General features: G+C 42.5%; 1 protein-coding gene across 3 annotated transcripts; it reads right to left on the bottom strand.

The window, feature by feature from the left end:
• Positions 1-20804: 20804 nt before the first annotated feature.
• Positions 20805-61177, bottom strand: rhobtb1 (Rho related BTB domain containing 1). 3 transcript variants are annotated; one of them, XM_060939588.1, is made up of 10 exons: positions 60966-61177; positions 54836-55064; positions 50958-51061; positions 47494-47679; positions 46450-47408; positions 46157-46275; positions 34705-34855; positions 34223-34311; positions 34031-34136; positions 20805-22567 (listed from the first exon to the last, which is right to left on the bottom strand). In XM_060939588.1, the coding sequence occupies exons 2-10, from the start codon at positions 55013-55015 to the stop codon at positions 22398-22400; spliced, it is 2064 nt and encodes a 687-aa protein (XP_060795571.1). In that variant the 5' UTR covers positions 55016-55064; positions 60966-61177; the 3' UTR covers positions 20805-22397. The 3 variants fall into 3 exon arrangements, with proteins under 3 accessions (XP_060795571.1, XP_060795572.1, XP_060795570.1); XM_060939589.1 differs by having other exon boundaries at positions 54836-55031; positions 60970-61177; XM_060939587.1 differs by lacking the exon at positions 60966-61177 and adding an exon at positions 56025-56107 and having other exon boundaries at positions 54836-55031.
• Positions 61178-72089: the final 10912 nt, after the last annotated feature.

Raw genomic sequence — 72089 nt, 5'->3', positions numbered from 1 at the left:
CCCTGGAAGCTCTGCAGTTTTTAAAGGCCCAGAGATGCATTTTGAGCTGTCAGAAACATGTTGTAAACAAAATCTCTTAAAGAAAATTACCGTATCAAAAATATGTTTTAAAAGCAGGAACTTTCAGAACCATTTTATTCGTCACTGAAAATGATATTGTCAGATTTGCAGGTACTATATGCATAGAACATAATTGCAACTGATATATGGTAATATTTATGAAAGTCGCACTGTCATATAATGCATTACCACATGACACACTACAGTGTAGTACACTGACCACAAAACACCTTATAATAAGAAATTATTACTATTTTAGCAACTGCAATCTGAGCTCCTGCTCAGGACATTCAGTGTACATATACCCAGGGAAACTGAGGGAATGTAAGTGGTCTCTTAAGACAGAGCTTAATACCGAGATAACAGTAAACAAAGACTGCAAGAGTTGCATGTCTATAATACAAAGTCAGTAACTGCAATCTGAGCTCCTGAGTCTAATAGACTGAGATAACAATACAATGATTGTATGAGTTGCATGTGAACAAGTCCTATCATAAGTCTTAGTTTCCAAGACTCAGGGGATTAATAAAAAGTATCCTTCTTGGGTGCTTTGTAGCAGACATGTTAATAACTTAGTCCTAATGTCTCTGTGGACAAACAGGAGGATCAGAGCATTTAGGTGCTGCTCTTCCAGCATAGTGCTCCTATGTATACACATTCTTAATGTACCTGAAAGAGGAATTCACTCTTTCAACCCCTGCACTAGTTACAGGACAAAACAGCAACAGATATAAAATCATGTGTATATTTGAGAACATCCTTGCTTTGCACAATCCAGCCGCTGTTGTAAAAATCAATTTGAGGCTCACCCCCAAAACGGCACGTGTCCCCTGTACATACACAGGGTATAGTGAGTACAGGGATACCCTATTTATGAATACGAGCAGTAGCCGGACAGCCAACACGTGTGTGTACGCAGTAAGCCTGCTGCAGTATTTTCTCATTTTGGCTTGTGAACATGCGTGTTAACAATACCATAAACATAAAAGGATAGCACACACCCTTTACATGTAGTCTACAGTGCAGTCCGGGAATACAGCATGTTATTAGTTCGAGGCACGAAGTTCCCGCGCCCTGTTAAAATCCAACAGGACTCGCCCAGCTTGCTTTTCACTGCATTCGTGTCACAAGCGAAAAAACCTAAGCTAGGAACCTACTATTAAATATAATTTTATGCTATAAACTCTTTAGCTCAATCCCACATAACGATTTATTTAGTTTATTTAAAAAAAACCTTATTAATTAAAAAAAACCCGGCAGGCATATCTTGGTATCTGGAATACAATCAAGTCACAATTCCAAATAGCCATGTCCGAATTTTTTTTTTTTTTGGGGGGGGGGGGGGGGGGGGGGTAAATCCACGCCAGCTTTACATCCAAGACACTCTTTAGTGGATATCTTCACATGGCTACTGGATATTTGAAGCTAAAAACTTCTGTAATCGAGACTGAACATCCCTTCAGCACACTCAGTACTGTTTGACTTGACATTGTACAGCTGTGGAGGAGTAATGACTTCTTCCTCATGTCATTTCCTGGCTGCTGTCACTTCTGGCTTGCATGAGGGATCTAAATCTGCATCTGTACAGCTGCTTTGTGACAACGTCTATTCCTAAAAGTGCCGTATAAAATCAAATTGATTTGGATTTCTTCTAGATAGAAAAATATGTCAGGTGGGGTCTTGTGAAGGTGTTGGAGAAAACACTGGGAACATCCATCCATTCATCTATCCATTCATCCATCCATCCATCCATTAATCCATCCATCCATCCATCCATTGATCTATCTTGGATATACAGTGATGCTTGAAAGTTTGTGAACCCTTTAGAATTTTCTATATTTCTGCATAAATGTGACCTAAAACATCATCAGATTTTCCACACAAGTCCTAAAAGTAGATAAAGAGAACCCAGTTAAACAAATGAGACAAAAATATTATACTTGGTCATTTATTTATCGAGGAAAATGATCCAATATTACATATCTGTGAGTGGCAAAAGTATGTGAACCTCTAGGATTAGCAGTTAATTTGAAGGTGAAATTAGAGTCAGGTGTTTTCAATCAGTGGCATGACAATCAGGTGTGAGTGGGCACCCTGTTTTATTGAAAGAACAGAGATCTATCAAAGTCTGATCTTCACAACACACGTTTGTGGAAGTGTATCATGGCATGAACAAATGAGATTTCTGAGGACCTCAGAAAAAAACATTGATGATGCTCATCAGGCTGGAAAAGGTTACAAAACCATCTCTAAAGAGTTTGGACTCCACCAATCCACAGTCAGACAGATTGTGTACAAATGAAGGAAATTCAGGACCATTGTTACACTCCCCAGGAGTGGTCAACCAACAAAGATCACTCCAAGAGCAAGGCGTGTAATAGTCAGCAAGGTCACAAAGGACCCCAGGGTAACTTCTAAGCAACTGAAGGCCTCTCTCAAATTGGTTAAGGTTAATGTTCATGAGTCTACCATCAGGAGAACACTGAACAAAAATGGTATGCATGGCAGGGTTGCAAGGATAAATCTACTGCTCCCCAAAAAGAACATTGCTGCTCATCTGCAGTTTGCTAAAGATCACGTGGACAAGCCAGAAGGCTATTGGAAAAATCTTTTGTGGACGGATGAGACCAAAATAGAACTTTTTGGTTTAAATGAGAAGCGTTATGTCTGGAGAAAGGAAACCACTGCATTCCAGCATAAGAACCTTATCCCATCTGTGAAACATGGTGGTGGTAGTATCATGGTTTGGGTCTGTTTTGCTGCATCTGGGCCAGGACGGTTTGCCATCATTGATGGAACAATGAATTCTGAATTATACCAGCAAATTCTAAAGGAAAATGTCAGGACATCTGTCCGTGAACTGAATCTCAAGAGAAGGTGGGTCATGCAGCAAGACAACGACACTAAGCACACAAGTCGTTCTACCAGAGAATGGTTAAAGAAGAATAAAGTTAATGTTTTGGAATGGCCAAGTCAAAGTCCTGACCTTAATTCAATTGAAATGCTGTGCAAGGACCTGAAGCGAGCAGTTCATGTGAGGAAACCCACCAACATCCCAGAGTTGAAGCTGTTCTGTATGGAGGAATGGGCTAAACTTCCTCTAAGCCAGTGTGCAGGATTGATCAACAGTTACTGGAAATGTTTAGTTGCAGTTATTGCTGCACAAGGGGGTCACACCAGATACTGAAAGCAAAGGTTCACATACTTTTGCCACTCACAGATATGTAATATTGGATCACTTTCCTCAATAAATAAATAACCAAGTATAATATTTTTGTCTGAGTTATTTAACTGGGTTCTCTTTATCTACTTTTAGGACTTGTGTGAAAATCTGATGATGTTTTAGGTTATATTTATGCAGAAATGTAGAAAATTCTAAAGGGTTCACAAACTTTCAAGCACCACTGTAAAACATCAACACAACTCTGTTAAAATATCAGGTTTTTGTGAAGTAGAAGAACCACCTTTAATGTGAAATTGTAAAGTATACAAATAAAATGAAAAGCAATCAGAAAATAAAAATTAGGGGAAAAATAAAGAAAAATAAAAAACTTACAAAAACCTAGTTGCATACATGTGCACAACCCCAAACTAATACTTTGCTGAAGCACCTTTTGATTTTATTACACAACTCAATCTTTTTGTCTAAGAGTCTATCAGCATGGCACATCCTGACTTGGCAATATTTTCCCACGCTTCCTTGAAAAAACATTCTAGATCTGTTAAGTTGAGAAGGCATTTCCTGTGCACAGCCAGCGTCAGGTTGCCCCTCAGATTTTAATATGGACTCAGTTCTGGGCTCTGACTAGGCTATTGAAAAGCATTGATGTTTTTTTGGATAAGCCATTCCTTTGTTTAGATGGATGCTTTGGCTTAATATCATGCTGAAAAGTGAAATTCCTTTTCATCTCCAACTTACTAGCAGACGCCTGAACACTTAGCACTAAAATCGACTAGTATTTGTAGCTATTCTTGATTCTCTCCACCAGCCTCAGTTCTGGTTGAAAAGAAGCAGCTCTAAATGGGGTTAGACCAAAAAATTTTTTCAACCCCCTCCAAAATATGGAGATGATCTATCTAAGTATGGAAATACCAATATTTGGCCAACTGAAAAATGCTAACCCCCCTGTACATACCGTCTGAAGTTAATAACCCCTCCAAATGTTGGAAGCATCCCAGAAGGGAACTCAGCCTGCTCTATGTACTCTACTACACCTAGTATCTTCTTAGCTTTTGACCGTGTTACAACAGAAGCCATTATTTACCTGCAAGAATACAAATAATGACTATTTAATACATTGGGAGATATAATTCAGATATGAATCATTTGTGCATACTGGTTCTTAAAACTAAATTAAGTAATGATCCTCTGTGCTTAAAAATAGTTCATGTTTGCGGTATTACTGAAGAGTGTGACATTCATCAATAACTTTAAAACTTGCTGAAAAAGAGCAGAATTACCATATGTTTAATTTACTTGAATGTAAGGTTACTTACCACTAAGCTTATTACCTTAAAATAATGATCATCTGCACTGAAAATGTTGTAGTCGTACCTAGTGGCATACCTGAAGAGGTTCGCATTCATCGATAACTTTAAAACACATTAAAAAAAGCAGCATTCTAATATCAAACAGCACTGTAATGTATTTTGTCATATTGTAAGAATGGAAACTTTCAGAGGGTATGTACAGGGGGGTTAGCAAGGTTCAATTTAATAAAATTTAACATTTTCCCACATAGATGGACCATCTCCATATTTCTAGGGGGGTAAAACATGGAAAAGTCAAAATTCTTAAAATAACAGCCCCCCCCACTCTAAAGCATGATGCTCCCACCACCATGCTTCACCGTGGATATGGTGAGGTGCTTTTTTATTTTTGCACCAAACAAACCTTTTGGAATTGTGGAATTATTATATATTTTGAAATTGTTCTCATCAAACCATAACACATTTTGCCACATGATTTGGGATGATTTAGTAAGGCTTGGTTTGTTTATTTATTTATTTATTTATTTATTTGTGAGAAAGAGCTTCCATTCCAGAAAGAGCTGCCACCCTACCCCACAGCCCAGACATGTGAAGAATACGAGAGAATGTTTTAACATATAGAAAGCAATCAGCACTTGTCACATATTCCTGAAGTTTCTTTAATGTTGCCATAGGTTTCATAGATGACAAGATGTCAAGAAAATCCTACCGATCTTAATTTGGAGTTAAGCAGAATAATTTCATCGATGACAGCTGTATGATAATTACTTTTCAACATAAGATTAAATATGATTGCTTCATTCTAAACATAGACACATCCCCAAATATAAGAGTATGCACACTTATGTACCCAATTTATCTTTTTTTATTTTTCTTATTTCCCCTAAAATGTTTCTGATTGTTTTTCACTTCATTTTTAACCTTCATCCTACCAAGTGGGGTCCATCTGGACCCCGCACCTATATGTTTGTTTGCCATTTTAAAAATATGTGACATACTGCCTCACCGTTTTATGAATTTGTCGGAATTTATGTCTTAATTAAAACACTAAAGCACCGGAAGATCAGCTTTTTGCATTGTGAAGGTATAATTAATTTGTTACTGGGGTCCAACCGGACCCCAGAGTAAAGTTTATCTGTCTTTCATTTTATAATTGAATAGCACACTGAAAGTTAACTTCTTTTATGTTCCATAATGAAACTACCAAGGCATTCCTTCTTGGGGTCCATGTGGACCCCACTGCTGCAATAAGCACAGGCTGCAAAACAAAAGCCCTAAATTATTTTACAATTACTTTTTTGTTTTAAATTCTGTAAGAAAAGACCTAAGTTGTAATCCAGAATGTTTTACAGCTGCATGAGCTGCAAAAATCATGTATATAATGCCAATTTTTTTTTGTGGCGCTATAATTTGCTACATGTATGCTAGTTATTGCAATATTATTGCAATGTTATTGCATTTATAATACATCATTGATATTCAGCCATAGTGGATTTTGTTCTTCAATAAAGTTATGTCTGTTTGCTGCATTAAATTGGTTCTTACTGCATTGATTTCAAGGTATTCCCTCCTGGGGTCCATACGGACCCCGCCTGGTAGTTTGTGTATGTAAAATTGGCTGGTAGGATGAAGGTTAATTGTGTTCTTTATGCCTTGGGCCCTTTAGTGTATTGCTGTTATTAATACAAGATGTTGGGGGGGAGCGGGATATGTGAAAGTAAGCACGTGTGTGTGTGTGTGTGTGTGTGTGTGTGTGTATATAAGCAGTGCTGGTCTGTGTCGGGCCAGGGAGAAGGAAACTGGATCATAATGAAGGAGAGAGGGGGAGGGGGAGTATTATTTTATTTGCTAATCATTTGTGTTAGTAAATTTTTTATAGATAGAAATTCTAAAAATAATAGTTATTTAATAGTTAATTATGATGACTACCTGAGCACCTGTTATGGCTATGGTGCCAGCCCCCCCTGCCCAAGCGGATTCATGATGGGATGACAGAGGGGAGGGGGAGGTACTGCATGAGGCAGGGCTCCGGGCCCTGACGCCCCATGCACCGACACCAGCCCCCCATAGCCTCCGCACAACACGCCCTACCTATCCTATATATGACTGTATATGACAAGAATGTGTGCCTTCTCTAAAATGTACTGCATTAAAAGAAGAGATGTATTTGCATTAAAAGAGGCAAGGAGTGCAGCGAAGCACCTGCAGAGGTTTCCCACATGCACTCCTCCCTTACCCTAGTCTATCATGTTGTTCTTATTGCAGGTGTACAAATGGTGTGTGCTTCCTAATGTGTAGAGCATTTAAAAGAGGATAAGGCGCGCTGTGCAATACCAAGAGTAGGCAGGTATCAGAGGCCCAAAACCCCTCCAAATCTCCCCCACCTACCCTCCTCTATCTCATATGCACATTCATTACCCCTAATCAACCCCACCCATCCTCCTCTATACAGCAATATAGCTCTTGTTTATCTTTGTCGAATTTGTCTCCATGTGTTCTGTTACATCTCTTTGTTAACATATTAGTAGTATTGTCCAGCCTTTGAAATTGTTGTTAGTTACGTCAGTGCTTCTGTTGTATGTCATGTGTATGTATTGATTTGTTTCATTCTGTCCTTTTTACTTTGTATTTGTTTGTATTTGTTAGCAAATAAATAAAAAAAAAAAAAAACTCAAACCAAAAAAAAAAAAAAATTAATACAAGATGTTCTGAACAAAACTTATCTGGTGATTTTGTCTTTATAAGCTTTAATTTTAAAGAAAAGTATTGGGGTCCAAACGGACCCCACATGGTAAGATTAAGGTGTAAAATAGCATGGTAGGATGAGGGTTAATGCCTTGTAATTTGTCTGTCTGTCTGTCTGTCTGATGCATATTAATATCTCCCCACCAGAGGGCGTCATGGGGCAACAAAACAATACAACCTGGGCAGTGAAATCTCTTATAGAACTAATTACAGTTTTTCATGATTACTTACAGAGCACTGTTGCACGCTGGGACATGTTTCTTAATAACCATTGCTCGCTGCACATTTTCTTGTGTCACTAGGACAAAACTTTAAACACATTTCACTGGAGCTCACTTTCATTACAAACTCCTTACGTTGTTTGTTTGTTCGCTTGTTTGTTTGGTGCAAAATGCTTTACATGGAGACTGAGATAGATATAGACATAACGTTTGAGGACATTCTGTGCAATTTGCTAGTTTATATATGTATACACCAGTGACACCATCACATACACACAGTCATGGGCATAGCTAAGGGGCCAGTTCCACCCTAGTGTGAAGCATGGCCACCCCGCTCACCACCCAAATTGGACAGGATTACCAACATGTGTAATAGTTACACTAGCTAATACAGAAGCTACCTACATTGTATTTGGCCCCACTAACCAGATTATTTGGAGGCAAAACACTGGATTTCTTCAGTTTCTTATTACCATTAGCTAATGGTAATGAATTTGCAACATGAGTGTACTTCAGAATGCAGTCTAATGTGATGTTAGCTATGTTTTTTTTTTGTAGTAAACTAAAGTTATATATGTGTGACATACAGTCCTGTGCAAGTCTTAGGCACATGTAAAGAAATGCTGTCGACCAAAAATAGCTTAAAAAATAATGAAATGAAATCTCATCTCATTATCTCTAGCCACTTTATCCTGTTCTACAGGGTCGCAGGCAAGCTGGAGCCTATCCCAGCTGACTACGGGCGAAAGGCGGGGTACACCCTGGACAAATCGCCAGGTCATTGCAGGACTGATACGTAGAGACACAGACAACCATTCACACTCACATTCACACCTACGGTCAATTTAGAGTCACCAGTTAACCTAACCTGCATGTCTTTGGACTGTGGGGGAAACCGGAGCACCCGGAGAAAACCCATGTGGACAGCATGCAAACTCCGCACAGAAAGGCCCTCGCCGGCCACAGGGCTTGAACCTGGACCTTCTTGCTGTGAGGCGACAGCGCTAACCACTACCCCACCGTGCCGCCCATGAAATGAAATGTTTCAACATTTAAAAAAATACTATAAACAGCAGTAAGCCATAACAAATGAAGCAAAGTCAATATTTGGTGTGAGATGACCCTTTGCTTGAAAAAAAAAATAGTAGTCTCAGGTACAATGAGTGCAGTTTTATGCGGAAATGAGCTGTAGGTTTTACTGAGCATCTTACAGAACCAGCCACAGTTCTTCTGGACACTTTGACTGTCACACTCGCTTCTTCATTTTGCACCAAAACCCAGCAGCCTTCATTATGTTTTCTTTTTTAATCTGAAAAGTGCTCTCTTATGTAACATGCTGCTCAGATACAAACTTTTTTTCCTCTAACATTTAATTTTGTGCTGGAAAACAAACATTTGGAACTCTAAAATGTTTTTGTACTGACTCGATAATGTAGAAATCATAAAATAGAAATCTATAACAAAGTTTGTATGAAAAAAAAAGGGTGCCCAAGACTTTTGCACAGTAGTGTGTGTCTAATGGAGATCTTACTCAGAGATGGCCACATGATGCCAGGTTTTATGGATACGGATTATTATTTTACCCCACCCTAGACTGCCACCACAGTAAAGGCACTGGGTCTAACCTGGTCACAAAAGGCTAAACGGTTTAATTGTGGCCCTGCACAGTGCAAGTATTTGTGTGTAAGTGTGTGTCGTACTTTGATTTGAATATTTTATTTCAATGAGAATGTTCAAGATTCTGACACTGAGACCCTGTTTCCAGAAATGCATGTAAGTAACTGAGGGGAGACAACAACAACAACAACAACCCTTTAAGAGCTGAACACTGTTTAATGTCATCTGTCCACCAGAGGGTGACATGACACAATTTGCAAATTCATTCTTCTGTCAATTTGAAATTTTTTCTGGAAAATAAAGTGATGGGGCAGTGGTGGCTCAATAAGTTAAGGCCTTAGCACTGTTAAGTTGCCATTGTTGGGCCCCTGAGTAAGGCCCTTAACCCTATCAGCTCAACCAAACCACACTGAAACCACATAGAGGAGGTAAAAAGACGGAAGAAGAAGACTAAAATAATGTTGTGACACCAAAGTACTTTTACTTTTGCTTCTTACACTGGGTTTCTACTTTGGTATCAGATCAGAGTCTGATATTCAGTTTTATTGTGAGATGTTTTATAAAACTGATTCTACACAAATTTACATTCTTTACCGTGACAGACAGTGCCACTAAGAAAACATTTAAACTATTTACTATTATTAATTATTTTTAATGGTAAATATATCCATTTTCATATCACTTTTAATTTTGAGTTTAGAATAAATTTTAATTAGAGGCAGAGAATAAAACAATAAACAGAGAGAAAGTAGGATATAAAAAAGCAATAAAAAACAATAAAGATACAATAAAGAATTGCAATGAAGAGATATGACAAAAAAAGTGTGAACAATTAATAATTAACAACGTTAATAAAACAGCCCACAACTCAGTAAAATAATCTACATGTAGCTATTAACTTGCAAGAAAGACATAATCGAGTTACAAATTTTATGTTTAATTACAAGAACTGTGAATGCCAGCTTGAGCATTTACATCTTTAATCTGGATTTAAATTTTTTTTTTAATTACAGAACTTGTATTTAGGAGCAAAATAAGGAAAACATCTATGACCAGAAGGGGTTGCTCCTGACAACTGGTCAGTTACAGTAGGGCAAAAAAGTATTTAGTCAGTCACCAATTGTGCAAGTTCTCCCACTTAAAAAGATGAGAGAGGCCTGTAATTTTCATCATAGGTATACCACAGGCGGCACGGTGGTGTAGTGGTTAGCGCTGTCGCCTCACAGCAAGAAGGTCTGGGTTCGAGCCCCGTGGCCGGCGAGGGCTTTTCTGTGCGGAGTTTGCATGTTCTCCCCGTGTCCGCGTGGGTTTCCTCCGGGTGCTCCGGTTTCCCCCACAGTCCAAAGACATGCAGGTTAGGTTAACTGGTGACTCTAAATTGACCGTAGGTGTGAATGTGAGTGTGAATGGTTGTCTGTGTCTATGTGTCAGCCCTGTGATGACCTGGCGACTTGTCCAGGGTGTACCCCGCCTTTCACCCGTAGTCAGCTGGGATAGGCTCCAGCTTGCCTGCGACCCTGTAGAACAGGATAAAGCGGCTAGAGATAATGAGATGAGATGAGAGATGAGGTATACCTCAACTATGAGAGACAGAATGAGAAAAAAAATCCAGAAAATCACACTGTCTGATTTTTAAAGAATTTATTTGCAAATTATGGTGGAAAATAAGTATTTGGTCAATAACAAAAGTTCATCTCAATACTTTGTTATATACCCTTTGTTGGCAATGACAGAGGTCAAACGTTTTCTGTAAGTCTTCACAAGGTTTTCACACACTGTTGCTGGTATTTTGGCCCATTCCTCCATGCAGATCTCCTCAGAGCAGTGTTGTTTTGGGGCTGTCGCTGGGCAACACGGACTTTCAACTCCCTCCAAAGATTTTCTATGGGGTTGAGATCTGGAGACTGGCTAGGCCACTCCAGGACCTTGAAATGCTTCTTACGAAGCCACTCCTTCGTTGCCCGGGCGGTGTGTTTGGGATCATTGTCATGCTGAAAGACCCAGCCACGTTTCATCTTCAATGCCCTTGCTGATGGAAGGAGGTTTTCACTCAAAATCTCATGATACATGGCCCCATTCATTCTTTCCTTTACACGGATCAGTCGTCCTGGTCCCTTTGCAGAAAAACAGCCCCAAAGCATGATGTTTCCACCCCCATGCTTCACAGTAGGTATGGTGTTCTTTGGATGCAACTCAGCATTCTTTCTCCTCCAAACACGACAAGTTGAGTTTTTACCAAAAAGTTCTATTTTGGTTTCATCTGACCATATGACATTCTCCCAATCCTCTTCTGGATCATCCAAATGCTCTCTAGCAAACTTCAGACAGGCCTGGACATGTACTGGCTTATGCAGGGGGACACGTCTGGCACTGCAGGATTTGAGTCCCTGGCGGCGTAGTGTGTTACTGATGGTAGCCTTTGTTACTTTGGTCCCAGCTCTCTGCAGGTCATTCACTAGGTCCCCCCGTGTGGTTCTGGGATTTTTGTTCACTGTTCTTGTGATCATTTGGACCCCATGGGGTGAGATCTTGCGTGGAGCCCCAGATCGAGGGAGATTATCAGTGGTCTTGTATGTCTTCCATTTTCTAATAATTGCTCCCACAGTTGATTTCTTCACACCAAGCTGCTTACCTATTGCAGATTCAGTCTTCCCAGCCTGGTGCAGGTCTACAATTTTGTTTCTGGTGTCCTTTGACAGCTCTTTGGTCTTGGCCATAGTGGAGTTTGGAGTGTGACTGTTTGAGGTTGTGGACAGGTGTCTTTTATACTGATAACAAGTTAAAACAGGTGCCATTAATACAGGTAACAAGTGGAGGACAGAGGAGCCTCTTAAAGAAGTTGTTACAGGTCTGTAAGAGCCAGAAATCTTGCTTGTTTGTAGGTGACCAAATACTTATTTTACTAAGGAGTTTACCAATTAATTCATTAAAAATCCTACAATGTGATTTCCTGGATTCTTTCCCCCCATTCTGTCTCTCATAGTTGAAGTGTACCTATGATGAAAATTACAGGCCTCTCTCATCTTTTTAAGTGGGAGAACTTGCACAATTGGTAGCTGACTAAATACTTTTTTGCCCCACTGTATTACTAAAAATATTCCACACTTACAAAAAAATGAAAGGTGTACATGCAACACGTGTAGGAAATATGCAGCCATTTACAATTCAATTGCAGATGGCACATTTCAGCCCGTCAGGTCGAGGCTAATAATAAACTCTTAGGATGGAGTGCGTGTATGAAACAGAGCCCATTCCTCTCGGCTTGAAAGACAAGAGGGTTCTGAAAGACAGCTGAGAACAATGCTGTTGTCAACAAGGCTACACTTTTCTAGGTCAGCTCCATAGAAAGTTGTGGCCTTGAGGCATGTATGCATTATTAATATTGCAGTATGATATTTTACAACCAGCACAATGCATCAAAATTTCCCAAGTGACACTCTAAATGCAAGTGTCCATGATTTAGTAAGTACTTACCTTGTGTTTGACTTTTGGAATGGTTTTGGACTGGCAGCCATTTTAAACATTTCGGTTGTCTAGGGTCATTGCTTCACTGAGACAACGAGAAAAAGTCTGAATTCCAGGTTGCCTTAACATGTTCATTAAGAAAGTTTTATAATACTGTAATAATTCATAGCACAAGACAAATACTTTCCTTTCGAAGAGTTTGCGTAACTTGGGGGGGAACCCTTGGGATTTGATTTGCAGCATGGTCATGGTTTGAAAGTAGCTCAAAGATATCCTTACGAAACATTTTTCACTTTTTAACTTAATTTAAATGGCCCTGATAATTGGTGCACTGATCAAGCACAGGACCTGGGGCTTGATGAGACTATACCATGGAGGTTCCTTGACATGGTCCCTCCCTGCACACTGGACCCAGGGTTTGATGAGACTATACATTGGAGGTTCCTGAAACTGGCCCCACCCCTGTGCACTGGACCCAGGGCTTGACAAGACTATACCCTGAAGCTTCATTAAACTGACCTCACCCCTGCGCACTGGGCTTGGGGCTTGACTAGACTATATCTTTGAGGTTCATTGGCATGACCCTACCCCTGCGCACTGGGCCTGTGGCGTGACGAGACAATACATTGAAGCTTCATTAAAATGGCCCCACCCCTGCACCCTGGGCCAAGGGCTTGACTAGACTATACATTGGAGGTTCATTGGCATGACCCTACCCCTGCGCCCTAGGTCCGGGGCTTGACTAGATTATCCAATCCAATTTTATTTATAAAGCACAGTTTAAATAAACACAAAGGTTTCCAGAGTGCTGTACAATAAATAAACACAATAAAACTATACAATAAAATAAGTGCTGTACAATAAAATAACACCATAGAACATAAAATAAAAAATAAATTATTAAATAGGCTGTCCACTCCAAATAAAATATCTGTGTACATAAAATCAACAACCTACATGGTGTTAAAAGCCAAAGAAAAGAGGTGCATTTTAAGAAGAGTTTTAAAATTAGACAGTGAGGAGGCCTGTCTAATGTGCAGCGGCAATGCATTCCATAATTTTGGAGCTGCAACCGAAAAAGCCCGGTCCCCTCTGAGCTTCAGCCTAGTCTTGGGAACTCTCAGGAGCAGCTGGTCAGCTGACCTGAGAGCTCGGCTGGGTGTATAGGGGTATAGCAGCTCAGAGAGGTACGATGGAGCAAGACCGTTTAAAGATTTAAAAACAAATAAAAGAATTTTAAAATGAATTCTAAAATGGACGGGTAGCCAGTGGAGCAAAGCTAAAATCGGTAAAATGTGCTTAAATTTCCTTGTGCCAGTTAAAAGGCGTGCGGCTGCATTTTGTACTAGTTGAAGATGTGCAATGGAGGACCCACTGACCCCCATATAAAGTGCATTGCAGTAATCTAGCCGAGTGGTCACAAAGGCATGAATTACTGTTTTAAAGTGCTGTCTGGGTAAAAAAGGTTTTATTTTTGCCAACTGCCGCAACTGAAAATAGCTTCCTTTCACCACTGCTTTAATCTGGCTATCAAACTTAAGGTCCCCGTCCACTTTTACCCCCAAATCATTAACTATAGGTTTGGCATATTGTGCCAAGGAACCCAGATCGACTGAGGGGGTCACAGAGGTGCCACCAAAGACTATCACTTCAGTCTTTTTTTCATTAAAATTTAAAAAGTTTAGAGACATCCAAGCCTTGACATCCTCTAAACAATTTAACAGTGGTTTAAGGGAGTATGAATCAGCCTTTTTTAGGGGCACATAAATCTGAGTGTCATCAGCATAACAGTGGAAAAGAATGCCATGCTTCCTGAGAATGGAACCAAGTGTAAGAAGATACAAAGAAAATAGAAGAGGGCCCAGCACTGAACCCTGTGGAACCCCACATAAGATAGGAGCAGTGGAGGACACAGAGTCATCAAGGCTGACACAGAATGTCCAGTGAGACAGGTAAGACCTGAACCATTCCAATGCCAAGCCCCTGATGCCCACCCACTGCTCCAAACAATCAATCCGTATGTCATGGTCCACTGTGTCAAAAGCAGCAGTTAAGTCTAGGAGCACAAGGATTACACAGTGACCAGAGTCAGTAGCTAAAAAGACGTCATTAAAAACTCTTAAAAGCGCTGATTCTGTGCTATGCAATGTTTTAAAACCAGATTGGAAAATTTCAAGAACATTTTGTCATTTAAAAAGTCCATGAGCTGAGAGTAGACAATCTTCTCTAAGATTTTTGAAAAGAAGGACAGTTTAGAAATTGGCCTAAAATTAGCCATAACAGCAGGATCCAGTCCGGGTTTTTTGATCAGTGGCTGCACAACTGCATGTTTGAAATGTACTCCTGAGGATAGACTGCTGTTAATGATGCTGTGTAAATATGGCCCCGCAGTGAGGAAAACCTCCTTAAAAATTTGAGGAGGAACAGGGTCACTGATGGCTTTAAATGTCCCATAGTCTCCTGCACAAACCGCAGGGTAACCGGTTCAAATGAATCAAAAGTAGCAGAACAGGGTACAAACACTGAGGGGTCATAAGCAGGAAGTGAAATAAGTGCTCTAGTACAGGTGACTTTAGCACCTGTGACTTTAGATTATACCTGAAAGGTTCATTAAACTGGCCCCACCCCTGCGCACAGAACCAGGGGCTTGACTAGACTATAACTAGGAGGTATCTTAAACTGGCCTCACTCCTGTGCACTGGGTCTGGGGCTTGACTAGACAATACCTTAGAAGTTCATTACACTGGCCTCATCCCTGTGCACTGGACCAGGGGCTTGACAAGAACATCTCATCTCATCTCATCTCATTATCTCTAGCCGCTTTATCCTTCTACAGGGTCACAGGCAAGCTGGAGCCTATCCCAGCTGACTATGGGCGAAAGGCGGGGTACACCCTGGACAAGTCGCCAGGTCATCACAGGGCTGACACATAGACACAGACAACCATTCACACTCACATTCACACCTACGGTCAATTTAGAGTCACCAGTTAACCTAACCTGCATGTCTTTGGACTGTGGGGGAAACCGGAGCACCCGGAGGAAACCCACGCGGACATGGGGAGAACATGCAAACTCCACACAGAAAGGCCCTCGCCGGCCCTGGGGCTCGAACCCAGGACCTTCTTGCTGTGAGGCGACAGCGCTAACCACTACACCACCGTGCCGCCCTGACAAGAACATACCTTGAAATTTCATAAAAGTGGCAATGCCCCATTCACTAGGCCTGGGGCTTGACTATACCTTGGAGGTTCATTAAAGCAGCCCCACCCAGTGCACTGGGCCCAGGATTTGACTATACCTTGGAGATTCATTAAAGCAGCCCGACCCCCATGCACTGGGCCCAGGGCTTGACTATACCTTGGAGATTCATTAAAGCAGCCCCACCCCTGTGCACTCGGCCTGAGGCTTGACTATACCTTGAAGGTTCATTAAAGCAGCCCCACCCAGTGCACTGGGCCCGGGGCTTGACTATACCTTGGAGATTCATTAAAGCAGCCCCACCCAGTGCACTGGGCCCAGGGCTTGACTCTTCCTTAGAGGTTCATTAAAGTGGCTCCACCCCTGTGCACTAGGCTTGAGGCTTGACTATACCTTGGAGGTTCATTAAAGCATCACTTCCCGTGCACTGGGCCTTGACTATACCTTGGAGGTTCATTAAAGTGTCACTTCCCTGTGCACTGGGCCTGAGGCTTGACTATACCTTGGAGGTTCATTAAAGCAGCCCCACCCAGTGTACTAGGCCCAGGGCTTGACTATACCTGGAGGTTCATTAAAGTGTCACTTCCCCGTGCACTGGGCCTGAGGCTTGACAATACCTTGGAGATTCATTAAAGCTGTCCCACCCCCCATAAACTGGGCCTGGGGCTTGGCTATACCTTGGAGGTTCATTAAAGCATCACTTCCCCATGCACTGGGCCTGAGGCTTGACTATACCAAGGAGGTTCATTAAACCATCACTTCCCTGTGCACTGGGCCTGAGGCTTGACTATACATGGAGGTTCATTAAAGCTGTCCCACCCCAGTGCACTGGACCCGGGGCTTGACTATACCTTGGAGGTTCATTAAAGTGGCACCACCCCCATGATCTGTGCCCGGGGCTTGACTATACTTTGGATGTTCATTAAAGCAGCTCCACCCCCATACACTGGACCCTGAGCTTGATTATACCTCGGCGGTTCTTTAAAGCAGCTCCACCCCCATGCATTGGACCCCGGGCTTGACTATACCTTGGATGTTCATTAAAGCAGCCCCACCTCTGTACACTCGGCCTGAAGCTTGACTATACCTTAGAGGTTCATTAAAGCTGTCCCACCCCAGTGGACTAGGCCTGGGGCTTGACTATACCTCGGAGGTTCATTAAAGCACCTCCACCCCCATGCACTGGACCCCGGGCTTGACTATACCTCAGTGGTTCATTAAAGCAGCTCTACCTCCATGCAGTGGGCCCTGGGCTTGACGAAAGCTTGGAAGTTCATTAAAGCAGCTCCACCACCACAGACTCGGGCTGAGGCTTGACTATACTTCAGAGGTTCATTAAAGCTGTCCCAGTCCCATGCACTGGGCCCAGGGCTTGACTATACCTTGGAGGTTCATTAAAGCAGCCCTACCCCCATGATCTGGGCCCAGGGCTTGACTATACCTCTGAGGTTCATTAAAAGTGTCCCGTCCCACCCCCATGCAAAAGGCCTGGGACTTGACTATACCTTGGCGGTTCATTTAAGCAGCACCACCCCTGTGCATGAGGCCTGAGGCTTGACTATACCTAGGAGGTTCATTAAAGCTGTCCCACCACCGTGCACTGGGTCTGGGGCTTGACTATACCTAGGAGGTTCATTAAAGCTGTCCCACCACCGTGCACTGGGTCTGGGGCTTGACTATACCTTGGTAGTTCGTTAAAGTGTCACTTCCCCATGCACTGGGCCTGAGGCTTGACTATACCAAGGAGGTTCATTAAAGTGTCACTTCCCCGTGCACTGGGCCTGGGGCTTGACTATACCTTGGAGGTTCCTTAAAGTGGCACCACCCCTGTGCACTAGGCTTGAGGCTTGACTATACCTCTGAGGTTCATTAAAGCTGTCCCACCACCGTTCACTGGGCCTGGGGCTTGACTATACCTTGGAGGTTCATTAAAGCAGCCCTACCCCCATGCATTGGGCCAGGGGCTTGACTATACCTTGGTGGTTAATCAAAGCAGCCCCACTCCTATGCACTGGGCACTGGGCCTAGGGCCCAGGGCTTGACTAGACTATACCTTGCAGATTCATTGGCATGACCCCACCCCTCTGCACTGGACCAGGGGCTTGAATAGCCTTTACCTTGGAGGTTCATTAAGCTGGCCCCACCCCTGTGCACTGGGCCTGGTGCTTGACAGGATTATACATTGAAGGTTCATTAAACTGTCCCCACCCCTGCGCACTGGACCAAGGGCTTGACTAGACTATACCTTGGAGGTTCATTTACATGATCCCACCCCTGTGCACTGAGCCCGGGACTTGATTAGACTATACTTTGGCGGTTCATTAAACTGGCCCCACCCTGCATACTAGGCCCAGGGCTTGAAGTGTTCATGATTTCATAATTACTTACATTGTCTTTGACTTTTGGAATTGTTTTGGATAGGCAGCCATTTTAAACATTTCAGTTGTCTAGGGTCATTGCTTCACTGAGACAACTCGAAAACATCCAGATTACCTTAATATGTCCTTTAATTTTTTTTATAATGCTGTAAAAATACACAGAACAAGTCAAATACTTTCCTTTCCAAGAGTTTGTGTCCCATGGGGGAAACTCTTGGGATTTGATTTGCAACATGGTAATGGTTCGAAAGTAGCTCAAAGATATCCTGAAGAAATATCTTTCACTTTTTAACTTAAATTGCCCTGATAATTGCTACACTGATCAAGACCTTTTATGAACCAGCCACAACCTGACCCATAACTTAAAAACAACAACATTTGACATTTTTCTTTCTTAAAAATGAAATATTTTTCTACATTTGAACTAAGGATCAGTAAAATCTCCACTTCTGGTCATTTTAAAATATAAAGACCATGGGAAAGCCCCAATCAAGCGATATATATATATATCTCGCTTGATTGGGGCTTTCCCATGGTCTTTATATTTTAAAATATATATCTCACACACACTATTTCAGACTTGAAACACATATGCATACTCACCCTTCCTAGAAGCTTCCTTGAAGCCATTTTTCTCCTCATTTTTTTGTTAAGCTTTGAGCAGTGAGGAATAAAACATGACAGGGCATGCTGTTGTAGGAAAATAATTAATGATGAGAAATGAACAGCATGGTTCAAAGTGTTTTATTCCTCTAATAGCACAGCAGTTTGCCAAAAATTACAATTTTTTATGAACAGAATTTTTTTTATCCATTTATAACTACATATAATGTTGTGGACTGTCCAGGAGACAGACAGACAGACAGACACACACACACACACAAAGTAGAATACACTCTCCCATGATGGAAAACCTTTAAAAAGTTCAGACATCCAAGGCTCCTTCCATTAACCTTTACCAAAAGCTTCACAATACTGATGATTAGACGTTCTTCTTTTGTCAAAAACACTTTTTAAAATCTGTTCATTATTAGCCTTACAGTGGTGCTTGAAAGTTTGTGAACCTTTTAGAATTTTCTATATTTCTGCATAAATATGACCTAAAACATCATCAGATTTTCACACAAGTCCTAAAAGTAGATAAAGAGAACCCAGGTAAACAAATGAGACAAAAATATTATACTTGGTCATTTATGCATTGAGGAAAATGATCCAATATTACATATCTGTGAGTGGCAAAAGTATGTGAACCTTTGCATTCAGTATCTGGTGTGACCCCCTTGTATAGCAATAACTGCAACTAAACATTTCCAGTAACTGTTGATCAGTCCTGCACACCGGCTTGGAGGAATTTTAGCCCATTCCTCCGTACAGAACAGCTTCAACTCTGGGATGTTGGTGGGTTTTCTCACATGAACTGCTCGCTTCAGGTCCTTCCACAACATTTCGATTGGATTAAGGTCAGGACTTTGACTTGGCCATTCCAAAACATTAACTTTATTCTTCTTTAACCATTCTTTGGTAGAATGACTTGTGTGCTTAGGGTCGTTGTCTTGCTGCATGACCCACCTTCTCTTGAGATTCAGTTCATGGACAGATGTCCTGACATTTTCCTTTAGAATTCACTCGTATAATTCAGAATTCATTGTTCCATCAATGATGGCAAGCAGATGCAGCAAAACAGGCCCAAACCATGATACTACCACCACCATGTTTCACAGATGGGATAAGGTTCTTATGCTGGAATGCAGTGCTTTCCTTTAAAACCAAAAAAGTTCTATTTTGGTCTCATCCGTACACAAAACATTTTTCCAATAGCCTTCTGGCTTGTCCACATGATCTTTAGCAACCTGCAGATGAGCAGCAATGTTCTTTTTGGAGAGCAGTGGTTTTCTTCTTGCAACCCTGCCATGCACACCATTGTTGTTCAGTGTTCTTCTGATGGTGGACTCATGAACATTAGCCAATGTGAGAGAGGCCTTCAGTTGCTTAGAAGTTACTCTGGGGTCCTTTGTGACCTCGCCGACTATTACAGTACACGCCTTGCTCTTGGAGTGATCTTTGTTGGTCGACCACTCCTGGGGAGGGTAACAATGGTCTTGAATTTCCTCCATTTGTACACAATCTGTCTGACTGTGGATTGGTGGAGTCCAAACTTTTTAGAGATGATTTTGTAACCTTTTCCAGCCTGATGAGCATCAACAACGCTTTTTCTGAGGTCCTCAGAAATCTCCTTTGTTCGTGCCATGATACACTTCCACAAACGTGTGTTGTGAAGATCAGACTTTGATAGATCCCTGTTCTTTAAATAAAACAGGGTGCCCACTCACACCTGATTGTCATCCCATTGATTGAAAACACCTGACTCAAATTTCACCTTCAAATTAACTGCTAATCCTAGAGGTTCACATACTTTTGCCACTCACAGATATGTAATATTGGATCATTTTCCTCAATAAATAAATGACCAAGTATAACATTTTTATCTCATTTGTTTAACTGGGTTCTCTTTATCTACTTTTAGGACTTGTGTGAAAATCTGATGTTTTAGGTCCTATTTATGCAGAAATATAGAAAATTCTCAAGGGTTCACAAACTTTCAAGCACCATTGTAGATTATGTGAAGCCTCTGACATTCAAGTCCCTGTGAATGAGCTGTTACCATAGAAATGATAATGCATTACAGCCGACACTGCTGTCAGAGCTGCTGTTATAACCGATCACATTTGAGAACGTAACAGTGATGTGGTATAAGAGATAAGATATACTTTACAGTGACAGAAAACAAATAGCACTCTGCATAAGTAAATTGATAATTTATTGTAATTCACCAAAGAATACTCTGTTTAGAAAATAAACAAATAAATACATGAATAAATAAACAGCCAGCAATAAGGATGATGACCAGCAAAATTAAAGGCCAAGTACCAAATGAACCAGCCACTTGGTTTGCAGAAACTAATAACAATTAACATAATATCTGCCAGAAAATGAACTGTGAACTTCCGCTATGTAAAGTTCTCTCGAACTAAAGACAAGCCTACATGGGTTGTAAAGATAGAAGGATTTTATTTTTCAAGTATTACGTTTCCCCTCAGTGTCAGTTTGACCTGCCAGGATTGGGATGATATGATGATGATGAAGAGGTGGTGCATCACAGACAAACACCCACATCGAGTACACATCATCTATCCTGACTGACACGACTTACACACAACAGAATCACCTGAAAGCAAAAAGCCTGCACATTTAGCTTATTGCTCATTTACATTCACCTTGTAATTTCTTAACCCATTAATGACTATAGCAATCTTTAATGTGTAAAGTGTAAAGTTAAACTCCACTACACTAAGCCTACACAGAACATCTAGCACAATCACGGTGAAGATAGTATATGTGATCAGCGGTTATTGATTGTTTTGCTTCTTGGTTTCAAGTAAGCCCTGAACTAAGCCATAGTGATAAGCCCTTCTAATAAGGAGTTATTGTTTGATTCAACCCTAAATGTTTATACAGAATTACAGGACTAGCTAGGTGAGCTATGGTATTCCCTGGTACTAGAATATACAGTGGATAAGTAACTGCACTGATGTACCTGATGTTTCTTATTAGGGCTGGTGTCAAAGGAAGCTGCTGTTTAGTTTACAGCACACACAGATCTCACACCACACACACACACACACACAAACACACAGGACACACGTTTGAGTCATAAACGCCATGTTAGAGAAGGTAGTTTATCAGGATATAAGGTGATCGTGCATAATTATTCCAAAACGCCAGTTTGAAAATCACTATTAACGTCAGCTATGAGTTTGTGATTGTTAGCAGCAGTTAAATCAAGCTCTTTTAAAAGCTGGAGAAAGATTTTGTACTTAAAACTACATAGAAGGAAACAGAGATCAAGGGAATATTAGAAATTAGTTATGCCCAAAGTGTAGATTTTCTCCCCCATCCACTTTTTTTTTAAATAAACTTTACAACCTTTTTTTTTCTTTTTTGGTTGAGCATTACTACATTTGATGGCCTGTATTCTGTGGATGCAGATTGTAGATTGTGCTTTGAACCTTTTGTATGTCTGTTTCACTGACTGCACGTATGTATGCAAGTCCAAAAGATAAGATTTCAGTGCATTTCCAGATACATCATCTGTAGGTTAAGACAGAAAATGGCGAGCAGTTAGCAGGAAAGGAAGTGCTGTCTCTGGCTGTCTGTCTCCCTTAGGCCACGGCAGGAGAAGTGCTCCAGAAACACCAGCGACGGCGAGAGAGGTGCTTGTTCAGGACCACATCTTCCTTCTCTCTCTCCTTCTTCACCCGCTGATAGTGATCTTCCTCCTTCAGGTACCAAACCGGAGGCCAGCGATGCTTCTCAAAATACTCTTGGTTTTCTGCTCGCATGACAGACACACAGAGAGCAATCAAGGGCAAGAAAGTTGGCATACCAATAAATAAATAAATAAAACCCCGGGCGGCACGGTGGTGTAGTGGTTAGCGCTGTCACCTCACAGCAAGAAGGTCCGGGTTCGAGCCCCGTGGCCGACGAGGACCTTTCTGTGCAGAGTTTGCATGTTCTCCCCGTGTCCGCGTGGGTTTCCCCCACAGTCCAAAGACATGCAGGTTAGGTTAACTGGTGACTCTAAATTGACCGTAGGTGTGAATGGTTGTCTGTGTTTATGTGTCAGCCCTGTGATGACCTGGCGACTTGTCCAGGGTGTACCCTGCCTTTCACCCGTAGTCAGCTGGGATAGGCTCCAGCTTGCCTGCGACCCTGTAGAACAGGATAAAGCGGCTAGAGATAATAGAAACTTTAGAGGTTTTAATTATGAAGACCTTAAGGTCCCATAGTATGAGGGTACTTCAAAAAGTTCTTGGCCACACCCAGAAACAAAGGGCATAACTCCCATTTTGGGCCACAACTGTATACTATAAAGCCTTGTATCACTGTCCTCAAAAACTCAAATGACAGAAGCCATCAAAGAAAAAAAGTGAGGAAAGCTTCGAGATGGCGTGCTGTTCCTCCATTACAATGCACCTGTCCACACAGCACAGGTGGCAGAAGCAGAAGCAGCCAAATGTGCCTTTGAACTGCTGCTCCATGCACCTTATTCGCCCAACCTGGCACCGTCTAACCTCTATCTGTCTGTTTCCCAAACTGAAATCCCACTTGCATGGTCGCCATTTTCAGAATGGTGAAGTCATCCATGCTGTTGAGGAGGATCTGGAGGCTCAAGATGTGACCTTCTTCCATGAAAGGATAGTCAAGTCAAGTTTATTTTTATAGCACTTTTAACAATAGACATTGTCGCAAAGCAGTTTTACAGAATTTTAATGACTTTAAACATGAGGTAATTTTGTCCCTAATCTATCCCTAATGAGCGAGCCTGTGCCGACAGCGGCAAGGAAAAACTCCCTCAGATGGCATGAGGAAGAAACCTTGAGAGGAACCAGACTCAAAAGGGAACCCATCCTCATTTGGGTGATAACAGACAGCGTGATGACATTTTTAACAGTTTTAACATGAAGTCTGTTTCATTGATGTTATAACTCTTCATTGATGGAAACTTGAGTGCAAAACGCTGGTTATGAATGTAACCGGGTTCTATGACTAAGTGGAAGACCGCCAGGGCGGTGCTGAAAGCACTAGTGGAAGCATCTTTGCGTCCGCGCGTTTCGAGAACCGCATACAAAAGTTGTCATCTCATGATGTATGACATGCCTGCCTACATAAGGCAACATTCCACGTCATTTGGCCTCAAGATCATTCTCGCGCAATCCGAGTGACCAAAGACCCTGGCGGTCTTCCACTTAGTCATAGAACCACGGTTACATTCGTAACCAGCGTTCTATTTCCTTCACTCCAGACTGCCAGGGCAGTGCTGAAAGCACTAGTGGAAGACGAATACCAACCCAGTCACGAGGAATTCAGAAGACCATCACCACCTTCTGGAAGAACAGCTGCACACAGCAATGGCATGGACGCAACATTTATCCTGTAGTACCAGGCAAATGTACATGTATTGGACCAAGTTGCAGCAGCACAAATGTCAGAGAGTGGTACGCCCCGGAGAGCTGCCCATGATGTTGCCTGAGCACGCGTCGAATGGCAGCAGACAGGAGAGGGCACAGTATGTCCCATAGATTCATAGGCATAGGTGATTGCCTCTGAACCCAACGGGAGAGCCGCTGCTTGGACAGAGGCCTTCCTCTCGGAGCACCACCAAAACAAACAAACAATTGGTCTGTCATACGAAAGGCTGCCGTCCTATCAAAATAAAACCTTAGAGCCCTGACAGGGCACAACTCTGCACGCAAGTCCGTCCTGTCCGCCGGTATAGCAGCCAGCAAAATCGACTGGTTGCTAAACTGGGGAGATAAGACTTTCGGGAGGAAAGTTGGGTTTGGCCACAATGAAAACACTGTCAAACATAGGGCCCCAACAAAGACAAACAGTACTCACTGAGAGGGCATGTAGCTCATTCACACGCCGGGCTGTTGTGATGGCAAGAAGAAAAGCCGTTTTAACAGATAGCCACTTAATGTCAGCTGCTGACAGGGGCTCATAAGGAGGCAAGCAAAGGGATTCAAGCACAGTGTTCAGATCCCATGACAGACTCCACACAAAATGAGGAGGATTAAGATGAAATGCCCCTCTCAAAAAGGCCACCACCAGCCGGTGGGACCCAAGTGAAACACCTCCAACCTCTGAATGGTGGGCTGTTAGTGCTGCAACATACATCTTAAGTGTAGATGCAGCCCTGCCAAGCTCTAAAAGGTGCTGCAGGAAATCTAAAGTCTGTGGAACAGAGCAGCTTACTGTAGGGGGTTGATGTTGCGTTCCGCACACCAATCACAGAACACCTTCCACTTGCCTGCATACAAGTGTCGGGTAGATTCTGCACGTGCGTTCACCACAGTGTTCCTGGTCCCTTCTGAACACTCCAGTAGTAGCCCCGGGGCCCCAAGGGCCACACCCAGAGCTTCAGGCATTCAGAACATGGGTGTTGAATCCTGCCCTCCATCTGCGTCAGCAAGTCGGGCCTGTTGGGCAGCTGACAAGGGGGTCCCACTAGTAGTGACAGCAGGAGCTGGAACCATGGCCTGGATGGCCAATGAGGAGCTATCAATAGCACATGGTGACTGTGATCGCGCACACGGCAGAGAGTGCTCCACAATAGTGGTAGAGGGGGAAAGGCATAAAGGATGGCCCTTGGCCAGTCGTGGGCCAGAGCATCCTGCCCCAACACTGCCGTTTCTTTCCCCAGGGAAAACCATGTTGGACAATGAGTTGTCTGACTGCTCGCAAACAGGTCCACAGTCTCTCTCCCACAGGTTTTCCAGATCTGTTCCACCGTGTCTGGATGCATTTTCCAATCCCCTTGAGACACCTTGCCGGTGACAGAGCATCTGCCACACTGTTTAGGCGTCCAGGTAGATAAGATGCTCTTATAGAAAGGAGGTTGTCCTGAGCCCATACTAGGAGACTGTGAGCCACCTGAAGCGCAGTTACAGACCTTGTGCCCCCCTGATGATTGATATAGAAAACAGTTGCCACATTGTCTGTACGTACCAATACATGTTTGCCCTGTAGCACTTCCTGAAAGTGGCGCAACGTCAGAAACACCGCCATCAACTCCAGTGTGTTGATGTGGGACGTGCGCCACGGAGCAGGCCAGGTGCCGTTCACACCTTGCCGACGCCAGACTCCACCCCAACCCATGAGGGAAGCATCTGTCTGGATAACCTCCCACCGTCCCGGTGGGGGACCAAGTAGAACTCCACGAGTGAGAAAGTGTGCCTGGGACCAAGGTCTTAGCGTGAGCATGCAACGGCGTGTTATTCTCACCCTCATGTGTCTGTCTCGCACTGGACACAGACGCAGTTGAAGAAGCCATCTCTGAAAAGCCCTTAGCCACAGAAGACCCAGAGGAATGACTACTGAGGCCGCTGTGAGTTTCCCCAACAGCTGAAGGAGAGAAACATAACGCTGAGTTCCCCCGACACGAAGGTGGTTCACTCCAGTGAGAATTGCACTTATTCTATCTGGCGTGGGACTGGCCAGCATAGTGTTTGAATCCAGGGCAAGGCCGATGAAATGTGTTGCCTGGACTGGGACCAGTTTGCACTTCCTCTGGTTCACCCTGAACCCCAGAGCCGTAATGTGTAGTAGCAACCAGTGAGCATGTTCCCTGACCTGTTCGGGCGATGCCACACAAAGAAGCCAGTCATCCAAGTAAGGGATGACTGGCACTAGAACTAGTGAACAAGGGCACTAGAACCCCTCCTTCTGAAGGGGTTCTAGTGCCACTTGGACGCATTTCAAGAACACCCTTGGTGCCAGAGAAAGTCCAAAGAGGAGAACTCTGAACTGAAAAATCTTTCCCATGAACGAAAAATGAAGGAAGTGCCTGTGGTCCGCGGTAATGGGTATGTGAAAATAGGTGTCCTCGAGATCTATGGTCACAAACCAGTCCTGGTTTGTGACTGCTTGCAGTACATCTGTTGTTCGTAGCATTCGAAAAGGAAGCACCTTCAAGAAACGGTTTAACCTTCTTAAATCTAAAATCAGCCTGAACCCGCCGTCTTTCTTTGGAACGAGAAAATAAACTGAAAAGAAACCCCCTGGGTGAACAATGGGGTCGACCATCTCTATGGCTCCTTTTTGTAGTAACAATTGAACTTCTCTCGACAAGACTTCTGCCTGTCTTGGATTGGTTATAATTGTCTGCCTCACACCCGAATGCATTGGTGGCCGGCGTCAGAATTGCAGGCGGTACCCTTCTGAGAGGGTGGTGAGTAGCCATTGGTTGGTTGTTATTTCACGCCAACGCGCTAGCTGGCTGCCTGTAAAAACTCCTGCCACTGGCCCTGACCTGTCAGTGGTCCTGTCTATGTTTTTCGGGAGGGATGGGGGGGCGACGACGGCGGGGAGGACCCGTCTGTCGAAAAGGGCAAAAACTCATGTGTGGCTGAGCGCCACCCTGCCTGGCCGAGGGAGGTGAGGGATTGGGGGCCCGCTGCTGGGGTCGATGGGGAGACCTTTGTGCAGCTCCAGGGGCCACATGCCTAAAGCGTGAGACAGAAGGGTTTGGCGGAGCTCTGAAGGTGACTGCTACGCCCACATGACGTGAGCAAGACTCTGTAACAGACACACATCTGTCAAGGGCCTCTTGTGCTGCTGGCCCAAAGACCTGTCCAGGTGCCAGTGGGAGGTGCCTCAGGTTGTTCCTGTATACTTCTGGCAGAGGCAATTGAGCCAGCCACACTTGTCGACGGGCTTGCAGCAAGGTGCCCAAGGTAGTGCCACACTGGTTGGCAATGACACCCATAGCCTGCAATGTAAGTTCCAGTACCTCAGCCGCCAGTGGGTCTGCTGATGATGTGTTGAGTGTAATGTGCAGCATAACAAGCATGTGTGCCAGTGAGTTAGACACCCTGCCAAGAAAGGCAGTAGAGTTGTAAGCACAAGAAAGTAGCTTGTCTGTGCGGCGGCACTCAGCGTTAGGGCAATGCACCTACTCCCGAAGTGCTTCATCGGGAGACACAATGAGCAAAGCAATGCTTGATTCGACTACTGGCATGCTACCCAAGCCAAAAGCACCGGGATCCTGCATCGCCGCAAGCATGCGAGACATCTGGTCTGGATGGGCAGATTTTGTAGCAGCCTCCAGGGCAGAGGCCACCACAGAAGTAAAGTCACGACACTGTGGAATTACCAGAGAGACGCGCTGAACACGGTGCAGGAACATGTTCTCAGATCCAGTAGGAGGCACCGGGGTGTCCAACTGCAAACGTGCAAGCAAAGCCTTCAGTGTGGCCTCCACCAAACCCACCACTGAGGCAGACTCCCCAGATCGCCCAGAGGTAACATCACTGCCCGAATCACGGGGCTCAACACCTGGCAGGACTTCGCTTGGTGGCTGCGCCGAGGAAGAAGACTGACTGAAAAAGGTGTCTGAGGCAGCCACAGACATCACTTCCTCTTGGTCAGGTGGCTGAGAACATGAGCCAACGAGTGACAAGGAGGCAGGCGGTGCAGGCTGTTCCTCTACAGTACCTACCTGTGCCCCTGCTGTGGGAGGGGGCCTTGCAAGCAGAGGCAGCAGATGCTCCACTGTAGATGAGAGCAGTTCCAATTTACGCTCTAACTCAGAAGACTTAGATTTTTTGCACTGTTTTGCATGCACTGGTGGTGAAAGCCTACGCTTACGCTGTGTCTGAGAATCCGAGAGCAGAAAACTGCTAGATGCACGTTCCATACCAGCCAGCCGCGCCTGTCTAACAGTAAACGGCATTAACACACAGGAAGGGCATGGATCAGACATTGCCTCCCTTAGATGTTGCATGCCAAGGCACTCCGCACAGTGATCATGTGCATCCAGCACCTCCATTAGATTGGGGCAAGTGGAACACCTCACTGAATCCATCTCAGTGTCTACTCACCCACGATTTTTTTTTTAGAAAAGAAGCAAGGTGTAGCGCTGCTTGCTAGCCTGGCAACCAAGGCTAGCGAGTTCGCAAGCGCAACTTTACCATTACAGACAACGATTTACTAGCAACCAGAAAACCGATGCTCACGTAAAGTTGTAAGTACACGTTAATGTTATTGGCAACCAATTCGCTAACTCACTCAACACTGACAAACCTGCTGGCAACCAAACAGTTTGTGACAGGACCGATATAATAGCCGTCCCTGAAAACTTGGCAGCCAAGATTCAGTGACTATCGATACATAAAACAATCTCAAAATAATGTTAACCAAGTTACCTTAGCGACCAAACAGCTCGCGTGGAGTCGAGTCCCACTGAAGTCCTCTTCGGTCACGAGCTGCACTGTAGATTGTCGCAGGCATTCCCACAGTTAACTGATAACACACACAGAATTCCAATAGAAGAGATGCGATTCCAACGCAAGAAAAAAGAAGAGGCCAAATGACGGGGGATGTTGCCTTATGTAGGCAGGCACGTCATACGTCATGAGATGACAACTTTTGTATGCGGTTCTCGAAACGCGCGGATGCAAAGATGCTTCCACTAGTGCTTTCAGCACCGCCCTGGCGGTCTGGAGTGAAGGAAATAGAACTGTTCATGACAACTGTAGTCCAAAAGTTAGCAAGTCAACTGTAGTCCTCAGCCATAAAAGCATTATTGTAAGTGTCCAGATCATCTTCCAAATGTAACTTTTAACTGTCCCTAGTGAAACTTGAACAGCAGTGGACCAAGTTCACTGACGTTAAAGGAGACCATGTTGAAAAATAATGCAAGAACAATCTTTCTCCTGTGATGTTTTCTGGGTGAGGCTGAGAACTTTTTGAATTACCCCCGTACATGTGCAATTATCGAAATACGAAAAACAAAATTATTACTGTTTTTTGTTTGTTTGTTTGTTTGTTTTAAGAAGATAGGGTCACTAGTCATAACATGGGTTAAATGCCAAGAACAAAATGTGTTATTAAGGTTGATGGTAATTCTCATCTCATCTCATTATCTCTAGCTGCTTTATCCTGTTCTACAGGGTCGCAGGCAAGCTGGAGCCTATCCCAGCTGACTACGGGCGAAAGGCGGGGTACACCCTGGACAAGTCGCCAGGTCATAGACACAGACAACCATTCACACTCACACCTACGGTCAATTTAGAGTCACCAGTTAACCTAACCTGCATGTCTTTGGACTGTGGGGGAAACCGGAGCACCCGGAGGAAACCCACGCAGACACGGGGAGAACATGCAAACTCCGCACAGAAAGGCCCTCATCAGCCACGGGGCTCGAACCCGGAACTTCTTGCTGTGAGGCGACAGCGCTAACCACTACACCACTGCGCCGCCCTTGATGGTAATGGTGTAGGCAAAAATATTTTTACGCTGAACAACTTAAAAATATGATAATTATATTTTCCACTTCTTTGTGTTAACTAAAACGGAGCATTACTACACAGTTTCTGGGTAGCTCATAAGTAAATACGGTTGTCAATCCCAAATACAACACTATCCTCTGCCAAGTGAGAAATTTGGACTTAAATTAGCCATAAAACTTAATAGATTTGTTCACTACAGTATGCTAGCTTTAGGTTACAGACCACTCTTTGAGTAAGCCAAGCTTGTCATGATGCAGAATCTATGGTTACCTAATAAGCAATGAGCAAAAATAAACAGTAAATGGAAATAGAGAAAATGGAAACACAACACCATAACTTAGCCTAGTGAGCTCTGATAACTAGATGATGATAGCTGTGAGAAATTTTACATCAAAATCTTACTAAAAAAAAAACATATTAAGTTAAAAGGTTGTCTCAGTTTTGAACTTAAAGAAGTACTGCACACTAAAAAGTTTTTTTGAGCTGTAAACTAAACAATATACTCCAGTGTACTATGATGAAACACAGCAATGCTCGTGTTAATATTGACAAAATTACCATTTTTATTAAAAAAAAAAAATCAGCATTGTATGGGTTGAAAACCGCTTAAAACGCTATCTACTGGTTAAAATCATCCTGAACCTTGCAAGGCTGATGCTGACGTTGAGCCGACCGCTTGGTACTTCTCAACATCATGAAAGTTTTATTGAAAAAAAAAATAGAACATTAACTCTGGCCTTGTGTGGGAGTCTGAAACCATACTCATTTTCAAATAGATGGTCACCATGAATCATCATTCACAGGAGTTTATACCCTCACCCCCACCTCCGGGTGCCCCATCCTGCACCCATCCTCAAGGTGGAATTGCTGGGTTTCAGTCATGTGACTTTTCTTAGCGGTTTTACCGGAAGTGAAATAGCTGGTGGTCTAAATGGCTGCCGTTGTGCAAACAACTAGCGATAACTTATCAGAGTGAGTATGTTCACAATCCAGGAGCCACTGTTCACTTTAGATCTATTCAGAAGATTGCTATGTGCAATGGAATCGACCTGTACAGTCTGGGAAAGAAGGATTTGTCGTACGATCTCGAAAACTACCCTTCAGTCGAGTTCCCCGACATCTCGAACTATCTGGTGTCGCAGACGTCCTTCTACACCGCAAAACACATGAAAGCGTGGAAGAGTATGGAGGCTTACGACTTTTTTGTATGTGGCTGGGTAAAGGACCTCGCTATCAAGTCGCTGCCGAATGAATCCTGGATTGTTTTTGTCCATGTAAATATGTTTTTTTTAAGCTTTTCGTTCATGTCTTTACAACGAAGCACTGCAAGTTGAAGTGTAAACAAACAGTTGGCTTGATTCTCACTTGTGTTGGCTCTTATCTCTCAGCTAAATCATTCACAAAGATCATCAGAAACCCTTTTAAAGACCTGGAGCTTAGTTAAACAAGACGGAGAAGTGATCACGACGCATTGTAACTGTACGGCTGGGGAAGAATTTTGTCACGACCTTCATGCATATGGACTTTGTGAGGAGTGAGGAGTAAACAAAGAAACAGCTGGGGACTTTAGCGCTTTGTGACTAAAAAAAGTACCGTAAAATAACGACACATAGCAAGAAAAGTACTTGAAAAACACTAAGGACATAGCCGAGAGGGAGATAGAAACCTTTCACCAAGTGATCACTGCAAACTCAAGCATGCTTCGACTCGGCTCCCTTCGATTTCAGTGAGAGGTTCGAAAGCCACCTTTCTCGACGTCTTTTTGTGAAATCCTGTATTTGTTCACCCTTTTTCATTGGTTCATGGGGAGCCCTGAAGAAACTTATCAGTTTCATGGTTTGATCGATTCGAACAACCTAAACAACGCATTTTTCGTAAGGCATTTTTCATGCGAGCAATGTACCTTCTCTGTACAAACGCTTTGTCAACTGAGCTTTGGTAGACCACCAGCTAAAGTTTTGAATAACGAATTAGGTGGATGTGACGTCACATGAAACCCAGCAATTAGGCTCAGAGCTGGGGGTGGAGTTATACTTTGATGAGGATTAACTGATTACTGATGAGTCAGTATCTTAAAATCACAGAATTGTCAGGTAGAAGCTTAAAATTTCAAGATGCAGATTTGTCAATCAACTTACTTGTAGACATTCTCTGTGATAAAACTGAAGTATGATTGCAGTGCTTTATGGGAATACAGATGATCCAGATCATGACTGTGCTCCAGACGAATATAAACACTAGAAATGCTTAACTGGCTGCTGCATCAGACATAATATATATGGTTTCCCCGTTGGCTTTAATAAAGTATGAATGCATATATATTGGTTTTCCAAAGCTACGTGATTGCACTGTATGTATATATTCCTCTGAAACCAGAAGCCAATAAATAAATACAAGCATAATATAAAATGTCCATGTACACACCATGTACTGAATACACTACCGTTCAAAAGTTTGGGGTCACTTTGAAATTTCCTTATTTTTGAAAGAAAAGCACTGTTCTTTTCAATGAAGATCACTTTAAACTAATCAGAAATGCACTCTATACATTGCTAATGTGGTAAATGACTATTCTAGCTGCAAATGTCTGGTTTTTGGTGCAATATCTCCATAGGTGTATAGAGGCCCATTTCCAGCAACTCTCACTCCAGTGTTCTAATGGTACAATGTGTTTGCTCATTGCCTCAGAAGGCTAATGGATGATTAGAAAACCCTTGTACAATCATGTTAGCACAGCTGAAAACAGTTTAGCTCTTTAGAGAAGCTATAAAACTGACCTTCCTTTGAGCAGATTGAGGCTACATCCACACGACAACGGCAACGAGATGTTATTTAAAAAAATATCGCGTCCAAATGGGCAACGATCAGTAAAATATCAGGTCCATATGGCAATGCAACGCTTGCTGAAAACGATGCAATACACATGCCACACATCTAGGGGCGCTGTAAGACGGTCCCTTCGGAGACACCAGAACAATAGAAGAAGTAAGGACGCATGTGCATAAACTATTATGTGCGAGACTTCATATTAGCCACAAAGTCAGAAAAATCTGTTCGTAAAATTACATTATAATGACCAAATACAATGAAAAGTATTTTTCCAGTCTCACCTGTGAAAGGTAATCCCATGTGATCTCGTTTGGACGGTAAACCTGTTGGTACAGTTAAACGCAGCACATGAATGAGGCATCTTTATTCTCCGCTTTGACCCATCCAATATGGCGGCGAGGATGACGTATGATTCTACGCGGAAGGCGGCGTCTTTAATGGTCTGAAATAAATTGAATGCTACACGTTGATGGATTAATTTGTTCTTCTACGCCCTTTTTGAGGAATGTATTGTAGGACTTAAACCAACATCTGAAGAGGTGAGATCGCTCCTTTTTTTCCCTATTTTTGCTGGCGGGATTGACTCTCTCTCTCTCACTTTGCACCATTACACAATAAATATTCACAGTGAAAATATTTTGTAAGCGCGTTTCATGAACCAAGTTATAGGATTTGTTGACAACTCGCATCGAGTTCGTTACACTTCTACCCGGTGTGAAGCACTCACAGTCATGTGGTTGTGACGTCATCGTAAACAAATCCGTTCTACTCATCCAGACGACTTCGCAACGGCAACGTTGCCAGATCTTTCCACTCTGGAACCCGTTCTCAAAAGATTGCGTTTTGGGGCACCCAAAATGCCGGTGCCGTGTGGACGTCAGGCCGAAATGATAAACAATTGTATCGGATTCACCTGAATCCGTTGCCGTGTGGACAGGGCCTGAGTTTCTGGAGCATCACATTTGTGGGGTCGATTAAATGCTCAAAATGGCCAGAAAAATGTCTTGACTATATTTTCTATTCATTTTACAACTTATGGTGGTAAATAAACGTGTGACTTTTCATGGAAAACACTAAATTGTCTGGGTGACCCCAAACTTTTGAACGGTAGTGTAGATCCATTTCTCTATTAGCTCAGTATCAGGTTCAGTGTCTCATAGTCATGATCTTACCTAGCGATTTGGACTTGATTTCTTTGCGATAACTGGCACAGATGTTATTATAATGAGTGCATATGTGATGCAGGCACCAAGCAGTAAGTTGGTTGGCATTATGGAACTGTGAGGAAAAAGCAAACATGTCAGTGTACAACATATGATAAACAAAGATTTTTTAAATAAATATATATTTTGCATAATAAATACCTGTGCAAGCTCCAGGTAGTTGAGAACCTCGCCGTCTGTGTCTTGGCCATCCCGAGAGGCTTTCACCAGCTCACTCACAGCATATTGCTCTGTTGGAGAAGGAAAGTTTTAAAACAGAACTCAGACTGCTAAAACATTTTGGCACAGTATTAGAAACAGTTTATTAAGTGACAAGTCTAAATTAGGAAACTGGATGTTTTTGTTGACAAAGGCTTAGGCACCGTTCCACAAAGCCTTTGCATTTATGCAAGCCTTAGATCAGTGCCAGACTGTCAGTATTACTGTTTAACATCTCTGTTGGATGACATTAAACTAGACAACCTACAATCCATGATGTGTGGAATGGCTCTTTTCCCCCCCAGAGCCTTGACGTTGCTTGTTGCTAAGCAACACTGAACAGAGGAATCAAAAAGATAGTTTGATCCAAGTCTGTAGTGTGTGTGTGTGTGTGTGTGTGTGTGAGAGAGAGATGGAGAGTGCACCTGTCAGGGCAATGAGGCGGGGAAGGCACAGTCTGTTTGCCAGAGCAATTAATTCCATTGGGTCCAAATCAGCCATGGGTGACAGCTGATTGGTGTAGAGATACTCCAGCACTGCCTGCATACACGCCCTGCTGGTGTTAGGAAAAGAGACCTAGCAACAAAGTGCGCACACACACAAACACACACAAAGCGGCCACTTTATAAGGTACACTTAGATTATACTCTTTAAAAATAACATGCAAAAGTAATGACATCACAGCCATCCATGTCCAGGAGTCCAAGACAGCAAAACTGGCCATGCTCTCAAGGTAGCAGGAATGACATTACTCACTCCACTGCCAATCACAGTGACACTAACCAACGAGCTCAGGTATGCTGAGGAAGGTAGATAGCCCTTTCCTCCAAGAGCATTATGGGACTTGAGCAGCAGTTTGAACAGATGCAGTTGGCTTCCTTCACGTGTCTTGGAGGAGGCATGTGTTAGCCATCACTGCCCCCAGTTGGTAGCCATCATGTGACAGAAAGCAGACTGGGTATTGGCAAAGACCAAATTATGGATAAAATGGGTGAATAAATCATGTACAATGAACTAAATGAACTATGCAAGTCCAGGAAACCGGGAAATAAAAATATGAACTATTATACATACATGCCACTTTTTCCATGGAATAAAAATGTTTATTTTTTTCGTGGTCCAGTTTCCATCAAATCCTGCGCTCTGATTGGCTGGCAAGTGGGTCTGTATCCTACGATACGAACCCCAGTTATGGACCCCGGTTATGGACCTCTGGCGACTTGCTCGTTCACAACAACAACAAACAGTAGCAATTGTCAACATTTACTTTTGCATTTCTCAGGAGAATAGCATTAATTTTACAGCATGGATAGCGATAACGACAGTCTTCACAGCGAAAACGAGTTTTACTACCCTGAGGAAGAAGAAATAAAAGAAAACATTTCAGGAGAAAGCTAAAAACCTGTAATTTGCTAACGCCGAGCAAAAACATGGCTGAATCCTGAATGACTCAATTTTGTATAAATAGGGGGCTACATAGGTGGCAAAATGTAGATTTTTCCTGCCATGGAAGTGCACTTGTATACCGAGGAGGAAGCAATTTGCATTACAGCCGTGAATGAGGATTCAAAATGGCGGCTCGGCTCAGTTTTCCCTTTCGGACACTCTCGTTTTCTGTTAGAATTTGGTAAAGAAAAAAATAAACATATTATTTACCAGCTTAAGGTCGGTCCGTATGGTGAAATACCGTCACCTCGGCCTTGAATACTGACCTCGGCGCAGAGGGCCTCGCTCAGTACTTTCAAGACCTCGGTCACGGTATTTCACCATATGGACCTTCCAGCTAGTAAATAACATATATGTATTCTATTCCCTTCTAACGGGTTTACTGATGCCAGGCAATATTGTTATCATATCGCTTATCCTCCATGTATTATGCCACTCTCCCCAATGGAAAATGAGAGTGCAATATTGTTATAATATTGCACGTTGTCAAGACAACACGATGTCACACGTGAAGATGCAATGACAAAACTTCTCCTGTGCATGCGCACAATCATTTCTTTGTCGGCCGGGAGATGGGGTTAATTCAGTGCTTGGTTTAAGCACTAAATAAATAAACTGAAACTAAAGATGCTCTGAACACCCAAAAGGCTACCAAAACTTCATTATATATTCTTCACACATATTTACAAGAGAAAAACATACCAACGGACATAAAAAAACAGAAAAGAGACATGTCAGAGATGTAAAACTTCCGTGCTAGTGACTGTGACCATTTGTTCACAAACATGACTGCGAGGTTTGCTTCATTAAAAGCCAAGGATTTAAAGAGAAAGATGCGATGAACACCTGAAAGGCTACCAAAACTTCCCTGGATATTCTGCATGCATTTAATCTTCCGCATTAAATATATGGAAAAACTGGAAAAGAGACACGTCGGATATGTAAAACTTCCACATTCGCGAGTGACTGACAGTTTGTAAACAAAAATGGCTGCGAGGTTTGTTTCATTCAAAGCGGTAGATTTAAAAGAGACAGACCTGCTGAACACCTGAAAGGCTACCGAAACGTCACTGGATATTCTTCACGCATATTTACAAGAGAAAAAAAAATAAAAAAAACATACCAACGGACATCAAAAAACTGGGAAAGACAGCAATAGCGGAAATATAAAGTTTTGCTTGGAGGTGAGGAATAGTGATGGAGACTTTTACAAGAGGACTTCACTCGTGGACTTCACTCAGTAAAGCCCTTTTGTTTTGAACAACTGCAATGGAAAAATTAACTATGAAGTTTTTGTAACTTTGAACTTGAACTGTCAACCGGGATATAGCTTGTATACAAGTTGGGTTGTTGTTCATGCTTTTTCGACTTGTACCATTTTTATTGTTAGAACTTTGACTTTGTACAGTACATTGGATTGACAGAACATTGAATTACATTCGATCAGAATCAGCTTTCAATATTGGTAAGTTACCCCCCTGTTCGTAACTTTTTGTACAATCTATAATCGTTCCATCGAGTGTATAATAATAATAATAATAATAATAATAAAATAGCTGCCTTTTTTGTGGTATATCAGATATATTCCATTCAGCTAGCATGATACTGAATGAGTCGAAGACTCGTTCGATATCATGCTAGCTGAATGGAATATATCTGATATACCACTCAAAGCCAGCCAATATTATTTAATTATTGTTATTATTGTTGTTAAAAGATTATTCAAATACATGAACTTTAACTATGCAAAAAAATTATTTACCCCTCATTTACCCCTTCAATTGTGAACATTATTTTATTGTATATTCATCTATTCTTGCACTGACATGTACTTATATTTTTAATTTTTAAATGGATGTATTCCTTATTTTTAAGGGAAATCCAAGAATCATGGTCATGAACCATCGCAGGGATCAAAGTACAGGCAGACAGGGTAATCAAGGGCATCTCTAAAATCATAAACAGTAACACAATCAATGGTATAAACAGGGCAGTAAAACTGGAACCAAACACCAAGGACCGTGGAAAGCTAAAGTTCAAAAACAAGACAAAGGAACATGAGCATATATGTGAAGACAAACAAATCAAGGGATGAACTCTGAACAGGTGTACAAATTAGGTAACACACAAGACCGTTCTTAACAACAGTGACAACAGGCATACCCAACAACCTGTGTTTCTCTCTCATTACACATCAGTCCTGAGATACCAGTGACCTCTCCTGCTCTTCAGACCTGCCTGATCCATCCTGATGCCCTACTTCTGGCTGAAGTTCTCATCACATAACTCCTGCAAGGATGGCTTCATATGTACAGCCCCTGATCCACCCTAATGCTCTACTTCTGGCTGACGTTCTCACCACTTTACTCCTGCAAGGATGGTTTCGTATGTACAGCCCCCGATCCACCCTAATGCTCTAGTTCTGGCTGAAGTTCTCATCACATAACTCCTGCAAGGATGGCTTCATATGTACAGTCCCTGATCCACCCTAATGCTCTACTTCTGGCTGATGTTCTCACCACTTTACTCCTGCAAGGATGGTTTCGTATGTACAGCCCCCGATCCACCCTAATGCTCTACTTCTGGCTGAAGTTCTCATCACATAACTCCTGCAAGGATGGCTTCATATGTACAGTCCCTGATCCACCCTAATGCTCTACTTCTGGCTGACGTTCTCACCACTTTACTCCTCCAAGGATGGTTTCGTATGTACAGCCCCCGATCCACCCTAATGCTCTACTTCTGGCTGAAGTTCTCATCACATAACTCCTGCAAGGATGGCTTCATATGTACAGTCCCTGATCCACCCTAATGCTCTACTTCTGGCTGACGTTCTCACCACTTTACTCCTCCAAGGATGGTTTCGTATGTACAGCCCCCGAGCCACCCTAATGCTCTACTTCTGGCTGAAGTTCTCATCACATAACTCCTGCAAGGATGGCTTCATATGTACAGTCCCTGATCCACCCTAATGCTCTACTTCTGGCTGAGGTTCTCATCACTTCACTCCAGTGGAGGATGGCCTCATATGGACAGTCTAAAGATACAGTTAGAAGATGGCTCTGGACATTTACAGTTTTGCGCCAATGGCTTAGGACTACAATTGCCATGATAACTTTAAGGCTGCAGTTGTGATGAACAGCTGATAACTTCAACAAGACTTCATTTTAAAACTATAATGAATTTCCTGGTTACACAGATGCACTTTTGACCATCTCTGTACCTAAATCTGCAGTGTAGTTCACTCAAATAAAATATAACTGTTGTTCCCACAGGGCAGCATGGTGGTGTAGTGGTAAGCACTGTCGCCTCACAGCAAGAAGGTTCTGGGTTCAGCAAGTGGCCAATGGGGGCCTTTCTGTGTGGAGTTTGCATGTTCTCCCTTTGTCTGCGTGGGTTTGCTCCGGGTGCTCTGGTTTCCCCCACAGTCCAAAGACATGCAGGTTAGGCTAATTGGTGGCTCTAAATTAACCATAGGTGTGAATGCTGTAGGTGTGAACTGTTGTTTGTCTCTACGTGTCAGCCCTGTGATGACTTGCCGGCTTATCCAGGGTGTACCCTGCCTCTCGCCCATAGTCAGCTGGGATGGGCTCCAGCTTGCCTGCGACCCTGTACAGGATAAGCAGTTACAGATGATGGATGGATGTTGTTTCCACACTACTTCCTTTACAAAACACCAAACTTGCACAAGTTTACTTGAAATAATTATATCTTTCTTGATTTTATGCAATGACGCATGCAATATGAAATCATGATTTCATAAGTTAAAAATACTTATTCATTATTAAAAAATTGGCATTTTTAATACAATCTACTCTCCCCAATTCTTTTTTTAACTGGTGCTCTGTTCACTTACACCTACATGACCACCAATACAGGACCACCTCTGACCAAACACTCTTTGCATGTTGGATTGTTCAGTACAGCAGTGAAACAGATTTTAAGCACCTCAAAGTCACTAATGGATTGAGAACAATCTGCCAACCAAATCAAGATCATCTCGAAACAGATGAAGGGTAGATAATGATTAACACACTACACATCAACAAAGATGAGCTATACAATAATTGTAAACCTACACAAGGTGGAATGAAAACATAGGTGCATCTAATAATGTGGTCAGTAAAAGTACACAGTGTGTAATAACCCACTGGTCTATAACCCTAATAACAGTTGGTTCGTGGTGGTACTGTAGAGGTTCCTCACAGAGGGTTTGTGGGAGACTCACAAACTGCACATAGCAATCTTATCCCAGATGGGCAACAGTGAGTAATTTTATACACTGGTGCTTGAAAGTTTGTGAACCCTTTAGAATTTTCTATATTTCTACATAAGTATGACCTAAAACATCATCAGATTTTCACAGAAGTCCTAAAAGTAGATAAAGAAAACCCAGTTAAACAAATGAGACAAAAATATTATACTTGCTCATTTATTTACTGAGGAAAATGATCCAATTAAATATCTGTGAGTGGCAAAAGTATGTGAACCTTTGCTTTCAGTATCTGGTGTGACCCCCTTGAGCAGCAATAACTGCAACTAAACATTTGCAGTAACTGTTGATCAGTCCTGCACACCGGCTTGGAGGGATTTTAGCTCATTCCTCCGTACAGAACAGCTTCAACTCTGGGATGTTGGTGGGTTTCCTCACATGAACTACTCACTTCAGGTCCTTCCACAAAATTTCAATTGGATTAAGGTCAGGACTTTGACTTGGCCATTCCAGAACATTAACTTTATTCTTCTTTAACCATTCTTTGGTAGAACGACTTGTGTGCTTAGGGTCATTGTCTTGCTGCATGACCCACCTTCTCTTGAGATTCAGTTTATGGACAAATGTCCTCACATTTTCTTTTAGAATTCATTGGTATAATTCAGAATTCATTGTTCCATCAATGATGGCAAGCTGGCCTGGCCCAGATGCAGCAAAACAGGCTCGAACCATGATATTACCACCACCATGTTTCACAGATGGGATAAGGTTCTTATGCTGGAAGGCAGTGTTTTCCTTTCTCCAAACATAACACTTCTCATTTAAACCAAAAAGTTGTATTTTGGTCTCATCCGTCCACAAAACATTTTTCCAATAGCCTTCTGGCTTGTCCACGTGATCTTTAGCAAACTGCAGACGAGCAGCAATGTTCTTTTTGGAGAGCAGTGGCTTTCTCCTTGCAACCCTGCCATGCACACCATTGTTGTTCAGTGTTCTCCTGATGGTGGACTCATGAACATTAACATTAGCCAATGTGAGAGAGGCCTTCAGTTGCTTAGAAGTTACCCTGGGGTCCTTTGTGACCTTGCCGACTATTACACGCCTTGCTCTTGGAGTGATCTTTGTTGGTCGACCACTCCTGGGGAGGGTAACAATGGTCTTGAATTTCCTCCATTTGTACACAGTCTGTCTGACTGTGGATTGGTGGAGTCCAAACTCTTTAGAGATGGTTTTGTAACCTTTTCCGCCTGATGAGCATCAACAACACTTTTTCTGAGGTCTTCAGAAATCTCCTTTGTTCGTGCCATGATACACTTCCACAAACGTGTGTTGTGAAGATCAGACTTTGATAGATCCCTGTTCTTTAAATAAAACAGGGCGCCCACTCACACCTGATTGTCATCCCATTGATTGAAAACACCTGACTCTAATTTCACCTTCAAATTAACTGCTAATCCTAGAGGATCACATACTTTTGCCACTCACAGATATGTAATATTGGATCATTTTCCTCAATAAATAAATGACCAAGTATAATATTTTTGTCTCATTTGTTTAACTGGGTTCTCTTTATCTGCTTTTAGGACTTGTGTGAAAATCTGATGATGTTTTAGGTCATATTTACGCAGAAATATAGAACATTCTAAAGGGTTCACAAACTTTAAAGCACCATTGTACCTACAAAGTACCCCATGTGGAGGTGTACTGGATAAAATGAGGCAAACTAGGTCAAGAGCCTTCAAAATTATACAATTTTGATAGCTTATATGCCAGTTTGCACCAAAACACCCCATATAATTCTGTTTAAAAATAATTAAAGTAGGATTTTTGCTTCGGATTTCTTTATTTCGGTTTTCCAAAGAGATTCAACTAGGCACCAAACATTAGGAGCTTTTATAAATGTTGGCCAATTATTCATGAATGAATTGCTCATCTCTCCTATATATGCCAGTGTGATTGATCACTATGACAATCTCTCTATGAATACCAGAGCTCATAAGATGCCCTACTGTCTATTTCAGTGGAATCAAAGGCAGGCTGACCTCAGACTAGAGGTGTTACGGTATCATATTTCATTGGTATGAGAACCTAGTCTAAAAATATCATGGAATCAATCGACCCTTTCGAAAACACACAAGCTGCTGGTGAAAATGAAATGAAAAATATATTATGAAATCTTTGTACAAAAGTACAAGTGTAAAAAAGAAATCTTATTACAAAACCTTGTACATATACCCAAAACAAAATGCAACAAAAACACCAAATCCACTATTTGTTTGGACAATTACTTTTCCATAAAACATCTTACACTGTCAGTATCACATCGTTATAAGCTGAAAGACAGAGTGTCTCAGAGGAAACATATAAATAAATAAATAAATAAATAAGCAAGCAAGCACAGTGGTGTAGTGGTTAGCACTGTCGCCTCACAGCGAGAAGGTCCAGGTTCGAGCCCAGCGGCCGACGAGGGCCTTTCTGTGCAGAGTTTGCATGTTCTCCCCATGTCTGTGTGGGTTTCCTCCGGGTGCTCCGGTTTCCCCCACAGTCCAAAGACATGCAGGTTAGGTTAACTGGTGACTCTAAATTGACCGTAGGTGTGAATGTGAATGGTTGTCTGTGTCTATGTGTCAGCCCTGTGATGACCTGGCGACTTGTCCAGGGTGTACCCCGCCTTTCGCCCATAGTCAGCTGGGATAGGCTCCAGCTTGCCTGCGACCCTGTAGAAGGATAAAGCGGCTAGAGATAATGAGATGAGATGAGACATGTTTGCTGTTAGCATATTAGCCTTAGCGTGTTAACATGCCATTTGTTAGAATCTTAGCATGCTAGCTGTTAACATGTTAACCTTAACATGTTAGCATGCTAGCATTAATGTCTTAGTATGTTAATGGTTAACATGTAATTTTTTAGCATGTTAGCTGTTAACATATTAGCCTTAGCATGCTAACATGCTAACAGTTAACATGATAATTGTTAGCATGCTAACTGTTAACATGCTAGCCTTAATAAGTTAGCATGATAGCTGTTCTGCTACAGCTAAGCAAGCACACTTTGCATTTTTTTGGCGTAAATGCAGTCTAGTTCTTGATTCTAAGAGTCCTGTTCTTGGCTGGCAGGTGTGGAAACCATTGTGGTATTTTGCTGTTGCATGTTGAGATGCTTTTCTGCTCGCCACGGTTGTAAAGAGTGATTAAACGAGTTACCATATCCTTCCTAGCAGCTCAAGCCAATCTGGCCATTTTCCTCTGACCTCTCTTATCAACAAGGCGTTTGTTTCCACCCACAGAACTGTCACTCACTCAGTGTTATTTGTTTTTCACACCATTTTGTGTATTCTCTAGAGACTGCTGTGTGTGAAAACCCCAGAAGAGCAGCAGTTTCTGAAATACTCAAACCAGTCCATCTGGCACCAACACCCATGCCACAGTGAAAGTCTCAGAGATCAAAATTTTTCCCATTCTGATGTTTGAAGTGAACATTAACTGAAGCTCTTGATTTGTATCTGCATGATTTTATGCTGTCAAGGGAATGGCTGATAACTGCATCAAATAGCAGGTGCGTAGGTGTTCCTAATACAGTGGCCGGTGAGAGTACATACTATACATACAGTGGTGCTTGAAAGTTTATGAACCCTTTAGAATTTTCTATATTTTTGCATACTGTAAATATGGCCTAAAACATCATCAGATTTTCACACAAGTCCTAAAAGTAGATAAAGAGAACCCAGTTAAACAAATGAGACAAAAATATTATACTTGGTCATTTATTTATTGAGGAAAATGATCCAATATTACATATCTGTGAGTGGCAAAAGTATGTGAACCTTTGCTTTCAGTATCTGGTGTGACCCCCTTGTGCAGCAATAACTGCAACTTATGCCGCTTTTCCACTACAAACGCGGCTGAGTCGGGCTGAGCCGTGCCGTGCTGAGTCGGGCTGAGCGGGGCTGTTGGAGTTGCATTTCGACTACAACCGCGCTGAACCGTGCTGGCTGGAAGTGGGTGGACACATTGGGTGGAGTTAGCGAAAGTGGGTGGACGTCACGTGATGTCGTTAAGCAGCGCAAACAGTGACATCAGTGAGCTTTTAAGCGGTAGTCTCACGACCCGAACAGTAAACAATAAACATGGAGGACATGGAGTCGTTAGTGTTGCTGGTCTTGGTGCTGTGGCTTGTTGTCACCGACTACGCGGACAGATACTGGCAAGAGCGTATAGATGAGGCGAGGCGCATAAGGCTTCAGAAATTCTCGTAATTCGTAATTATTCTCCTTCCGGGTTTGCGGTGTTTACAGATCCCAGCGTGCTCGCGGGGCGTGTGTGGGCATGTGAGGACACGCCTCCTCACCAATCAGTGCACAGGGAAGTGTCTGCTCACGCCCCTAACCTCACTTGGCTCGCTTTGGCTCGCTTCAGCCCCACTCCAAAACGGTGCGAGTTTTAGGGGCTAAGCAGGGCTGAAGCGAGCCGAGTCGTGCTGGTTTTTGGTAGTCGAAACGCGAGCCGTGTCGGGCTGAAGTGAGCTGAAAAAGGGTAGTGGAAAAGGGCCATAAACGTTTCCAGTAACTGTTGATCAGTCCTGCAGACCAGCTTGGAGGAATTTTTGCCCATTCCTCTGTACAGAACAGCTTCAACTCTGGGGTGTTGATGGGTTTCCTCACATGAACTGCTCGCTTCAGGTCCTTCCACAACATTTCGATTGGATTAAGGTCAGGACTTTGACTTGGCCATTCCAGAACATTAACTTTATCCTTCTTTAACCATTCTTTGGTAGAACGACTTGTGTGCTTAGGGTCGTTGTCTTGCTGCATGACCCACCTTCTCTTGAGATTCAGTTCATGGACAGATGTCCTGACATTTTCCTTTAGAATTTGCTGGTATAATTCAGAATTCATTGTTCCATCAATGATGGCAAGCCGTCCTGGCCCAGATGCAGCAAAACAGGCCCAAACCATGATATTACCACCACCATGTTTCACAGATGGGATAAGGTTCTCATGCTGGAATGCAGTGTTTTCCTTTCTCCAAACATAACGCTTCTCATTTAAACCAAAAAGTTCTATTTTAGTCTCATCCGTTCACAAAACATTTTTCCAATAGCCTTCTGGCTTGTCCACATGATCTTTAGCAAACTGCAGATGAGCAGCAATGTTCTTTTTGGAGAGCAGTGGCTTTCTCCTTGCAGCCCTGCCATGCACACCATTGTTGTTCAGTGTTCTCCTGATGGTGGACTCATGAACAGTAGCATTAGCCAATGTGAGAGAGGCCTTCAGTTGCTTAGAAGTTACTCTGGGGTCCTTTGTGACCTCGCCGACTAGTACACGCCTTGCTCTTGGAGTGATCTTTGTTGGTCGGCCACTCCTGGGGAGGGTAACAATGGTCTTGAATTTCCTCCATTTGGACACAATCTGTCTGACTGTGGATTGCTGGCGTTCAAACTCTTTAGAGATGGTTTTGTAGCATTTTTCAGCTTGATGAGCATCAACAATGCTTTTTCTAAGGTCCTCAGAAATCTCCTTTGTTCGTGCCATGATACACTTCCACAAACATGTGTTGTGAAGATCAGACTTTGATAGATTTCTGTTCTTTAAATAAAACAGGGTGCCCACTCACACCTGATTGTCATCCCATTGATTGAAAACATCTGACTCTAATTTCACCTTTAAATTAACTGCTAATCCTAGAGGTTCACATACTTTTGCCACTCACAGATATGTAATATTGGATCATTTTCCTCAATAAATAAATGACCAAGTATAATATTTTTGTCTCGTTTTTTTAACTGGGTTCTCTTTATCTACTTTTAGGACTTGTGTGAAAATCTGATGATGTTTTAGGCCATATTTATGCAGAAATATAGAAAATTCTAAAGGGTTCACAAACTTTCAAGCACCACTGTACATACTTGAACTTCTCGAATTCAAATGCAGACTATTTACTCAGGGTAAGTAGGACAGTGCCATCCCTAAAATAATGCTGTCCCAATTGTAAAATGGTAAGTAATGTTGACCCAGCACAGCACCAAGCAGGAAAAAAAAATAAAAACTAGACCTGCCTTCAAGTTCAGGATACTCTGAAAACTCAGAGGTGTCCAAATGATGCCTGGTTAAATTTGTTAGAAAGAAAACTTGTCCGCGTTCTTCCAACCACACAAAGCAAAGAACAAAATTTAAGGAGGAAAATAGCTGGGAGTGCACTGACCATAGTTTTCACACTCACCTCATTATTTGCACTCTCTATGAATGAGCCTCCAAAGAGAGCAGCCATCCAGTCACAACTGGAGATCAGCAAAGGCTTATGGGCATTGATGGTGCCATCATCCAAACTAAACACCACATCTTCCAGAATGACAAAAGAAGACCATGAGCAAAAGCTCTTGTAAAATTACTGATTAATATAATTCATAATCATTCATAATTACGTATTAGGCAAAATGTTGCAGCATGGATAGTAATCATTCTATTTCTTTATTCACTGCTGCAAATAATCTGTATTGGAATCATGTCTTTTACCTGTGAAGCTGTTCTTGGCAAGACACTCCTTAATCCTGTTGGCTTTTCTCACATGAAATGCTTTTGTGATTTCCTTATTCATAAAGCCTTCTTTGTTCATGATATTCTCCACCATCATTCTTAGGTCAAAAACCTCTAGGATCTCAGCAATCTGAGCAATCTTCATCAGGTCTATTTCCCTTTCATTCAGTTCTCCTGTGTACAGGAACCTCAGCACTGCATTGAAGGGACCCAGCTGGAAGGAGTTATCCATCTTCACCACCGTCATGACAGCTGCTCTTCCTGTTACCGGGTTAACCACGCTTTCTTTGTGGATGCTCTGGAAGGCCTTGCACCAAAATGCCAAGGACAGCTTGTTGTGGTGGTGCTTGCCATCAAAGCTCATTACCTTCAGAGTCCCATCACTTTTGGAAGCCCGTAGGGAGCTAGGGGAGAGGTTAGGCACCACAGCCATGGCTTCATCTGTGTCTAGGCTAAAGGTTCGCATCAGGTGCTCTCGTCTGTGACGTTCTGTCGCAACCATGCACTGGGACTCTTCGGAGATGTCCATCTGGAACAGGTCATAGAACTTGGAGGATGAGGTAGATAGGTAGATCTTGTGGGCAAACACATTGAAGTGTTCTTGAACAATGAACAAGACATCAGCACAGAAGGGGTTCTCCAGCAGTCTCCTGGGGCCATCTTGGTTGTTCCGTGGACAGTCTGGGATCTTGATTAGCGGTGGTGGGGCCTTTGGCGGGAGGAATGGTGCCTGCAAGAGGGGCTTCTGGACCTTCCGTAGATGAGACTTCCAGAACTGAAGGTGGCGTCTGGAGATGAGAGCAGCTCGGATAGCATTGTCAAAGATGTCTTTAATGCCAAACTGATCAAAGACACTTGTCTCATAGTATGGAATCCCCAACTCCTTGGCGACTTCCCACCCTCTCTCTGGGGGCAAAATATCGCCTGGTTTTATAGGCCTGTTTTGAGACAAGAGATACTCATTAAGTTAAAAAACAAAAAAATTGCAGTCAAACTCTGAAGAATAAGTACATAAGCAAATACCTTGCTAATGGCCGTCTAGCCCGGTTGACAGCCTCCAAGTCTGCATAGCGTAGGTCAAGTTGACACCCTACTAGAATAACAGGTGTACGTGGGCAGAAGTGTTTGATCTCCAGGTACCACATGGTCTTCACATGATGGAGGGAGTTGGGATTGGCAATGGAAAAGCAGAGAACCACGACGTCAGACCTTGGGGTATACAAATAAAATAAAAAAAAGTAGCTCTAGCAACTGGTCAGCCATAAAACTTTGTCATACTAACAGAAGGCAAGACATCACTTGACACAGCATGCTAACAAATGTGCAGCAAAGTATGCTGTACATGACAGGAGCCAAGCGGCATCTGTAGCAACACCATAGTCCTGCAGCGTTTGGTTGGCATGCAGAGGAAGGACCTGCCTCCAGGCTCGATGCAGGCTCGACAATGACCTTCTAACAGGATGTGAAAAGATTGCCTTTGGTTGACACCCACATCCTTGAAGACGTCTGTCTTATGCAGCAATGAACAACTTCGGCAATGCTTTTTGCAGGCCGCTTCAATGAAGACCAATTCAAACATGGGGAAACAAAATGACAAACGAAAAAGGAAACCAAGGAGGAGGACATGCAGACATACTGACGCGTGGCTGGCATACCTTCTCGGCGTGAGGTTAGTACACTGTCTATGCTGACAGGAGGAACACCAGCAACCATACAAGAACAGTGAACAATGTATGATCACCCCTTCGTCATCATCCACCAAAGGAATTGCGCGGTACTCGCTGACAGGGCAAGCGATGGACGCAGCTACCACACCACACAGTCAAACTGGAAATGCAGAAAGTTATAAAGAAGCGAGTGGACTTGCAGACTTACAGTGTCTTGATTATGATCAGGCTCACATTAAGGTCCTAGGTGCCCTATGAACAAAAACAGGCAGAGAGCAATGCTCTGTAGTAGTAGATGGCCCTTACAAAATAGATCCCGTGATATTATTAGTTTTCTCCTCATTTGTACCAAAACAATCTTTATTGTCTATCATAAAACTGTGACTCAAACCCTGCACCTTTCATCATGAAATATGTCATTGAGAGCAAATATATAGCCCTTTATAGTACTATGAAACAGATAACTTGGCACAAGACACTTAATCCAGGGCTGTTTTGACTCTTTTTATATGTACCTTGCTAAAAACTATTATACGTCAAAGAGGAAGTGAACGAGAATGAACTCTCCATGGGTATGCTTGATATATGGGATATTACACAGCTCAGATAACAGTTGCCGAGTTAAAACCTTTCCAGGAAGTCAATGGCCTCCTGAAAGCACGACCTCTCTGGCCAAAGAAGAGCCGATAACGTATCAACTCTGCAGTGTGGCAATGTTGGCCACAATCAATGCACTACTCTGGAACCATTTAGTATAAAGAACATAGCATGAGGGTCAGAGACCATCCAAGTGCATATCAGCTTGATCAGGTCAATACATCTGGTAAAGCTAACCCACACTGTGGGGCATTACATACATGGTCATATTTGCCATGACCCATATTTATATTTTTAAAATCAGTATAGACTTTAAAAAAATGACCTTTGGTTTACGGCACAGTTTCTCATTACTTGTTTCTAATTCAGCTCCGAACCAATCAGCATTCAGAAGGTGCTCCATCTCTATTCACTTCTCTTCGCAGGTAGACACATGGGGCATTCGGAGGAAGGTGATCCCCAACTAAATATACGGCAACTCATGTGTCAGCATCCAGAAATACTGTACGTCTTCAAAGTCCACAGTTCCTCCCATAATTACTAAATAAGGATAAAGGACGTTGAGGTCCAGTGATCACCCAGAGGCTGCCCTTCTATCTTCATGCATCCAGGGCTGATTCTATGGTTTATATCCTCAGCACTTTTGTTTTATTTTTAGGATCCAGTAAAGCAGGGAGAGGAGATATGGCACCACAGAATGCAATTCTGTCAAGAGGGCAACTGGCCCAAGGACAGGGAACGCGGCATGGTGTGGCCAGGCCACTGTGTACATGGGTGTGGATTTGCTGACAAATGCACCAAATCAAGGAGCAAATTTGCTCTCAGGGAACATACAGAGACTTCAAGCAGCGTGACTGCTGTTGTCCTGTTTTCTTACGAGCCTACTTTGCAACTGTCAAAAGCAAGAAAGACTAAAAGACTCTCCAGTCAGCATGTGCTCAAACCGTCAAGCACCATCTGCCACACACTTGCAAAGAACACAAAAGCTTTGCTAGAACATATCTAAAGAACACTTGTCCCCTAAATAGTGCAAGTGTATTTTTTTTTACAGTTGTCGTCAAGACAACTGTTGAGTAATTTATACCATTTGTCCAAATTAAAAAAAAAAAAAGAAACTGACATGATGCATTGTATTGCGTATTCATATACCAACTATGAAGCCTTCATAGATAAGACCACAATTTCATTTCTTATAGGATGCTTTGTGAATGGTTGCCAAATAACAATATTTGAAATAACAGGTACACAATGGAATGGTTGTTTGTCTCTGTGTCAGCCCTGCGATAACCTGGCGACTTGTCCAAGGTGTACCCCGCCTCTCGCCCATAGTCAGCTGGGATAGGCTCCAGCTTGCCTGCGACCTTGTAGGACAGGATAAGCGGCTACAGATAACGGATGGATGGATGGATGGATGGATGGAGGTACACAATGGGGAATGGGGGCAGCCGTGGCTTGAAGGTTAGAGAAGCAGTCTTGGGCCCAAAGGGTCGCCGGTTTGATTCCCAGGACTGGTAGGAAAAATATGAGGGGAGTTGAGTGAATGAATCTAACCCCCAACTGCTCCCTGGGTGCTGTAGTATAGCAGTCCGCTGCTCTGGGTATGCAAGTGTTCACTTGTGTATGCATGCATGTGTTCACTGCTTCAGATGGGTTAAATGCAGAGGAGGAATTTCGCTGTGCTTGAGTACACGTGACAAATACTTCTTCTACTACTACAATGTTCAGAATTCAGCTCCATTTCACTTGAAATAGAATTGGGGTCAAATCGAGGGTGTATCAGTGATCATATGATTGACCTCACAGGTTGTAAATGCGGATTCAATACAAGGTGCTAGGTTTCATACAAACTCATACCGAGATGAAAATATTCGATGATCACAATGGTTTGAAAATGTAAAACAAATACAATAAAAAGACATGAAAACACTGGAGGTGATGAAAAAGAAACCATGAAGCCATATGAGTTAAATTAAAGCTCTATAAATGGTCGCGTTGGATGCATGTCATGTTTATGTCTCTACACAAAAAGTTTCAGATTTCAGTCTGATGTTTGTAGAAAACCCGAAAAGGATCTGATCGCAGGATGCTGCTACAATTTCACAGAAGCTCGGAGGGATCAATAGTTGCGGCCAGAGTAAATCTTATTTAACTTCCGCTTTCGTCTGGTCTCTTTTAGGAACGCTGCGGATACGGTTACATATTGTTAAAATGATCTCGTCTTACCTGCCGTAGGCAAAGCGTCTGTCTTTGTGGTGGTCTCCGAAGGTGTCCCACAGCCTGAGGGACACACTGACATCATCCACCACATCTCTGGACCGCTCTAATACCTGCAGACGAACACATTTATCACAATCACAGCCTGATTTTGCCCAGGTAAAACATTCAGATGTATCCAAAAATGCTTTCATCATGTTCTTAAAGATTTTATGATCTACGGTGCCAGTCAAAAGTTTGTACACCCCTACTCATTCATAGGTTTTTCTGTATTTTGACTTTTTTCTACATTGAAGAACAATACTGAGGACATCAAAACTATGAAACAACATATGGAACATATATGGAATTATGTGGTAAAAAAAAAAAAAAGTGTTCAAAAATATGTTTCATGTTTTAGATCCTTCAAAGTAGCCAGCGTTTACCCTGATGATGCTTTGTACACTATTGGCATTATCTTAACCAGCTTCATGAGGGAGTCACCTGGAATGCTTTTCAATTAACAGGTGTGTCTCGTCAAAAGTTAATTAGTGCAATTTCTTGCCTTCTTAATGCGTTTCGGATCAAATAGTAAGCATACAGTAAATAGCCCCATTTGAACAGCCCAACTGTAGTAATCCATTTTATGTCAAGAACCGCTCAACTAAGTAAAGAGAAACGACATCCATCGTTACTTGAAGACATGAAGCGTCTTACTTAAAACTAGGTACTAGGGCTGTAACGATATGCGTATCGAAATCGAAATCGCGATACGCAGAGCCACGATCCGTATCGCGATACAAGAAGGCAGAATCGCGGTACACCCTTTCAAACTTCTCCTCAGCCCAAAAACAGAGGCGCTTCCAAACTTCAATTTATGAATACTTTACTTTTTATTTAAATTACATTTTAAACTTACTTAAATTACTTTTATTTTTTTATATCTATTAGTAAGTCGTTTTTTCGCCGACCTGCGACAATCTTCTGCGAGTCACGCAACGTCCACACTCGCCACTGGCAGAGCATTCATTTCTTTTAAGCGGTCGCCATTCTGGTTGCGACGCGGGGAGCGAATCTGTAAACAAGCAGCTCATTGGCTGGCTAGGTGTGCCACAAGCCAATCACAATCACTTGACCGGAAAGGCATGCAGTGTTGCCAGATTGGGTGGGTTTAGGTGCTTTTTGGCTGGTTTTGAACATATTTTGGGGTGGAAAACGTTAGCAATATCTGGCAACACTGAAGGCATGTCTGCTTGGGCGGAAGCCTTCTGCGGCAGTTACATTTTGACACGCGAGCAATGTTTCACCATAAAAATTCCGTAATTTCCATCTGTTTTCCGCGATCACAGAAAATCATTGGCCCTATGAGAGTGAGACAGTGAGAGAGCCACCCCCCCCAAAAAAAATCTTAACGGATTTACACGATTTGGAAAAATGACTTTTTCAGAACCGAAAAAAACAAAGCTTCCGGCTCAACAGTATTATTTTGAGAAATCAAACAGTCTTTGGATATACATTTGTTCATTTTTGCATACATATTACTCATTCTCTGCAGTGGTCTGAATTATTTGTTATTAAATAGTTAATGTAAGTAAGTAAATGTTAATAAGTCAAATTTACTACTTTAAAAAAAAATTTTTTAAAAATCGTGGGCGTATCGAATCGTGGGTCAAAAATCGCGATACGAATCGAATTGTGAGTTGGGTGTATCGTTACAGCCCTACTAGGTACCCTATGGGTACATGTGGCTACTGCTTATAAATAAAATTGTTTTCTGATACAATGTCCATACAGTAAATATAGCATATATACATTTGATCAATTATACTAGCCTCATCTCTTGCAAGCATCACCAAGCTGTGAGCAGCATCAGGGCTTTGTTCAAAATACAGTGCTGTGAACGAGATCTATTTTCAAAATAGTAAGAAAGCACTTGGTTATGAATTGTCTGAGATGCATTATTTAGTACTAATGAGCACATTTTGTTTCACAAGCGTAAAGACTCTAAAATAAAAAATAAAATTAAATAAATATCCGCCAAAAAAAATTACAAAACCTTTCATTTGACCTTTCAGAAGAACCAAACAAAAGCTGTGATAATCAAAAGGTAAATTTTCTTAAAATAAACGCCACTTACTTGATATCAAATCCGTAGCCTTGGTGAACCACGAGGTGAATTTCATTTGTCTTTTTATCTGCCGATTATCTTCCGATGCTACGAAGTTATAACGAGGTTTTTCTTATTTCGTTTCTAGTTCCGATTAGTTCCAGAGTTTATCAAGAAATAGAACGGGTAATCGAACTTGATCAGGATAAGTGCTGATTGGTTATGAAGTTTTGCTATTGTTACACTCATACTTACATTCTTATACTCGTTCTTGTGTACCTTTGATGACGCGAGATCAACTGTTCTTATCGCTAGATCACGATTCACCGTTCTGGTGATTGTAATACTTGTGCGTATGCGCATACGCATTGCGCTATTGTTACACTCATTCTTACATTCTTACAACACGATGATAACGTGAGATCAACTGTTCATATCGCAAGATCACGATTTGCCGTTCTGGTGATTGTAATACTTATGCGTATGCTCATGCGCAGTGCGTGATTGTTACACTCCTGCAGCACAATGACATAGTCAGGGATGAGAGTGGGTGGTCACCAAAAAAGCAGAAAACAAGATGGCGCCCGAAGCCGGGGGTCTGGGAGGGATACCCCCCAGGAAAATTTTGAAAAATAAGGCCTTACAAACCACTTTTCCTGCAATCTGAGCTGTAGTAGATAAAAAATCTGTTGTCTTTTTTTATATATTTACATGAAAATATGTTTCAAATCAATAGGAGTATTGTTTGAATTCAAAATAAAATCACATTCTACATTCAAGGGTACGGTTATAATTTATGATCAACAAAAATGACAAACTAAATTCACATTAAACGCAAGTTTTATTAATTATCAAAATGTTCATATATTAAATAACATTTCTTAGGGAGAAAAGGTCAGTCACCCTATGTCCTTACTAGTCGCATATGATTTCAAAGTCTTTTGAAATATTTAAGTTTTCAAAACTGTCAGCATTAATTCAGATTTACTGACCATCATATACATGTTCAATGTATTAAATCAAACGAATGCTAAGTTTATGGGATAATGTCTGTGTATACTTTATACATTTATAGTTCAGTCACTTCTCATTTTCATTTAATCATTTCGACTTCTTCTTCAGCTTTTTGGCCAAAGACAAAAGCTTGTCAGCCCTCTCTCTGTTTTTTATACCAGCATCGATTTCACGTACCTTCGCTTCGTCTCGCTTGTCAATTGTATTCGGCATTTTGAGTAAAAAAGCCGATACGAAACAGAAACGTATTTTTGAAGCGCAGCGACGACGAACATGTGCAAGGTTCAATAAAATAGAACGATGCGGGTACTTTTGTAAGAACTGTTATGATTGGCTTTTGTTCTCTCCCACACTCTTGTAACAACTGTTATGATTGGCTATCATGTGCTCGCCAGCGATGTTTTGGCCAATTACATTGTAGAAAACACGTATTCTACCGCGAGACTTGGCGAGACTAAAGATGGCGAAAATGTAAACATGTAACATCGTCGTACGCTTGAGTATCACGAAGGAACATACCCCAACCCCCCTCAATGAAAAAAACATCTCAACGGATTTGGCATAATATCGATTTTCGCTCAGAAAAAGCGGAAATCCGCCGAAAAGCGGAAAACTCTCATCCCTGCATAGTGGTTAGGCGGTAGCCGCAATAAAAATAAAGAAAAACGTTTAATTAGAAGACATGTCCAAACTTCTGACTGGTACTGGATATTATGTTAAGTTCTTCAATCCTCATTTTACTCTTGTTTAATATGTCGAATGATCATGTAAGTTAGAAGAGATTTACCTCTTGGCAGACTCGGTACTGATCAATAGCCCAGACTGTTGGGACATGGGTGGCCAGCAGCTGGTATTGGGTCAAAGTGGTGTTACAAGCTCGGGCACAAATAAGGCGAGTCTTCCCGACAGCATTGTCTCCCACCACAACACACTTTATTGTTTCTACGTTGGGTCTTTCGTAGTCCATTCTGCACCCCGGTATCCTGTACGTGGAAAGGATTTGATATTCAGCCACACTGCAGAAACACACAGGGAACAGACAATGTATCTAGCTAATCACAGGTTTCTGTACATGAGCCACAAAGATCACTGACCTTCCCTTAGAGTCACTGAAAATGTAATACAGGACTATGTTTTCACAACCGAAAATAGTCACCCTGTATCTTGTTCCTGCTGAGCCGAACAATTCAAAATGTCCCCTCTTAGTCTTTCTATAGCGTGAGGATATTAACATTCAAACTATGACAAACTATGAGGTTGTTATAGATTAAGGATTTAATGGGGATTTTTTTTTTTTTTTTTAAATGTCCTATCACTGACTGGGGTTTATTTAAATTCATATATCATTAGATTACCCAGCCAACAGGGTTTTTAAATGGGTTACCATTAGAATGATGGATTTTCCTCCCAGCTCTTAAAATGTCTCACGTATACTAGTTTACACATTAAGATTTTCATAAGAATAATTACAGAGTAAGTATCGCTTGGCATTTAACAGTTATATAGTTCATCAAAATAACCTTCTTATGAGATTATCATTTTCCAGTCATTAATCATGACATCACTATAAGTGAGATATTTTTTTATCTGATTATACAGCATGACACAGCATTATTTATGATAATCACATTAGCCATTCCAAAAAAACAGAGTAAAGTGCATTATGGGTATTATGTATAAGATAAGATATGTTGCTTGGGCAACCTATTGGTCTCTGTGTACATGTTCTCCACAATACTTTCAATACTGCCAACATGTATTAAATTATTAGGTTATGTATTACATCCAAGTTAGTACTACTTCATTTCCCAGAGACGGTCAAAGAATCCTTTCATTTAATTTCATATACAGTGAAATATCTGAGAGCGCCAGGGAAAATGCTTCTAATATGCATTTTTTTCTCATTTAATACAACAATTTTCATGACAAATTATACTATTGGGGCGGCACGGTGGTGTAATGGTTAACACTGTCACCTCACAGCAAGAAGGTTCTGGGTTCGAGCCCCGTGGCCGACGAGGGCCTTTCTGTGTGGGGTTTGCATGTTCTCGCCGTGTCTGCGTGGGTTTCTTCCGGGTGCTCTGGTTTCCCCTACAGTCCAAAGACATGTAGGTTAGGCTAATTGGTGGCTCTAAATTGACTGTAGGTGTGAATGGTTGTTTGTCTCTGTGTATCAGCCCTGCGATGATCTGGTGACTTGTCCAGGGTGCACCCTGCCTCTCACCCATAGTCAGCTGGGATAGGCTCCAGTTTGCCCATGACCCTGCACAGGATAAGCGGTTATGGATAACGGATGGATGGATTATACTATTGACAACAACTTGAATGAGGAGTAGAATCTTTGAAATATTTCAGAGTTTCTTAGTATTTGTTCTGTCCCCATGACAGTGTGCACTCGAGCTGCCATGGACCCCAAAAGTTTGTGCAAAACCTTACGATCCATGTTTAGACCATCGTTTTTAGATTTCAGATGAAATCCATCAGTGTCAGACATATACATACACATCTAACCAAGTTGGCTTCTTAATGCATTTGAGACCATTAATGACGGCGTAGCTCATTCTAGCCCCGTCTAGTCCAGAAGGAACGATCTAAAGGGGGTCACCTTGCGCAATAAATGTTGCAAGCTATATACGTTATATACAAGCTATATATAGAAGCTATATACGCCGTAGGAATACCGACCTATTTGCCAGAAAGAATCCAAAATGGTGAGGAATTGACCGAGAAGAAGTGATTTTTGTTGAACTACTCATTAAGGCGTAATTAGTTCATCTCATTCTCATCTCATTATCTGTAGCCGCTTTATCCTGTTCTACAGGGTCGCAGGCAAGCTGGAGCCTATCCCAGCTGACTACGGGCGAAAGGCGGGGTACACCCTGGACAAGTCGCCAGGTCATCACAGGGCTGACACATAGACACAGACAACCATCACACTCACATTCACACCTACGGTCAATTTAGAGTCACCAGTTAACCTAACCTGCATGTCTTTGGACTGTGGGGGAAACCGGAGCACCCCGAGGAAACCCACGCGGACACAGGGAGAACATGCAAACTCCGCACAGAAAGACCCTCGCCGGCCACGGGGCTCGAACCCGGACCTTCTTGCTGTGAGGCGACAGCGCTAATCACTACGCCACCGTGCCGCCCGTAATTAGTCCATAACTTCATTAATAATTGTAATTAAGCACATTTCGGTCGAAGTTATATGCACCTTAGGTGCCCCTACCTTCATGCCAGAAAGAATCAAAATCGGAGAAGAATTGAGGGAGAAGAAGCAATCTGTATGGAAACTGCTCGTTAGGGCTTAATTATTCTATATCTTCATTAATAATTGTAATTATGCAAATTTGGGTAGAAGCTGGGCGGCACGGTGGTGTAGTGGTTAGCGCCTCACAGCAAGAAGGTCCGGGTTCGAGCCCCGTGGCCGGCGAGGGCCTTTCTGTGCGGAGTTTGCATGTTCTCCCCGTGTCCGCGTGGGTTTCCTCCGGGTGCTCCGGTTTCCCCCACAGTCCAAAGACATGCAGGTTAGGTTAACTGGTGACTCTAAATTGAGCGTAGGTGTGAATGTGAGTGTGAATGGTTGTCTGTGTCTATGTGTCAGCCCTGTGATGACCTGGCGACTTGTCCAGGGTGTACCCCGCCTTTCACCTGTAGTCAGCTGGGATAGGCTCCAGCTTGCCCGTGACCCGGCACAGGATACAGATAATGGATGGAGGTCCTGGAAACCTTGTTACAGTACATGGCATCATGGCAAAACACACAAAAAAAAAATCCATTGAACATAAACAATCATGGCCAAATCAAAGTCACTGAGATTTTATATGGTTCGGTTTGAAGTGAACATTAACTGAAGGTCTTGACCTGTATTTGTATAATTTTATACATTGTGCTGCTGCCACATGATTAGCTGACTGGAAAAGTCACATGGATGACCAGGCATATAGGTGTACCTGTTAAAAAGTGTCCAGTAAGCACGTATAGAACAACTCCTGCACTTTCCATGGACTTTGTAATCAATTCATGGTGAAATGTATTGATCAGCACAAACAAACCTGCTGATGATGATGATAAACACTGATGCAACAAAAATACCAAAGTCTTTCCAACACAGTTCACGTTAAGGCATTGAGACACCCTGGACAAGTCGCCAGGTCATCACAGGACTGGACAACCATGCACACTCACACCTACGGTCAATTTAGAGCCACCAATTAACCTAACCTGCATGTCTTTGGACTGTGGGGGAAACCGGAGGAAACCCATGCAGACACGGCGAGAGAGAACATGCAAACTCTACACAGAAAGGCCCTCGCCGGCCACTGGGCTCGAACCCAGGATCTTCTTGCTGTGAGGCGACAGTGCTAACCACTACACCACTGTGCTGCCCCAGGTCCACTCTGTTCTTTTAAAAAAAATGAACAGATTGGAAAAATCATTGACAGTAGTATCTCTAGATCTGCTTGCATGCATGAGGTAGCTATTGATGATGTTTCCATGAACTGACCTACAAATAAGCAAGAAGAGAATTGTGCTGTAAGCTTTCAATTAGTCATGTGATGCCTGCTTATGGGTAAACTTAATATGAAGATTGAAAACTGACCGGGGCAACACGGTGGTGTAGTGGTTAGCACTGTCGCCTCACAGCAAGAAGGTTCTGAGTTTGAGCCCAGCGGCCAGCGAGGGCCTTTCTGTGTAGAGTTTGCATGTTCTCTCTCCCCGTGTCTGCGTGGGTTTCCTCCGGGTGCTCCGGTTTCCCCCACAGTCCAAAGACATGCAGGTTAGGTTAACTGGTGACTCTAAATTGACTGTGAGTGTGAATGGTTGTTTGTGTCTCTATAGCCCCTTTTCCACCAGGGCTGGTTCGGGGCCAGTGCTTAGTTTGGAACCGGGTTTTCTGTTTCCACTGACAAAGAACTGGCTCTGGGGCCAGAAAAACCGGTTCCAGGCTAGCACCAACTCTCTGCTGGGCCAGAGGAAAGAACCGCTTACGTCAGCGGGGGGGGGCGGAGTTGTTAAGACCAACAACAATCGCAAGACCGCGAAAGGTCGCCATTTTTAAGCAACGGGAAGCAGCAGCTGTACAAACGCGAAGTCATCCATTATTATTGTTGTTGTTGCTGCTGCTGCTTCTTCTCCGTGTTGTTGTTGCTACGATAGTCGCGCCAAGGTTTATACAAACGCAGCGACGTAATGACGCGGCTCTGCTTAGCACCCCGAGCTATGGAAAAGCAAACTGGTTCTCAGCTGGCTCGCAAGTTGAATTAGTTGTGAACCAGCACCAGCACCGGCCCCGAACCAGCCCTGGAACTGATTTGGTGGAAAAGGGGTAATATGTGTCAGCCCTGCGATGACCTGGCGACTTGTCCAGGGTGGACCCCACCTCTCATCCATAGTCAGCTGGGATAGGCTCCAGCTTGCCTGCGACCCTGTAAGACAGGATAAGTGGTTACAGATAATGGATGGATGGAAAACTGAGCAGAGTAATACCTATTGTTTATTTCTCCAGAACAGACACGTGACTGAAAACCAAAAGAAGACGTCAAACCAAGTAGGCTTTGTGCTGGAGTACTAGTGTAAATAAAGAACAGGTAAGTGCAGAGCATTTTTTAAGGATTTTCCACTAGGAGACCAACTGGTCTGGGCAATACAATCACAGGCCCCAGAGTCCATGTGGCTGCGGCATATTCTGTGATGCAAAATGGTTCACCAATCACCATACAGACAAACACACTACAGTGACTACACAGCTATCAAGAGCAATTACCAAGCACAAATGTGATGTCAAAGACACTCAAGAGTTACACAGTAATGACATCGGATTCTGACAGCCATCTCAGTAACCAAATTTTATTTTTTTCTTAACCAACATGATCTTGTGTGTATATCTTATAACATAGATCTTCGTTTTCCTTGTTAAATGTATACTTACATGGTACTTGGTTAATTAATTGCAACTGATTGAACCAAATAAGGCGGCACGGTGGTGTAGTGGTCAGCGCTGTCGCCTCACAGCAAGAAGGTCCGGGTTCGAGCCCCGTGGCCGGCGAAGGCCTTTCTGTGCGGAGTCTGCATGTTCTCCCCGTGTCTGCGTGGGTTTCCTCCGGGTGCTCCGGTTTCCCCCACAGTCCAAAGACATGCAGGTTAGGTTAACTGGTGACTCTAAATTGACCGTAGGTGTGAATGTGAGTGTGAACGGTTGTCTGTGTCTATGTGTCAGCCCTGTGATGACCTGGCAACTTGTCCAGGGTGTACCCTGCCTTTCGCCCGTAGTCAGCTGGGATAGGCTCCAGCTTGCCTGCGACCCTGTAGAAGGATAAAGCGGCTAGAGATAATGATGATGAGGGTGGCACGGTGGTGTAGTGGTCAGCGCTGTCGCCTCACAGCAAGAAGGTCCGGGTTCGAGCCCCGTAACCGGCGAGGGCCTTTCTGTGCGGAGTTTGCATGTTCTCCCTGTGTCCGCGTGGGTTTCCTCCCCCACAGTCCAAAGACATGCAGGTTAGGTTAACTGGTGACTCTAAATTGACCGTAGGTGCGAATGTGAGTGTGAATGGTTGTCTGTGTCTATGTGTCAGCCCTGTGATGACCTGGCGACTTGTCCAGGGTGTACCCCGCCTTTCGCCCGTAGTCAGCTGGGATAGGCTCCAGCTTGCCTGCGACCCTGTAGAACAGGATAAAGCGGCTAGAGATGATGAGATGAGATGATTGAACCAAATGATAAGACATAACTTGGTTTAAAATTTGCTCTCCCAGTGAAGCTGGTTTGGCATTGACTAGGAGACCAAATGGTCTCCCAGTAACTATGTTAAAAAATGCTCTGGGTAAGTGGACAGGGAAGTGCAAGGGCTGGATTGTACACACACACACACGCATAAAAAAAGGCACCCCACCCCAATCCCCACCCACCTACCTACCTACCTGCCTACTGTGTCCGTGGGTTTGTGCGCTTTTCTTGTTGTCTGGACTTGAAGAAGAAGGCGACCTGCGCCTTGCTTTATTTCCTCTGCAGAATTAACTCTCCGAGTGCTAGCTGTGCAAACAGAGCGAGATCCTTCCCCGCTCACTGTAGTCTTCCTCCTCCCGGAAATAAACACTCACACTCTTCACTATGCTGCACTGGGTCTCGCGCTCGGCTGCAGCCTGCACGCGCTCTGACTCTCCATTCACGAGCGCTAATAAAGAATCAGCCGCAGCCCCCTTAGTGACGCAAGCGCTCCCTCCCTCCCGCCCACTGTGACGTCAAAGAGCCGCGCGCTATTAATAGCAGGCGTTACGGTTTCATTCAGTAAAAAACAAACAGAGCGCTGCGTTCCATTGAGGAGCAGCGGCAGGGTCGGGCTGCAAAACAACGCGCTTTATCCATGTTACTACAACATTCTACATCATTAGTCTACAGTGGTGCTTGAAAGTTTGTGAACCCTTTAGAATTGTCCATATTTCTGCATAAATATGACCCAAAACATCAGATTTTCACACAAGTCCTAAAAGTAGATAAAGAGAACCCAGTTAAACAAATGAGACAAAAATATTATACTTGGTCATTTATGCATTGAGGAAAATGATCCAATATTACATATCTGGGGCGGCACGGTGGTGTAGTGGTTAGCGCTGTCGCCTCACAGCAAGAAGGTCCTGGGTTCGAGCCCTGTGGCCGGCGAAGGCCTTTCTGTGCGGAGTTTGCATGTTCTCTCCGTGTCCGCGTGGGTTTCCTCCGGGTACTCCGGTTTCCCCCACAGTCCAAAGACATGCAGGTTAGGTTAACTGGTGACTCTAAATTGACCGTAGGTGTGAATGGTTTGTCTGTGTCTATGTGTCAGCCCTGTGATGACCTGGCGACTTGTCCAGGGTGTACCCCGCCTTTCGCCCGTAGTCAGCTGGGATAGGCTCCAGCTTGCCTGCGACCCCGTAGAAGGATAAAGCGGCTAGAGATAATGAGATGAGATGAGATGAGATTACATATCTGTGAGTGGCAAATATCCGGTGTGACCCCCTTGTGCAGCAATAACTGCAACTAAACGTTTGTGGTAACTGTTGATCAGTCCTGCACACCGGCTTGGAGGAATTTTAGCCCATTCCTCCGTACAGAACAGCTTCAACTCTCGTGGGTTTCCTCACATGAACTGCTCGCTTCAGGTCCTTCCACAACATTTCGATTGGATTAAGGTCAGGACTTTGACTTGGCCATTCCAAAACATTCATTTTATTTTTCTTTAACCATTCTTTGGTAGAACGACTTGTGTGCTTAGGGTCGTTGTCTTGCTGCATGACCCACCTTCTCTTGAGATTCAGTTCATGGACAGATGTCCTGACATTTTCCTTTAGAATTCGCTGGTATAATTCAGAATTTATTGTTCCATCAATGATGGCACAGATGCAGCAAAACAGGCCCAAACCATGATACTACCACCACCATGTTTCACAGATGGGATAAGGTTCTCATGCTGGAATGCAGTGTTTTCCTTTCTCCAAACATACAGTAACACTTCTCATTTAAACCAAAAAGTTCTATTTTGGTCTCATCCATCCACAAAACATTTTTCCAATAGCCTTCAGGCTTGTCCATGTGATCTTTAGCAAACTGCAGACGAGCAGCAATGTTCTTTTTGGAGAGCAGTGGCTTTCTCCTTGCAACCCTGCCATGCACACCATTGCTGTTCAGTGTTCTCCTGATGGTGGACTCATGAACATTAACATTACCCTTAGCAAAAAGTAGTATACTTAAAGTTCATTTTATTAAATATGCTTCAGTATAAGTATAGCAAGTATACTCCAGACCATGTACTTTTAGTGTACTAGAAAGTATACAAATTTAATACTTTTTCGGACTAAATTGGAACATTTCAAGTTTCTAAAAGTATACTTTAAAGTTCATTTTAAGTTTGCAAAAGTACACTTTAAAGTATACAACAAGTACACTCATCTATATACTATCAATGTACTTGGTATATCCCTCTCATATGCTTAAAGTATACCACAAGTACACTTATCGATATACTGCCATGGTACTAGTTATATACTTCTTTTTTAAAGATTTTTTTGGGACTTTTTTCACCTTTATCGGATAGGACAGTGTAGAGACAGGAAATGAGCTGGAGAGAGAGACAGGGAGGGATCGGGAAATGACCTCAGGTTGGAATCGAACCCAGATTTATGGTATGGCGCCTTAGTCGACTGAGCCACGACGCCCCTTAGTTATATACTTCGAGTCCGTATTTTTAGTTTATTATTGTATACATTAAGTATACTGTTATAAACGTTGGTTATTTCACTAGTTTACTTGTTATACTTTAAGTTTGCTTGGCATATTACTTGTAGCTTACTATTTATATTTATATACTGGAAATATACTCCTTAAAGTATTCTTAAAGGTTACTCATACTGTATGTACAAAAGAGTGTGATGCATTTACAAAATCACAAGACAGAATGTTGAAAACAAGTTTGATATATTTTCAAACATTTCAAAAACAAAGACCTATGAAATCAAGTCCTTCCTTACTGGAGAAATTGATCAATAAAGTCAAGTCAAAAGTTTTTCTGTTTTTGTGTATGATTTTAAGGTACATAAAGATAATGTAATTGAGCACACATACTATATACTGTAAAGTTTTAAACTCCAGCATTATATTATATTAATATATAAATTAAATGTTAAGCATGAGTCAATGACTTGACTTTATTATGCACTTGGAGCAAGATATACTAAGTATTAGTATTTTGTGGCAGAAAAACATAAAAAGTATACTAAAGTATAAGTTTTAGTATTAAAGTATCAGTGTAAGTCTTAGTATTAATGTACTTAGTCTTAGACTTTTGTTTATACTTTTCAGTATAAGCCAAGTATACTTCACTATACTATTCTTAAGTATATAAAATATAGTTTATAAAAAAAGTCAACTTCAAGTATACTTCCTCAGTTTTAGTAAAAAATAAGTATACTCATAGTACACTTGAATAAACTTCTTTTTGCTAAGGGTAGCCAATGTGAGAGAGGCCTTCAGTTGCTTAGAAATTACCCTGGGGTCCTTTGTGACCTCGCCGACTAGTACGCGCCTTGCTCTTGGAGTGATCTTTGTTGGTCAACCACTCCTGGGGAGGGTAACAATGGTCTTGAATTTCCTCCATTTGGACACAATCTGTCTGACTGTGGATTGGTGGAGTCCAAACTCTTTAGAGATGGTTTTGTAACCTTTTCCAGCCTGATGAGCATCAACAACGCTTTTTCTGAGCTCCTCAGAAATCTCCTTTGTTCGTGCCATGATACACTTCCACAAACATGTGTTGTGAAGATCAGACTTTGATAGATCCCTGTTCTTTAAATAAAACAGGGTGCCCATTCACACCTGATTGTCATCACATTGATTGAAAACACCTGACTCTAATTTCACCTTCAAATTAACTGCTAATCCTAGAGGTTCACATACTTTTGCCACTCACGGATATATAATATTGGATCATTTTCCTCAATAAATAATGAGCAAGTATAATATTTTTGTCTCATTTATTTAACTGGGTTCTCTTTATCTATTTTTAGGACTTGTGTGAAAATCTGATGATGTTGTAGGTCCTATTTATGCAGAAATATAGAACATTCTAAAGGGTTCACAAACTTTCAAGCACCATTGTATGTTATAGGTACTATATGTTAGATTATTATACATACAGGACACTTTTTCCATGGAATAAAAACGTGTTCTATTCCCTTCTAGCAGGTTCCATACATTTGGTTTGATAGCATGCAATATTGTTAGCATATCACTTATCCTATCCTACGTGCAGGCCCGCTGACGGGGGGGACAAACGGGTATGTTGTCCCGGGCCCAGGAATGGGGAGGGCCCAGAACTGGGCTCTCATGAAGTTGCGATTAAATTATTTTATTTCATTTCAAAATGTGTTGATTTGGGGGAGAAATGTGCTATATTTGCATTCAATAAATGATTTCCAGATCTTTTGCCTTTATTGTCTTTGAAAAAGGCGTCAAGAACCCCCTACCACCCCAATGCAAAAATGGTTTGGTCTGACTCTTTGATTAAGGGGGAAAAAACGACATCGTTCGATCATAGCGCTTCGACAATCAGTGTGCGTGCCATTTGCCAACATGCACAAGTCAGGAGCACAGAAAAGAAAAGAAAAGAGAAAAAGAGAGGAAGAAACCAAGAGACTCAGGGGCTCACTGCATAAATATTTTAAAAAAGATTCGGATGATGCAGCAGGTACTAGCAAAGGTAGTGGGGCAGCTGAGCCAGGTAAGACACAGCCAACTTTTTCCAGCCCCGTAAACTAACCCCAACCAAGGCACGCATAGCACGCAATTCATGTTACAAACGAGGGGAGAGCAAGTCACACTGAACACCATATCAAACGCACAGGGCATTGAATCATTTCATAACCACAACGGCTTAATAACATTGTGTTTCATATATCTGATTGAAGCTAAGAATATTCACATTAGCCCGCAATCATATCCCGCCGTTTCTCGAGCGGTGTGTTCTTCTCTGCTTTTCACACTGGACAGTACGCACGCACAGTATACTATGTTCGCCCCCAGCCCTGCCCGAAATCCCCTGTCCATCGCTGCTCCTTCAAGAGCACCCCAATCGCGTGATTATAGTAGACTATCCACGAGTTTAGGAAGGCATTGCGGGGTCTGTCGCATGCAGGCTTGGGGCGTAACGGAATACATTTTAATGGCGTTCGGTTAAAGGATACAAAATAACAGTAACCGCTTATTCCATTACAGTACAGGGGGGAAAGATTCAGTGAAATTGGGGATTACTTCACAGGATCACAATGTGTGTGAGGTTGCTGGTTTGGGGCTTTTTTTTCAAGCCTATAAGAGAGGTGTGTGTGTGTGTGTGTGTGTGTGTGTGTGGGTTGGCCCGGGGGGGCCCATTCAGAGCATTTTGTCCCGGGGCCAGCCAAAGCTGTCAGCGGCCCTGCCTACGTGCATTACGTCACTCTATCCAGTGGAAAATGAGAGTTGAATATGGTTTACAATATTGCATGGTTGTCAAGACAACATGATGCCACACATCGGCGCTGATGCGAATATCCAATGAGAGAGTTTTCTGCTGTGCATATGCAGAACCATTTTTTTGTTCGCAGGGGAAGAGAAAGACTAGGCTAATTCAGTTCTAGGATTAGCTATGCTATAATTAAGCACGAAATAAATAAACTGAAAATTGAAACTAAAGATGCGTTGAACACCTGAAAGGCCACCAAAACTTCATTAAATATTCTTCATGCATATTTACAAGCAGTGGCAAACCGTTACTATTAGAGCTGGGACTTGAGCTCAGCCAAAACGTAGCCAGACACCAAAAAATCAACAGGGCAAAGGATTTTGTAAGGGATTAGCGGCAGGGTGCCAGGTCGCTCCGTTGTGTGTAGCTGTTGATGTTGATTTTAAACATAACTAAGTAAATTACAGAGGGAAATTAATACTTGAATCTGAGTGAAAAATACTGTAGCAAGCGTGTGTGGAAGAAGAGTCTGGAGACAGAAATCTTAGTTTCTCAGTCGTTAGCCTGTGCTACTTGCTCTCAATAGCACTGGCTTGACTGCCTTATTAGCATTTGCTAACACTACTGATGAACACTATACCGGGTGGAAGGTGACTTCACTGCTGCGCTGACGGCGCCGACTCGCAGTTAAGCTTGTGTTGGCCTTCGGGGGTCTGAGGGTGATACATTTTTGGTCCCTCCTGCTATAAATCAAAATCTGATTGGTTAATTCATCTGTCACTTCTTACATAAACACACACTGCCATGGCTTTCCATCCCGGCAATGAAGTCCTAACCAATGAGTGAGCCAGCTCTAAACTCTTCTCAGTCTAGAGACAACAAACAAAAAAATCTCATTGGATAACTCGATTTTAATGTTTTCAGGACAGCAACCCTTTCATTTCTGAAGCAAATTTAGTAGAAAATGAGGCTAAATTAGAATTAGAAGAGAATAATTATCATGAAATTATGAAAGAATGTAAGCAATTCAAGAATGAAAGAAATTAAATATAACATTTGAAATACTGATATGTTTGGGCCTTCTCTGAACACTTAGAAAGTCTTGACAGTTCCCCTTTATTTACAAGAGAAAAACATACCAACGGGCATCGAAAAACTGGAAAAGAGAGTGTATAATAATAATAATAATAATAATAATACCGTAAAATACCAAATAATAGCCCGGGCGATTATTTGTCTCAATCACGTAAGAGACCCGGCGCGTATTAGAGACCAGGCGGCTATTTGGAACAGGCGATTAATTCCTTCTTCACAAACACCTTCCCCAAAATCTACCTCAAAACGGGGAAAAAAAATCATTCTCAGATAGGCCTACTTTTAACCAGTATAACTTACAGTTTGTTTAGAGTTAGATTACAGATAGCACGGTGCCGACTTCGGGGAATTTTGAAGACGCAGAATGCATCTTCGCATGGCACAGTCAGGGTGGATAAAGGATAAATCACACACCTTTTCCTGTTAATGACTAGTTAAGCGCATGCTTTACAAAATAATCAAGAAACCACACCATTGTCTGTGCGCAGCACTGTGATTTAATTACTCTGCAAAGTTATGGTCACTTGCTATCACCCTCACCCATGCAGCCTCCACCCTTTGCGCTTCGCGATGTCTGTCAATCTGAAATTGCATGGAGGGCGCGACGTTGAAGCAACATAATTAGGGCGCGAAGTGTCAAACCAAAGGGTTTTTTCTTATGCTGAAAAATAAGTGACCTGCAGTGGCTACATACTGTCATCTTGCATCACGTTTCTCTCCAAGACGTCTCCCTATTTGGCCGATATGAGCCTATTCCCCGAGTGAGTTGGTACGGTGGCTCGACCCCGTAGAAAACTTAAAGTTCGGATGAAAGTTAGTTGAATAGGTTACTGACTTGTAGGCCTACATGTTGCCTGCCTGACGCGTGCTTCTGCCCAACTTGCACGACAGATTACTTGTTGAAAAGGCCCCTTGGATTAGATTGGCCGCGAGCAGACTGAAATGCATGTTAGAACGCTCTCACCTTTTTTGTAAAGCGTCTTCCAGATCCGAATGGGTAAGGGCAAGTGAAATGGTATAAGGTCTTTAATAAAACTCAGTGTGTGCTTTGACGCATGCATTCGGCAATTTAGGTCGTTTAACAGAAGCAGCAGTCCAACCTTGGAAACCCGCAGTCCTCAATGTCACCACACACGCTGGCTTTCGTTGGGTATACCCAAAGGGGTGGCTAAGACATCTGTCAAAAGTTACGGAGTTGCATTCCTCAAGAAATATTACGGTAGACCAAGATTATAACATTGAAATGGCATGTTTATTATCACGTAACAAAATGTTGTAAACAGTATTATAGAAATAATTTCATTCATTCATTCATTCATTCATTCATTCATTCATATTGTTTCGGTAGAAAACTATGCAATGCAAAATCGTTTAAACACCAGAAAACCAGAAAAGTGCTGGGCCTCAAGATTCTAGATAGAACGTTTGGACGCTTTTTTTTTTTTAGACCCCGGCGAGTATTCGGAACCGGCCTTTATTTGTCACAACACACGCGTACACCCGGCCGTTAAAGGGAACTCGGCGGTTAATTGGAACTCGGCTATTATTTGGTATTTTACGGTAATAATAATAATAATGCCTTTTTTCATGGTATATCAGATATATTCCATTCAGCTAGCATGATACTGAACTTGTTTTCAACTTCGTCTTCGACTTGTTCAATATCATGCTAGCTGAATGGAATATATCTGATATACCATGAAAAAAACCAGCCAATATTATTTAATTATATCCCTCATCAAAAAATTCCCATGTAGGGATTGGCCAAGAATGACTCACCATTGATTAAGCAACCACAGATCTTTGTTTTTACTGCATTTTGGAAAATATCCCAATTTTTCTGGAAATGGGATATGGGGTAAGTTTAAAGGAAAGGCTTGTTTTGACTTAAAATCAAACAAACCATTTAAAGCTTCTGCCTGTACAAACCGAGCAAAGAGTTGAGTTCTAAATCCTCCTCAGATCAAAGCTATCTTAGAAAATGAATTCAGACACAGGAACAATGTGAGGTGGCACGGTGGTGTAGTGGTTAGTACTGTCGCCTCACAGCAAGAAGGTCCGGGTTTGAGCCCCGTGGCTGGCGAGGGCCTTTCTGTGCGGAGTTTGCATGTTCTCCCCGTGTCCGCGTGGGTTTCCTCCGGGTGCTCCGGTTTCCCCCACAGTCCAAAGACATGCAGGTTAGGTTAACTGGTGACTCTAAATTGGCCGTAGGTGTGAATGTGAGTGTGAATGGTTGTCTGTGTCTATGTGTCAGCCCTGTGATGACCTGGCGACTTGTCCAGGGTGTACCCCGCCTTTCGCCCGTAGTCAGCTGGGATAGGCTCCAGCTTGCCTGCGACCCTGTAGAACAGGATAAAGCGGCTAGAGATAATGAGATGAGATGAGATGAGATGAACAATGTGCCTGGAAGTAGGAAAGATGTTGAGTCGATGCAGCTGGAAGCCGCTGGCAAACCACTTCAAAGCCCTTCTAATGCCCGGAAGCCATGCGAACTCTATGAATCATAAATGAAATGCGTAGTACAGTCATATTTATAACTTCAGTCCAATATCCTTGTTTTCCCCAGTCCAAAGCAGAGCTGTGTAGAGTGGTTGTATTCTCTAAGCAGGATTACTGAGCCACTTGACCTCCCGACTTTAAATCTCTTTCTGTCTTTCTCCATATGACAGTGTGTAACTTGGAAGTGAAAATGTGACAGTTGTGTATACAGTGTTATATTAGATCAGTAGCTGGATATTATCCATATGTTGGGGTTTTTTTAGAATGAGATTTACTGTAATAAGTAATGCATTACAGTTGTATTACAAACATATCCTATTCAAATCTAGGACAAAGGTATTTGAGTAAAAGAAAATATGAAAAATTTCTCCTCAGGTGTAAAGCAAAGGCAGGCAGTTTTTGCTTCGTACATTTTTTTAAAGGGTCCCTGGTTCAATTCTGAGCTTATGCAACATCTGTGAGGTGTTTCACATGTTCTCGCTGTGTTTGTATGGATTTCTTTCTGGTTTCTTCCCAAAAGGTCAGGAAGGTGGATTAGTGACTCTCAATTGCCCCAAGGTGTTAATGAGTGTGACCTCATGCCCGGTGTTCCTGGGACAGGCTCTGGATTCACCACAACTCTGATCAGGATAAATAGGTTCTTGAAAATGAATAAATGAATAAATGAATAAATGAACCTTCAGCAGAGCTCATGAGCCTCATTCATGTGCTACGTGACAGACAGATCTTCTCCAGTCTCCAGATCTTGATCCAAAAGTCAATCAAGATAACTAGGACTGGGGAAATCCTGCTAAGCTTCTAAAGCTCTTGATGTGCTGACAGGCCTAGCAGGTGAGTGTGCTAATCACTTACTAGCCTTTGCCATAATTATCGTTGGAGGTTCAACACGAGTTTGCACAGTGCACCTTAAAGCTAATACACACGTCATTGTCAAATGTGTCACTGCTGCAGTCATACGTTGCTGAAATTATTGCTCTTTTGACTGAATATGTAACATGTTCGAGTATTCAAAGAACTCTGAACACCACAGAATCATGCTTTTTTAAAAATATAATCAGATTTTATCATTTAAAACATAATACATTTTAATTATAACAGATGATCCAAAGTCCTGCACAGATACTGCTCGAAGAAACAAGGATCTAAATCTGGCACCGAGATGCCTAAAGCAGGTTACATCAGAGCAAACCTGTCTTTATCTCAGGCTCAGTAGTAAGCATTGCCTGACCATCTATCACCCTCGGCCAGGCAGATGGAGCCTGTCTTTATGGCTGACAGCATTGGCCTCTGGTTAATGCAATTTGGAAGATGCATCATTGATAGATTGTTATGGGATTCATAGCGTCCTCAGACCATGTAGCCCTGCTCACAACATGCCCCTCCTCCCACCTTGTTTGATCCAGTTTTTACAACATGAACATTGTAGGTACGATGCAACAACATTTGCATATGTTCATTTAATTGTATACGATTTTAATTTAGCCAAAGCAAGTGAGGCAGAATGCAATCTAAACAACAGAGCTGATAAACAACTATAACAGAGAAGCAGAAAAGTTGCTACCATTTGGGCAGGAAAACATACAAGCTAGGTATAGTAAGAGAAACAAGAGCCAAAGAATTCATCTTTAACGATCAGGATGAGAGATATTCAACTGACTCAAAAGTTAGCAGCATGGTAAATGAGATCAACATTCGACAGACATAACATAACTTAGTTTTTTCGCAGTCCAGTTTCCATCAAATCATGCACTCTGATTGGCTTGCAAGCGGTACGGAATCCTACGATCCGGACCCCGGTTACGGACCTTTGGCGACTCGCTCGTTCACAACAACAACAAACATGTTAGGACTGGGACTGTTTTGGCCTCTAGAGGCCGCTGTTTTTTCCTTATCTTGTCATGTTTGTTTTGGCCTCTAGAGGCCGCCACTGTTTCTGTGTTTTGTGTTTTTGTTTTGACAGCCATATGCCTTTGTTTTGTGCCCCTCCTAGTCCTCATTATTGTCACCTGTGTCCTATTTAGTTTGTGTATAAATACTCCCTCAGTTTGGTCCCTAGTCATGGAGTCTTTGTGGTGTTATGTTTAGCTCTAGTAACCGCTGTGCCGTGTTCCATGCCTGTGTCTTTATGGTTTTTGCACTTTGCTTTTTTTTTTTGGACTTTTTTGGACTTTGTGTTTACCATTTTTGGATCCTCTGAGCGTTTGTATTTTTGCCTCTTCTTTTCTGGTTTTTTGGCTCTTTGTTTCTTTGAACTTTTGTTTTTTTCCTGGTTATCTTCTGAGCATTTGGATTATACTTTTGTTTTTGCCCTGGATTGTAAATATTGTAAATAAACTGTTTTTCTACTCTACTTTCGCCTCACTCCTCTGCACTTGAATCATTCCCCTGATGGCCTAGTGGGGTTTTGCTGGCTCACTACACCAGCGACCCGGGTTTGATCCCTAACAAAACATAGTAGCAATTTTTTGTCAACATTTATTT

This window comes from Neoarius graeffei, chromosome 14 (assembly GCF_027579695.1).
Source record: "Neoarius graeffei isolate fNeoGra1 chromosome 14, fNeoGra1.pri, whole genome shotgun sequence".
In the NCBI taxonomy this organism is placed as follows: Eukaryota; Metazoa; Chordata; class Actinopteri; order Siluriformes; family Ariidae; genus Neoarius; species Neoarius graeffei.
Note: the sequence above shows the minus strand (reverse complement) of the source record. Positions and strands in the feature narration are given on the sequence as shown.

Excerpts from the sequence above, each read along its gene's own strand:
- rhobtb1 (XM_060939587.1), bottom strand. The coding sequence starts at position 56,092 with ATGCAAACCCCACACAGAAAGGCCCTCGTCGGCCACGGGGCTCGAACC. Across the intron at positions 47,409-47,493 it reads GCTAGACGGCCATTAGCAAG|GCCTATAAAACCAGGCGATA; the intron begins GTATTTGCTTAT and ends GTCTCAAAACAG. Across the intron at positions 34,856-46,156 it reads TAGAGAGTGCAAATAATGAG|GTCTCTTTTCCTAACACCAG; the intron begins GTGAGTGTGAAA and ends CTTTGTTGCTAG.